This window comes from Puma concolor, chromosome E4, assembly GCF_028749965.1.
Source record: "Puma concolor isolate L17-30 chromosome E4, mPumCon1.1.hap2, whole genome shotgun sequence".
Classification (NCBI taxonomy): Eukaryota; Metazoa; Chordata; class Mammalia; order Carnivora; family Felidae; genus Puma; species Puma concolor.
The window spans coordinates 26,224,125-26,294,879 of NC_141683.1; the positions used below are offsets into that span (position 1 = coordinate 26,224,125).

General features: G+C 48.2%; 2 protein-coding genes across 4 annotated transcripts; both read left to right on the forward strand.

Moving 5' to 3' along the window:
• Positions 1 to 1,728: 1,728 nt before the first annotated feature.
• LEMD1 (LEM domain containing 1) lies at positions 1,729 to 29,047 on the forward strand. The gene is given in 7 exon segments (XM_025921041.2): positions 1,729 to 1,788; positions 3,196 to 3,311; positions 3,932 to 4,051; positions 7,019 to 7,055; positions 7,057 to 7,087; positions 26,526 to 26,602; positions 28,474 to 29,047. Coding segments are annotated over 6 exon segments (546 nt in total). The 5' UTR covers positions 1,729 to 1,788; positions 3,196 to 3,229; the 3' UTR covers positions 28,673 to 29,047.
• A 20,295-nt stretch (positions 29,048 to 49,342) lies between these two features.
• KLHDC8A (kelch domain containing 8A) lies at positions 49,343 to 68,650 on the forward strand. Of its 3 annotated transcripts, XM_086694704.1 has the most exons (7): positions 49,343 to 49,699; positions 61,597 to 62,100; positions 62,459 to 63,061; positions 65,821 to 65,985; positions 66,237 to 66,452; positions 67,055 to 67,156; positions 67,610 to 68,650. In XM_086694704.1, exons 3-7 carry the CDS (start codon positions 62,686 to 62,688, stop codon positions 67,801 to 67,803), a joined length of 1,053 nt encoding a protein of 350 aa, XP_086550830.1. In that variant the 5' UTR covers positions 49,343 to 49,699; positions 61,597 to 62,100; positions 62,459 to 62,685; the 3' UTR covers positions 67,804 to 68,650. The 3 variants fall into 3 exon arrangements, with proteins under 3 accessions (XP_086550830.1, XP_086550831.1, XP_086550829.1); XM_086694705.1 differs by lacking the exon at positions 61,597 to 62,100; XM_086694703.1 differs by lacking the exon at positions 49,343 to 49,699 and having other exon boundaries at positions 59,757 to 61,737.
• The last annotated feature ends 2,105 nt before the right edge of the window (positions 68,651 to 70,755 follow it).

The following is a 70,755-nucleotide window of genomic DNA, read 5'->3' on the forward strand; positions in this document are numbered from 1 at the left end:
AATAACAGCATGTGGCATTAAGGGAAAAGAAATTGGATCTACATTTTAATGAAAAGAGGAAGCTCTCAGGGTTTAGATACCTTATCATGTTGAATACCTCGTCAATTGGCAATTAAAACTTGTTTCCCTCAAGAAATGGAATAAAATATCTTTACAGCCATGGGAGGAATAATAAACAAAAAAACAAGCTAATGCCCGGGACTTCACAGATAAAACCAAGAGAAATGGGTGCTGCAACCATCAAAACCGAGTATTTCCGGATACTGCAGAGTACAGGATTTCTTAAACAGAATAATGCTGAGAATAGAATCACGGAGATGCTGGGTGGGATCTACAGGGGAATAATTTCAGACAGAATAGTTTGTGCATAATAGGAGGCTCAACCCAATCAGATCAACTGATTGAATCCTTTGTCAACCTAGCTTCTTTGAAACCGCAGAGGTCTAAGAAAATATTCTAGAAATGCCTGTTTCATCCTAATAGTCTAACTGTTTAAATGGAAGCAGTTCCACCTGCTGGCTGCTTTTTTGTCGAAAGCAATTCCCGGAAATGTAAACAAAATGCGTATGCATCCTAATAACCCAAGCCTATCATTTATTTGCTTTGATTGAAACAAATGTGTCAATTTTCCAAGTCTTTGTTTGGTGAATCCAATGTTTGGATGTTGGCAAATGTTTGCATTACATGTTTGTTTGGAAACTGATGCTCTATTCAGAAACTCTGGAGCTGTAGCCCTCAGAACCACAGCCTGGAATCATTCAATGAGCCTCCCTGACAATACACGCAAAATTGCTTAATCTTTTCCCAGAATCCGGATGGTGTTGAAATGGTAGAGTCCCATGGGCGAGTGTAAATGGGATGAGGCCTCCTGAGCAAGGGACTCGGTGTGGAAACTTTGAGGACATGGCTCACGAATAATTAGAACAATGGGAAACATTTAGACAGGGCTTACTATGTGCTAAGCATTTCTTGTGTATTGTACACTCCTTGACGTCCAGTAACAACCTTGTAAGGTGGGTCTGTTGTCATCCCCATTACAGAGGCGGCAAAGGAGATATAATGAGGTTAGTAACTTATCTCACCTGATGTCACCCCGCTGGTAAGAGGCAAAGCCGGGATTTGACTCCGGACAGGCTGGTTCGCTGTCTGTGTAACCCTTTCAGGTGACTCCCTCCCATCCCTGGCATTTAATTAAGACAGTGTGTTTTCCCGTACTTACATTTCATCTTACATAATTGGTTTTAAAGTCTCAGCGGTCTTTTTAAAAAGACTCAAGCTAATGGTCTGAAGTATCTCCTCATTCTTAAATGAGGGATTCTTTGACAAGTTAATATAGCTTCTCCCACTTTATCAGTTTCCCTAGAGTACATGGCCAAATCACCCATCTACTACTGTCGATCTTTTGATGATGACCCTGGCACCTGAGTTTGTCTGATATTTCCTTTATCTTCCCAGTTTCCTGGCACTGTTTGGTGCCGTAGTATCTCTTTCCCTTCACTTCCTGTACATAATGATAACTTCTCTGCATCTCTTGACATTTCATCGTGGCAGGCTGCCCATAAAATCAACCAGTGCCTCCTTCTCTCTGAACTTAGGTTAAATTAATCATCTGACTTCCATATCCGTCTGTTGCTATGGGGTTGATTGATGTCACACTGTCTGTATTATGATCACCATGATATCTAACAGGCAAAAAGGGGTTGGTTGCTAGTAGAAACCCTTGGGTGAAACTCACCCGGCTTTAGTAACCAACCCAACTGCATAGACTTTAGACAACCATGTAAAGGGGTAAGTGAATTAATCATCCAGTTGGATTCCATTTGAATATTTTTCTTCCATATGTGTGTTCCCTCTAGGCAATTGTCTAGTGTCACTTGAAATTGATGAGGGTTCTTTTGGAAGTTATTTTGGGGAAGTTGGTGAAACAACAGACAGCTGTTCTTGGGAACAAGTGTCACAGGATCTGCCTAAGCTAGCTTCTAGTAAAAAAAAAAAAAAAAAAAAGTCTGGGGCGCATTGTCCTTTTCCTTTCTATATTAGGTTGTTTACTGGTAGCCAAAATTTTTAATTCAGCTTCCCCAACACATAGAAAAGAAAACTCCCTTTTACGAAGCACCTACTGTGGTGCCAGAATGTGATTCTGGTCAAAAGCATAGTTTTAAAGTGGAAAACTGGAAAGCTAGGCATTCTCAGACAACCCTGATGTACATGACAATTCACAGCTTCTTCTAGCTTGCATACAATGTTCTTCCTAATTGGACATTGATTGATCACCAATAAAGGCAAAGTCATTACTTAAAATTGGTCCAGATCCTCTTGTGCTGAGTAATTGTCTTGAGTCATTTTCACTGCAATATTAAAAAGCATGGAAACATGATAGAAGTGAGGTACAATAAACAAGCTCCTAAATTATAAATCTCTGTTAAAAGGTTTGACAGACGTATCTTTTTCAGGATTTTGTTAAGTAGGTGGAGGGGTCCTTCGGGGGGGGGGGGGTGGGGATGAAGGGATCAAGTGAATAAACGTGATTGAACTTGAGGCTAGCGTAGGTCTGGAAAGCCAATCAAGACTTGGGTAAACCTATATAAATCAATTTATGTGCCAGAGAATGAATAGCTGACTTTTTCCAAATGCCAATTCAGCAAGTACCAAGTCTGTTGACAGTTAATTAAAAACTACCATCTCGTTACGTTCAGAGTTAAATTACAAGTGTGAAAACTACTACTGTTAGCAGGAACTGAATGCTCTGGACTCTCTGTACTCTCATCAAAAGGAGGGCAGGGATAAATAACTTTTATTTAACTCACTAAAAAAATCTCTCTCAGCTCTTTCGTATTTAATTAACTTCTTATCTTCTCAGAGCGTGAGTCTTACTCAGAGTTCCTAAGTAGGAATGGAAACATTTGTTCGTCTGCTCATTTTGTGCAGAAGACTTCTCGCACATGAGTTGAGTAGCAAAGTTAGAAATAATTGAACCCCAAAGGCATTGGGGAAAGTGACACCTACCCAAAGCTTAGCATTGAGGCAATTGAACCCAAGAGAGATTTATGGCGGAAAATGGTGATTTTTGCTTTCTTGCCTCTGTGCCTCCAAGCCTGGAGACATTGGGTTGAAGCACTTTTGCGGACTTTTGGTAAAGTTTTCGTGCTTATTTGGAAGTTGTCTTCATGAATTTAATGTTTTCCTCTTTCAAAGATTCCACTGTCTGAGAGACCAAACATCTATCACCATGGTGGATGTGAAGTGTCTGAGTGACTATGAATTACAGAACAAACTTAATAAGCTTGGATATTCACCTGGCCCGATATTACGTACGTACGCAGCAAATATTAGAGACTAGTCGTTTATCACTTACACACTACCTCCAGAGATTTAAAATCATTTACAATGGAAGGAACATATGCAATAAAAGCCCTCAAAATGGAAATACAAAACAAATTTTTGTACACAAAAAACCATAAACAGGGAAGAGGTGATAAATACGTCCTGATGCTACATATGGATCACTAAATAGGGAGCCAGAGAAAAAGAATTGTTTTTTTCCAACAAGGAAAAACAAGTTACTCTTGATGATATCACCCTGGTGGGTGGGGTTTTGTTTGTTTGTTTGTTTCATTTCTAGTATGTGCGCCATGTTAGCTATTTGTGTATTTATTGTTCATATTCCCCATAGATAGGATGTACGGTTTTGTCAGTCTTGCTTTCGGATGTGTCCAATGCCTGCCTCCGTGACTAATCCACAGAGGCCCCCACCTTAAGTGTTTGTGGAACGAAAGGAGAGCAGCTGTGGGGTCGACCCGATTGTAAAAGCCATGATTCACCAACAACATAAGGGACAAGAAGAAGCTCCTTCTCTGTGAAAGACCTTGAACGCAGTGAGATCGTATACACAAACAGAACAACTGACTGTGTTCTCTGCATTCTTCTTCAGCTTCCACCAGAAAAGCGTATGAAAAAAAGTTGGTGCAACTCTTGGTCTCACCTCCCAGTGTATCACCTGTGATGAATGGACCCAGAGAGCTGGACAGAGCTCAGGATGATGACGCTAAAGGTACCGTCGGAAGCTGCGCTGTTAGAGAGCAACTGTGTACTCATTCGAACCTTGTCTGGTATGATCTATGCGGCAGGGTGGCCTGCAAAATATCCATATGGCCCGTTTTCACACGGAGCCTGGAGACTAGGCCCCTGGGCTGCCAAAGGAACCCAATACTCCATTGTCCATACCAGTGACCCCACAGGTGGAAAGCCAGAGGGGAGGCACTGTCCTCTTATTAACCAGAACCAAATCTGGGTTTGATTTCTTTTTTTTTTTTTAATTTTTTTTTTAACGTTTATTTATTTTTGAGATAGAGAGACAGAGCATGAATGGGGGAGGGGCAGAGAGAGAGGGAGACACAGAATCGGAAGCAGGCTCCAGGCTCTGAGCCATCAGCCCAGAGCCCGATGCGGGGCTCGAACTCACGGACCGCGAGATCGTGACCTGAGCTGAAGTCGGACGCTTGACCGACTGAGCCACCCAGGCGCCCCGTGTGGGTTTGATTTCTAAAACCAGAAGTTCCTGCAGGTAGTTTTCCCGTCTCCTTTGAGGTCTCAACCTCTGCTTTGCCTCAATCAATACATTTGGCAATGATTTGGTCGGATTAAATGATTTCAAATGCATTCAGAAAGATGAAGCCAACTGTACCTTCCTGAATTCCTATGCCTACTGCCTTCCTGACTTCGTAGGCGCTGACCACAGCTGGTCTCTTCCGGGCCCCAGGGGAGGTGGAGAGCTGTGGTCTCTGGGATCCCGGGGCTCCCATTCCAGTGGCCCCTGCCCCATGTGCAGCATTCTTCTGTAGGGGCGTCTGGCTTGAAATCGTAGGGGGTGGGCTTGAAGACTCCTACGATCAACTCCAAGGCTGTTTCATTCGGTAAAGAGTTATTAGGAGTCCTCTATGAGCCACAGTCAAATAATAGAACTAGCATGTACTGAAGGCCACCAATGCGTCTCTGTTCTAATGCGCAATATCTCGTTCAACCCCCACGCTTCTAGCTGAAGTCCAGAGAGGCCAAGTGACCGGCCCAACATCAAATAGCTAGGAGGCAGCCCCAGAGTGGGCCGTGAAGAGCAAGGTCCGTTGTCTCTGTCACCACTGCACGTCCAGATCCTGGAAGTACTAAGTGCTTAGTACTAACAGTACTAAGCACATAGCACGAATTCAGGAAATGTTTGTTGAAAGAGGGTGACAGAACCGAGGTTTGAATCCAGGTCTGGTTCTCATCGTTGTGCACCTTCTACCACGTGCCTTATACGCTCTCCACAACTTCTACCGCGAGGATGAGCACATTGTGTTTTTGACCACGTTTGATCTACAAAAAAAAAAAAAAAAAAAAAGCAATTTCAAACAGTTCAAATGGAATGGTTTAACAAATAAGATAAGTGCCTGGGCCTTTGGAAAAATCCCCTTGATGCCTGGTACCGGAAGAGGTGCAGGTTCTAAAGGTTTTCCCTAAGTCCGGCATGGCTGGCCTCATCTGAAAGAGCAGCAGGGCTTGGAGATGGACCCCACCGACCCCAGAGTGGGGCAGTTAGCACCAGGGAGCCGCAGGGCAAGTGGCTACCCCAGACCCTTTCTGGATGTGCAGTGTGTTCCGAGTCCTATCCCGGACCTGGGACTGCTTGTGTTTCCTGCCCTCGACAGGAGCCGAAGGGACTCCATCAGCCCTTTGATGAAATGCAGTGCCAGGGTGCGAGATTCCAGAAAGGAAGGCTTGTGTACTCACAGCTCACAGCCGCCCAGCGCTGCAGGTCAAAGCTGCACAGCCAAGCGGTTGTGGCCTCAGGCCAAGCTCACCTGGTTCCCAGCACGCAGCCCTCCACGGAGGGGCATTTACGCCCAGGCAGGAGAAAACGGGCCCCTCGGTTTGTAAGCTTTGCCATTGCTTCGTAGACTGTGTCCACCTGCTGTTAGCGGACTGCAGGCGATCCGGTCAGAGGTGGGAGCTCTGGTTCAGTCCTACCCTTGTAATGCAATCCTGTTGTGTCAGTGGATGGTGATTGGGTCAAGTACGAAATGACTGCTTCTCTGGGTCAGGTCTGAATCAGACATTTGAATTCCCTCACTGGAGGAGCCTCGTAGACCCTGGTGCCATTCAAATGAAGGGGATGATGCAGAACTGCTAAGTTCCCCGGGAGATTCCATCTTGGGCATTTCACAGAAACACCTAATCCCCGGGCAGGGTTGCTGAGGGGAGTGTGCGGCAGGGGACAGTGACGACCTGAGGCTAAGCACTAGGTTATCCAAACAACCTGGGTAGGTTTGATTTTCCTCCTTGCCCCTCATTGTTTTGGCCCCCAGTGGGCATAGCTTTAACGACTGCACCTCTTTTCAAGCTTCCCAAATATTTTTGAGTTGGAGAGCTCATTTAAAATCCCCTCCAACGGCTCTGCTGAACGTGCAGTGGCACACGATCGCTCCAGGTTTATCAAAATGCTCCTCCGCGGGCTGAAGCCAAGGGTTGATGAACAACCAACCACCTTTCCTTCCCCTGGTAGTTTCCCTGATTTTGAAGCCTTTTAGCAAAGATTTGGCCTTCCCTCCTGGAGAAGGGGGCGGGGGGCTTCTTTGAACACAGAAGGAGAAATTCCTCCTGCCCTGTCTTGATATTCAGGGATGTATGAGGCTTGCAGCTGGTTTGAAGGGGCACTGACTAGACTGAAAAGAGCCGCCCAGACGAGCAGCCAGCTTGCACGCAGCAATGTGTTTTTCTCGGAGACATACACGTATGACAGCCTTCCTGTCAGGAGCCCCCACCGTGTCCCCGGGGGGGGGGGGGGGGGGAAGCCTCAGCGCATCGCACAAAGGCCACCGCAGAGACGCTCTTTTCCCTCAGAAGGGCAAAGTGAATTTTCTTCCCCTCCCCAAATTCTTCTGCCCTACAGTTGAGAGAATTCACCCCGACGATTGGTGTTTATTTCCTTTGCTCGCTCCTATGTCCTCATGGCCCTGTTTTCCTTTTGTTTCCCGTGATCCAGAGCTTAAGACCACTATCATGTTGAAAGGAAATATCATTCTCTTCAGAAAAACACAAGGGACCCAAAAAAGTATGTACAATTCTAATGCATGAATACTTTTACCCATATATTAAATATAGGAACTAGCACTCTTCGCATGTATTAAGAAAGGAAATAGCGGGGCGCCTGGGTGGCGCAGTCGGTTAAGCGTCCGACTTCAGCCAGGTCACGATCTCGCGGTCCGTGAGTTCGAGCCCCGCGTCAGGCTCTGGGCTGATGGCTCAGAGCCTGGAGCCTGTTTCCGATTCTGTGTCTCCCTCTCTCTCTGCCCCTCCCCCGTTCATGCTCTGTCTCTCTCTGTCCCAAAAATAAATAAAAACGTTGAAAAAAAAATTAAAAAAAAAAAAAAAAAAAGAAAGGAAATAACAAGTCGCTACATTCTGTGACCGGGGTAGAATCGTCGCTTAAAGAGTCTCCTTTGAATGCAGGTTTCTGTTTGGTGAAACTATTTCCATGTTCTGGCTCAAGACCCTCTCCCCCCCACCCACCCACCCCCAGTAGCACGGTCCTCCAGCCCCTCCGTGAAATTAATAGCACTGCCTACCTCACAGGGTGGGTGTCAAGCGAAAGGCTGTGCAGGGAAAGCGCTAGAACGAGGCACATAATTAGTTCATATAATGAACTCCAAGATGTCAACTCCAGGGACTTCGTTCTCAGTCCTCTGACCACGGTCCCTCTGTATTTAGAGACGCCTGCCTCCTTCAATTGTAACAACACCATGCTCGCCCAGTTCTTGGTTCTGTACCTCTGTGTCCATTCTGACTCGTCTTTTGGCCTCTAAATGAGATCGGTCTGCAGGCCCCCCTCCCCTCCTGCTCCGCATCATTTCCCTTGGCCTCCCATTCCCCTGAGGCGTAGGCTTGCCTAACCAGCCACTTCCTGGAAAGCCCCCTCCTCTTCCTTGTCCTTTCATCCCTCCCCTCTGTCCTGCATTCATGCAACAAATTTTATAATCATGAACATTTCGTAGATTACATAAGTGTATTTACGCTTCTCCCCCGTGGCTATCTCTACTTCCCAGCTCCTCACGTGGGACGTGGGGACCAAACTCATTTCTGTTGACTCCAAACCTGCATTTGTGGCCTCTGTTCACCTTCATGGTTTTACCACCTTCCCATCCAGGCTCAAAGCCTCAAGAGTCATCTTGGAACCCCCACTCCCCATGGCCCCTCACATGTAAACACTTGCCAATCCTATGGATTTCAGTTATGAGTTTTAAAGATCCAGCCCCCAGGGGTGCCTGGCTGGCTCAGTAGGTAGAGCGCATGCGCGTGACTCTTGATCTCAGCATCTTGAGTTCAAGCCCCACGTTGGGCGTGGAGCCTACTGGAGGGGTGAAAAAAAAAAAGAAAGAAAATCCATCCTTTCTTTCTGCTACATCCTAACTTATACGGTATTACTTTTTTTTTTTTAATTTTATTTCAACAATTGTAATATCCTCCTAAGTGTCCTGGGCCTCTGGCCTTTCCTGACTCTAGTTCAGATCTACAAGCAGAGACTGAATCATGCCTGGAAACAAGACGCAAACTTACCACACATGATAAAGGTCCCGTAACTTCATCTGATGCCTTATTAGCCCCCCGCCACCCCCACCATTTTTGTTCTGGTTAAAATCCTGTGATGGTTTAAGGACGATCTCAAAGGCCATGCCTGGGCCTCCCCTTAAAATTGCCATTTATCCCCTTCGATAGCTGTCACAGACTCTTGCACAAACTAGGAGCCCGAAGCTCACCTCATCAAGTCTGCCAGGGCAGCTCTAGTGACAAATAGGTTAGTTTGCAAATATGGTCTAGTAATTCTTCTAAAAATTTTTAAAAATGTTTTTAGTATTTTAATTTTTGAGAGGGGGGCAGAGCACGAGTGGGGGAGGGGCAGAGAGAGAGAGAGAGAGAGACAGAATCCGCAGCAGACTCCTCGCTCTGAGCTGTCAGCACAGAGTCCGACGCAGGGCTCGAACTCACAAACCATGAGATCGTGACCTGAGCCGAAGTCAGACACTCACCTGACTGAGCTACCCAGGCGCCCCTGGTCTCATATTTAAACTACTTGCTGCATTTCAACAAATGAAAAGGAAAACCCCAAGTAAATAGTCTGGTAGTATGTCATAAGCTTTAGCTTCCCATCTGAACATAACTCAAATTTGATGAAGTAATTCTGATATTGTATCAGGTTTTCTAAAAGAATTTTTAAAATCTTCCAAATGGTTCATCAAAGGAATCTTTTCCATTCAGAAAACCTCATTTCCACACACACACACACACACACACACACACATAAACCCTTTGTAATCGTTCCGGCAAAGACATGGGTGGGGGGGTGGGGGGAAACAACCAGAGTATTTAAAATGCATCGGATGGGACCAATGCCCTTCAGTCCTTGCTCTACAGAAACCTGAAATAAAACCACATCAATATTTTGAATTGGCAATAGAATTAAGCAGAAAGTCTGTGATGGCATGAAACGTTTTTTGACCCTGGAGGATTTATATAAGCCACTTGGAGTCTCAGAAGGGCCTCAAGACATCTGTTCAACTTTAAATTCTAAAGTAAATGTAAATAAGCATTTAAATTTCCACATAAAAGGTGGTAAAAGCGTGTTTATTGAGATCCTTGTCTGACACCATAGACTTTAATTACCGAAGAGCAGGGGTCTGTGCCTAACAGTCTTCTAAGTACCTGGAAAGGTAGTATTTCCACATTTTTTTTTCTTTGAAACACAAAAGAACACCTATTTTCCTCTCCCATCCTAGGCTTCCAGTGGCATACAAACCACTTTGAGATTTGGATTATGTCAACTTCTGGAAGCTTTGTGATACTGTATGTGTGTCTTGTATCAAATCATGTATGCAGCCCACTGCTCTGGTGGTTAAGACCACTCAGAAAGTCAGGCCAATGTTTCAAAACAATTTTTTCTTAATCAACAGTTTTGAGACAGAGCGTGCGAGCCGGGGAGGAGCAGAGAGAGCGGGAGACCCAGAATCCAAAGCAGGCTCCAGGCTCCGAGCTGTCAGCACAGAGCCCGATGGGGGGCTCGTACTCAGGGACTGTGAGGTCATGACCTGAGCCCAAGTCGGACGCTCAACCTACTGAGCCACCCAGGCACCCCAGGCCAATAATTTTTTCCTAATTAAAAAAATTTTTTTAATGTTTGTTTTTGAGAGAGAGAGAGAGAGAGAGCGCGCGCGCGCGCACGCGCATTAGTGGGGGAGGGGCAGAGAGAGAGAGGGAGAGACACAGAATCCGAAGCAGGCTCCAGGCTCCAAGCTGTCAGCACAGAGCCCTACACGGGGCTCAAACTCAGGGACTGTGAGATCATGACCTGAGCCCAAGTGGGATGCTCACCTGACTGAGCCACCCAGGCGCCCCAGGGCAATATATATTTTTTTAACTGGGGACTTTTTTTGTCCGATGGACTCCAGGCACACCTTCTAGTGCTTCCAGTGGTAGAGTAGGCAATAAAGCCCGTGTGTGTGACACAGGCTCTAAGTCCCTTCTACCAAAGAGGGGAAAATGGGATTTGCGGTGTTAGGGAGGCAGAATAATCTACAATGTTACGTTGCACGAAGTGGCCTTTGAGTAAGGTGACCATGTCATTTACACCCCCAACAAGATGCTCTTGAGAATGAAAGGGGACGCTTCCAGAAGGGATTTGGGAATACCAGGAATCAGACAGGACTGTCCTGGCAAACCGGGGCATATGGACGCCCTGGCTCAGGCACGGTTCCTTGGGTGAACGTGTTGGCATGCGCAGACTAACTCGTGTTGGCATGCGCAGACTAACTCGAGGACTGGATACCCAGAGGGCAGCTGACCCCAGGGAGGTAGGCTTCCAGAGCTCCTGGCCCCTTTGGGCATCTCCTTGTTCCCTCCCAGACACAACATGCTCTTTCCTGCCGGAACCCCAGTTCACTCAGTCCTCCCAGCCTGGAAGATTCTCTTCTCTCTTGTCACCTAGCCTACACGTTCCACTAGGAGCTTCTAAAAATGTGTTCCCTCGGTCTGCGCCTCGCAAGCGGCCTTTTCAGTCAGCCCCAACTCCCACCCTCCTCCTAAGAGCTTTTGCTTCGCGTGTAAAACACTGAGGGTGAAAACCTATGTCTTTGAATCCTCTGCATTGAATTCAATGGCAGGCATACCCGGGGAGGGAGAGGGAGTTACTCAGTCTTTGTTGGCTGAGGCCAAGGGAGCCTTTGTTGTGCACGGATGTTGGTGATCTCCCTCTCTCTGACCTCCTATTCTGTACCACCTCCTTTGTATCGTAGATATACCTTAATGTATTCTCCTGAGAGACAACGCTTAGCTCACAGTGAATTGATGACCACCCAGGGAATGGTTGCAAGAGAACTTCCACCCCTGAGTCTCAGCCTGTGAGTTAACAACTATTTATCTATACTGGGCGTTGTGCTGGACCTTTCTGAGGAAGAGAAGAGGTGTAACAGGAGCCACAGTCCCCGTCCCCAAGAAACTTAAAAATGAGCTCGGGAGACAAAAAGTGTGTGTATCCGAAATACGGACGCCAGAGCCAGACGGCCTGGGTTCAAATCCCAGCTCTGCCACCGACTTGGACAAGACACTTGACCTGTCAGTTTCCTCACCTACACATCAGGATAATTAATAATGGACTCAACCTCGCAGAGCGTTGCGAGGATTAAGTTACAATATATAAAACAGAGTACTGATGGCACGCGAGAGGAGCTATGTAAGTACGATGAGAACCACTCTCATCAATACTATTTTTGAATGTTTATTTATTTATTTTGAGAGAGAGGGTGCAAGGAGGGGAGGAGCAGAGAGAGAGGGAGACAGAGACTCCCAAGCGGGCTCCAGGCTCCGGGCTGTCAGCACAGAGCCGCCGCGGGGCTCGAACTCACAAACTGTGAGGTCATGACCTGAGCCGAAATCGGACACTCAACCGACTGAGCCACGCAGGCGCCTCTCTTATCAATACTATGTACAAAGCATGATATTTAATTATCCACAAAACAAAGCAAAATACCTAATGAGAAATAATATAATGGCAAGCGAATCCTCAGTATTGAACTCCTAAGTGCTGCAGAATGATATATCGGAGTGCCTGCGGATATGTTCACATAATTAAATATACAGATAGAATTAAAGACTACTCTCTGTAAATGCAGTGTGTTGAATGAGGCAGACCAACCTTAAAAAAAAAAAAAAGTCATATGTGCCCTCCTAGGCCGCTTCTTCACCTTATGCTAATCCTTCCCCTGCCTTTTGAAACATTGAAAAATAATTTATTTTGAAATAACTTCAAACGTAGGGACAGTGGCGAGATTAATACAAGGTATAAAGAACTCCCATATTGCTTTCACCCAGATTGTCCAGGGTGTTAGCTTTACCACACTTGCTCCGTGTGTGCGCACGCGCGCGCGCGCGCGCGCGCGCGCGCGCCCTGCCATCGTGTCCTTGAACCGGTTGAGAGCAAACTGGAGACAGGAAGTCCCTCCACTAGCTCCCCGCCATGTCTCCGCCCACCCCCAAAGGACACTTTCCTACGTAACCACCACGTGATGCTCCATATAAGGACATTCACATTGATTCCATGCTACTGTCTAATCTTCAGACCCCATTCAAATTTCACCAGTTGTCCCAAAAATGCCCGTTTGCTTTCCGATCCATGAGCAATCCAAAAATGCACATGGCTTCTCTGCAGCCTGCTTCGGTCTGGATGAGCCGTGCCTCAATCTTTCCCTGTCATTCATGCCCTTGACTATTTTTAAAAAGTACAAGCCTTTCATTCTGTAGGGTGATTTTTCTGTCTGATTTTTCCTTTTGACTATTCATAGAGGCCTCGCTTTCTGGGCAGAAATTCCTCAGACATGATGCTGTGCTGTTCTCGGAGCATCACTCCTGGGAACATGTCACCCTGTTCCCCAGTGATGAGGGTAACCTTAATCACCTGGAAAAGTTGGTGTTTGTCAGGTTTCTCCAAAAGACCATCATTTTTCCCTTTGTAACGGAACCGTATTTTGTGGGGAAATATTCTGAAATGACGCCAACATAGTGTTCCTCATCAAACCTCATCCGTAGCCCTAGCAGCCGTGATGACTGCCTGATTCAACTTCCATTATGACGATGGCCCATTAAAATTTTTTATTTCTAGGGGTGCCTGGCTGGCTCACTTGGTAGGTCATGGGACTCTTGATCTTGGGGCCATGAGTTCAAGCCCCATATTGGGCAGAGAAATTACTTTAAAAAATTAAAAAGAAAAAGAAAAAGATTTTCCGTTCCTTTGTTTTAATGTATATTTTATTCTGGAAGAGAAAGAGAGACAGAGAGAGAGACAGAGAGAGAGAGAGAGAGGGAATGACCGGGGGAGAGGCAGAGAGAGAGAGAAGAGAAAGAAATCCCAAGCAGGTTCCCCACTGTCAGCCCAGAGCTCAACGTGGGCCATGATCTCATGAACCGTGACATCACGACCTGAGCCGAAATCAAGAGTCGGTGCTTAACTGACTGAGCCCCCCAGGCGCCCCAAAGATTTTCTATTTCTATCCTTCCTTCTATACTTAACTAGTTGACATTCTACTGTAAGGAAGATCTCTCCTTGTCATTTATCCATTCATTCATATATATTAGTATGGACTCATTGATTCCTTTTTATTCAGTAGGTTGTATTCGTTGATATCATTTTAATGCTCAAATTGTTCCAGATTTGGCTAGTGGGAGCCCCTTCAAAATGGATACTGTGCCCTTTTAACATGTCCTCATTATTCCTTGAGGGTTTTCTTAATCTCTGGCACAAGATGTTTCAGACCCTTCTTGTGCTCTTTCTGCCCAAGGAGCCTTGGTTCCTTTTACTGCAGGATGGTATTTGGAAACCAAAATCTAGGACTTTAGGGAGCTCATTGCTACTGGGGAGTCATTGCTTCCAGGCCCTCTCAGTGAATAGAGCTAAAAAATAAATGTATATATATGTACACATACACATACACATCTAAAACTATTTTCATCTCTCTCTCTCTGTATGTATACATATATGTATATATATGCATATATACACACATATACATATATATGTGTATATACGTATATATACACATATGTATGTATATATATATACACATATACGTGTATATGTGTGTGTGTGTGTATATATATATAATAAATTAAAAAGCCATGAGTTCATGTTGATCTCCAGTTCCAATCCAACATTTTAGTGTTCCTTATAACCTTTCCCCTTTCTATGACAGTGAGACGCCTGGCTTTCATTATCCTCAATATATCTACATTAAAAAAATGTATTTTAGAGAGAGAGAGGGAGAACACACCAGTGCAGGAGAGGGGCAGAGAGAGAGAGAGAGAGAGAGAGAGAGAGAGAATCTCAAGCAGGCTCCATGTTCAGCATGGAGCTCAACTCAGGACTTGATCCCATGACCCTGGGATAGTGACCTGAGCTGAAATCAAGAGCTGGATGCTCAACCAACTGAGCCACCCAGGCGCCCCTAAATTTTTTTTAAGTAGGCTTCCTGCCCAGCACAGAGCCCCATGTGGAGCTTGAACTCATGACCCTGAGATCATGACCTGAGCTGAGATCAAGAGTCGGGCACTTAACTGGCTGTGCCTCCCAGGCGCCCCTATATCTACATTTTTGCTCAATTTTTAAATTTTTCTCAGTGTGACCAAATCTCCCGTCATAACAGCCACCACCAGTTCTGCATAACCCCCATCACCACTTCCTTGACCACTAGACTTGCCAGCCATGTCTCTCTTCCTTGGACACAGGGCACAGGTCACACTAATGCCGCCACGCTGTCCCCTCTCCTGCCCCTCCCATTCTTCAACCACCGAGCACCTCAGTACCTCCCCTCTACATGCACAGCCCCCTGACCTCCATTTCTTTGGCCTCTGGACATGCTGACAGTCTGTGTCTATGTCCCCTCTGCCTTACCACCAGTGCAGAACACAGTGCAGAGGGGAAGAGAGGTAAGGAAATCTTCAGGTCTCTTTTTGCTTCCAGTCCTGAGGTCTGTTTCCGTATCTTTGTGCCAAGACTTCAATAGGATTTTTACTCTCTGTGTCTCCATTGCTGTTATTGCTGATAAGATACTTTGTAAGCCTATAATTAGCCTGTGTATTGCCTACCCCAAATGCTGCAATCAGAAGGCCCAGTGTGCCAAGGGAATATGTATTAAAGGGAATATATATTAAGCGTGCAGTTGAGTTGCAGGTAAAGTTTTTAGGAGAGCTGACATTAAACATCGCTATAATAATTTCTTAGTTAATTGAAAAACATCCCTATTCCCACTAGTAGGTGTATATTCTAGTTGGGTCAAAGTGAAGAGTAAATTGCACATTCTATAACTACTTAATAAGCCCTTTGTTCTTACCTGTAACATATGCTAATGGGAACTAAATGCTGTCTTTACAAGGAATGTAATTTAGGGGCGCCTGGGTGGCGCAGTCGGTTAAGCGTCCGACTTCAGCCAGGTCACGATCTCGCGGTCCGTGAGTTCGAGCCCCGCGTCAGGCTCTGGGCTGATGGCTCAGAGCCTGGAGCCTGTTTCCGATTCTGTGTCTCCCTCTCTCTCTGCCCCTCCCCCGTTCATGCTCTGTCTCTCTCTGTCCCAAAAATAAATAAACGTTGAAAAAAAAATTAAAAAAAAAAAAAAAGGAATGTAATTTAACATTCTCCCTATAAAAATGCTAACCTCCTAGTAGATATGCTTAAATATGCTTAATGATCAATGTGTCTTTATCTTATTGATTATATGCTGATTCTTTCTGTGTACGAGAACCCAGTTTTTGAGGATAAGAGCCCCAGGAAGAGATAGTGAAACCAAACTCTGGTTACAGTGCTTCTAGTATGATAACAAAGGTAAATTTATTTTCATCAAACTGAATTACGAGCAGTAGTGTTCCCTTTCTATAACAAAATATGAATTTACTTAGAAAGTTCAGCTTTTCTTTTACATTTCAGAATATAGCCTTACTGACTTTAGCTAATTTATAATTTGCTTTTGGGGTATAGCTATTTTAGGGAGAGGAGTTTCCTGTTGTACCTCCCGTACAAGAACCCCAGATTATTTTAATCTCCTGGAACTTGTTAAGGTTTTGTAAGCACCAGGCACTATTTATCACTGTTCATGAGCCCAGGCATGATTTATTATAATTATTGATCATGGGATTTCCTATCTTGAAAGGCTTCTTGAAGGAGGCTACATGGCTCATCTTACAGATGAGGAAACAAGGCAGAGAGTGGATATGACTTGCCCAAGACCACAGAGACCACACGGAGAGGTAGCAGAAAAACTGGAAATAGAATTCCAGCCTCCTAATTTCTATTCTGTTGCCCTTTCTGTTGTATCAGGCTGCCAAAGGGGAGGAAAACCAACCAGGCACCTGAGTAGTGAAACAGCTCCCCCCAGTGTCTCTTCTCGCAGTGTCGCAGAAGGACTCCTGGACATCTGTTCACCCGTGGAAACGGAGGCTTACTTTCCGATGATTGCTTTGTAATGAGAGTCCCTATGAGGCATTTTTTGGTGACACTTTCATTCACACGTAAAAGCTGTGGTGCAGAAATCAGCACAGTTCAAATGGGTTGACACGTATGCAGACGGATTTGCCCAAGTGGACAGAAAAAAACCCTCAAACCTGAAAATATTTTTGACATTTTATCCTAATATGTCTTATGCATCTAAAAGGGTAAAAAGAATTATGTAATGAGCAGTTAGATTTCCACTCCAGAGATTGAAAAAAATAAATCAATTCTGTTGAAGACTCCAAGACTCCAATATAGCCCTCCTTCCTCCCTTCCCCCCAAGGTAACCTCTACCCTGAATTTTCTACTTTTCTTTCTTTTCCTTTTCTTTATAGTATCCACAAACCTTAGTGTCTCCTGATTTTACATTTTATTTACATGATATCGTCACGTAAGTGTTTCTGAATAACTTCCCTTTGTCATTCAGCATTACGTCCTGGGCTTCTTGCAATATTTGTAGCACTAGTTCATTCATTTTCACTGTTGTGTAGTTATTATAAATATATATCGATCCACTCCTTATTTATTGGACATTTGGATTGTTTCCAAGCTTTTCTAATACGAGCTGCTGCAAACATTGTGATACAGGATCCATTGTGTACACGCGCAAGAATTTTTTTCTAGTTGCATGAATACACCTAGGAATGGAATTGCTACAATAGTCCAGCACACAGACCTCTTTAACTTTGGAGATCACGTGAAATCACTCTACGAGGGGACTGCACCAGCTTACATTCCTACCAACAATATATTAAGAGATCCGTCGTTTTCAGTCTTCTTTAAAATTTAGTATTGCCAGATGTAATGCTTGTCAAAGTAGTGGGTGTAAGATTGTATTTCACTAAAACTACAATTTGCTTATTGTTGTTAATAAGGTTGACCATCTTCCTACACGTTTGTTGCTCATTTGTGTCTTCTGATCTGTGAAATGCCTGTTCGTGTCTTTTGCCCATTTTTCTATTAGGTTATCTTTTTCTTGTTAATTTACAGGATCTCTTTATATATTTTGGATACTAATCCTTTGTCAGTCATAATTATAGCACACATCTTCTAGTAATCTGGGCTTATCTTTTGTTTTTACAGCAGTTTGGGGTTCACAGCAAAATTGAGAGGTAAGTGCAGAGATTTCTCATCTACTCCCTGACCCTACACATGCATAGCTTCCCCCATTATAAACATCCCCCACCAGTGGGCTTCTCTTTTCACTCTTTCCTTGGTGTCTTTTAAAAAAAGTAACAAAAAAGATAGTTTCAAACTTACAGGAAGTACAGAAAGTTTCTTTCTTTTTTTTTTAAGGTTTATTTATTTATTTTGAGAGAGAGAGCACACATGCACACTTAAGCAGGGGAGGGGCAGAGAGAGAAGCAGAGAGAATCCCAAGCAGGTTCCATGCTGTCAACGCAGAGCCCAATGGGGGCTTGATCCCACAAACTGTGAGATCATAACTTGAGCTAAGATCAACAGTTGGATGCTTAACTGACTGAGCCACCCAAGGATCCCAAGAAAGTTTTAACAAATAATTCTTCTTAAAAATGAATTAATTTATTTTTATTTTAGAAAGAGAGCACGCTCACAGGGGAGGTGGCAAAGGGAGAGAGAGAGAGAGAGAGAGAGAGAGAGAGAGAGAGAATCCCAAGCAGGGTCCATGCTCAGCACAGAGCCCAACTCGGGGCTCGATTTCACAACCCTGAGATCATGACCTGAGTCAGACACACTCAACCCACTAAGCCACTCAGGTGTCTCTTCCTAACAAATAATTTTATATGGCCTTCACCCAGATTTACCAATTTTTAACATTTTACCATTTTTTAAAATAATTTTATCTATCTTTTTCTTGGACTAAATTGTAAACATCATGATCTTTTACTCCCTCCCCAAAACTTCATTATGTATTTCCTTAGACTGAAGGATAAGGATATCCATACTACAGTGACAAGAATCATAAATTTTTCTATTAGGATTAAATTCACATAAAATTTACTATTTTAAAGTGCACAATCCACTGGCCTTTAGAGCATTCATAATGCTATGAAACCACCACTATCTAGTTTCAAAACATTTCATCACCTCAAAATAAAACTCAGTCCTCATGAAGCAGTAACTCCCCAACTCCTTCCTGGCAACTACTAATCTGCTTTCTGTTTCAATGGATTTACTTCTGCTAGATGTTTCCTATAAATGGCACACTCAGGAGGTGATATTTTGTGGCTGGCCTCTTTCATTTAGCTTAAGGTTTTCAAGGTCCATCCACATTATAGCATGTATTTGTATTGACACTCGAGTGACTAATGTTCCATTATATGAATACACCACTGCTTATTTATTCATTCTTCTGTTGATGGACATTTGGATTGTTTCCACCCCATGCATATTGGGAGAAGTGATACTATAAAAATTCAAGGACAAGTCTTTGAATACCTGTTTTCGATTCCTTTAGATATACACCTAGGAGTGGAATTGCCGGGTCATAAGGTAGCTCTGTGTTTAACATTTTGAGTAATGGCTAAGCCATTTTCCACAATAGCTGGGGCATGTTGCATTCCCGCTAATGTCTGAGGGTTTCAGTAACACCGTATCCTTGCCAACACTTGTTGTTCTACGCCACGTTGTTTTTAGAAGCCATCCTGGAGGACGTGAAATGGTACCTCAGTGTGGTTTTGATTTGCATTTTCCTAATGACTAACGATGTGGAGCATCTTTTCATGTGCTTATTGGCCATTTTTATATCTTCTTTGGAGAAATGTCTAGTCCGGCCCATTGTCCATTTTTTTGACCGGGTTGCTTGCCTTTTTATTGTTGAGTTGTAAGCGTTCTTATATGTTCTGAATGCCAAGCTTTTATCAGATATGAGATTTGCAAATATTTTTTCTCATTCTGTGGGTTGCCTTTTCACTTTCTTGATGATATCTCTTGGTGCACAAAGATCTTCAGAAGTTTGACTATGATGTGTATTTGGCATGGATTTTTTTTTTTTGTGTTTGTCCTGTGTGGAATTCACTCAGCTTCTTGAATCTGTACATTTGTGTCTGTTGCCAAATTTGAGATATTTTCAGCCATTATTTCTTCAAATACCTTTTTCAGCCTAACCTCATGCTCCTCTCCTTTAAGGACTCTGATGACACAAATCTTGGATCTTCTATTGTAACCCCCCAAGATTGTATTTGTTTTTTGTTTTGTTTTGGTTTGGTTTGTTTGCTTGCTCTGTTTTCTCTCTGTGTTTTGTTTTGGGTGATATATGCAGTTTTATCTTCAAGTAGATTGATTCTTTCCTCTGTCTTCTCAATTTTTCTGTCAAGCCAAGCCTATCTAGTGAGTTTTTTCTAATTTTAGCTGTTGCATTTTTTTCACTTCTAAATTTACTCTTCTCTATATATTCTACTCTTATATTCTATTCTATATGTTGGCTCTTCTCTACATATTCCACTTCTTTGTAAGTCGTTAATTTTTTGTTGTTGCTGTTTGCTACAAACCTTTTCATATTGTTCCTTGAAGCATTTTATGAAGGCTGCTTTAAAATCCTGGTCAGATAATTCCAATATTTGTGTCATCTCAGGGTTTTTTTTTTAATGTTTACTTATTTATTTCGAGAGAAGGAGAGCGAGAGAGAGGCAAAGAGAGAATCTCAAGCAAGCCCCACACTGTCAGTGCTGAGCCCAATGTGGAGATAGATCCCATGACCCTGGGATCATGACCTGAGCTGACACTGAGTCGGGTGCTTAACTGACTGAGCCACCCAGGCACCCTGAAAGGGGAGTTTATTACCTATTATTCCCAATTCATGCCATGCAGAGTCGCATGGGGAATTATGAAAGTCAAGCAGGGAAAGTATGGGCACCCAAATTTATTGTGGGTTTTGCAGGAAGAAATTGATCAGGCAAGGTAAGCATTTTAGGACCGGCTAATTTGAATGATTTCGGTGGGCTCCAGGCTACAAAGGTGGTTCCTAGTTGGCCAGCATCTGGCCCTGGACTGAACCAGGGCAAAGGAAGTATTGGCTTAGTATGTGAAGGAAAAAGGAAGTGGTTGGGATTATGGGTTTTGGGTTGGTTGGCTTGCCCAGGAAAGGCTTGCTCACATGCATTAGCAAGGCTCTGATCACCTGATGACGTTAAAGCATCATAAGCCCCAGAAAACAAAAGCCATGAGAACAACACGGTCTCTATTCTGATCAATTTGTCTAGCCTGTGCTGATAGCAGAATGTTTCAATTACCTTCGCAAGCCCCCAACCTCCTTGTTGTTTTATTTCTTTTATTTCTTTTTTTTAAGTTTGCTTTTTGAGAGACAGAGGGCTTTTGACAGAGAGGATGGGGGAGGGGCAGAAAGAGAGGGAGACAGAGAATCCCAAGCAGGCTCCGCACTGTCAGCACGGAGCCCGACGTGGGGCTCGAACCCACAAACCGTGAGACCATGACATGAGCTGAAATCAAGAGTCAGACACGACCAACTGAGCCAGCCAGGCGTCCCTCTTCTTGTTGTTTTGAAACAGTGTCTTTATTTTCCTTGTCCTTTTGTCCTTCCATGTAAATTTCAGAATTAGCTTACCAAGTTCCATGAAAAATTCAGATTGGAATTTTGACTGAAATTTTTACTGACTTTATAAATTAATTTGGAAAGAACTACACTTTACTCTGTTGAGTCTTCCTGTTCACATTCTATACATTATGCAAACTTTCTTTAATGTTCTTTGGTAAGATTTTATAATTTTCTCACTGTAGGTCATGCTTATCTTTTGTTAGCTTTCGTAGGTAGCTATATTGCATAAACGTTTAATTTTTGTTGCTATTGGGAATAGTATCTTTTAAAAAATTATGTTTTAAATGGCCTGTTGCTAGCATATAGAAATATAATTGACTTTTGCATATTGATCTTTTAATAATGACTCATTGGGGCGCCTGGGTGGCGCAGTCGGTTAAGCGTCGGACTTCAGCCAGGTCACGATCTCGCGGTCCGTGAGTTCGAGCCCCGCGTCGGGCTCTGGGCTGATGGCTCAGAGCCTGGAGCCTGTTTCCGATTCTGTGTCTCCCTCTCTCTCTGCCCCTCGCCCATTCATGCTCTGTCTCTCTCTGTCCCAAAAATAAAAAAAAAAATAAACGTTGAAAAAAAAAAAAATTAAAAAAAAAATAATGACTCATTGCAATTATAATTTTTCTGTAGATTTTTTTTTTAGCCCAGTTTGTATACCTTTAATTTTTGTGTTTTACTATGCCGCCTAAGACCCCTTTATTACAGTGTTACATAAGAGTGATAATAAGAATTCTTCCTTTGGTTCTGATTTTAAAGGAAATGTTTTTAGTATTTTACCTTTGAGTGTAGGTGTTGGAAGTCACTTTTGAAAAATAACTTATTTTTTATTTTTTAATTTGCATCCAAGTTAGTTAGCATATAGTGCAATAATGATTTCAGTAGAATACGGTGATTCATCCCCTACATATAACACCCAGTGCTCATCCCAACAAGTGTCCTCCTTAATGACCCTTCCCCATTTAGCCCACCCCCCCACACAATACCTCCAGCAACCCTCAGTTTGTTCTCTATATTTAAGAATCTCTTATGTTTTGCCGCCTCCCTGTTTTTATATTATTTTTCCTTCCCTTCCCTTATGGTCATCTGTTTTGTATCTTAAGTTCCTCATATGAGTGAAGTCATATGATATTTGTCTTTGACTGACTAATTTCGCTTAGCATAATACCCTCTAGTTCCATCCACACTGTTGCAAATGGCAAGACTTCATTCTTTTTGATTGCTGAGTAATACTCCATTGTGTGTGTGTGTGTGTGTGTGTGTGTGTGTGTGTGTGTGTATATATATATATATATATATATATATATACAACATCTTCTTTATCCATTCATCCACCGACGAACATTTGGGCTCTTTCCATACTTTGGCTATTGTCGATAGTGCTGCTATAAACATGGGGTGCATGTGTCCCTTCAAAACAGCACATCTGTATCCCGTGGATAAATACCTAGTAGTGCACTTGCTGGGTCGTAGGGTGGAAGACACTTTTTATCAAGTTAAAGAAGTTCCCGTTCTATTTCTGATTTGCTAGAAGATTCCTTTTTTTAAAAATCAGGAATGGAGATGATCACAAGGTTTTTAACCCTTCTTTCATTAATGTGCTACAGATTATTTTAGAAGGCTTTTAATTAACTCAAAATCGTGACTTAGGTTAAAGGAACACAATGTTGAAAATGAGAGCTCTATTAAATCAAGGTTGAAGTATAGACAATGAAGTAAGAGTCTAAAATTATTGTAGGATCTTTTATTAACGGAATCATGTTTAGTCAACAAAGGGATTTGAGGTTAACTCAATTTTCAAGAGCTCTAAATCAAAAGGATTTTTTCCGCCCGTGAGTAGGGTCACAACTGACAGTTTGCCAATTTGTTGATACAAATGTCTGGTTCTACAGATAGGCCGTTTTAGAAAAACCGCATCCATGAAAGAGAGCCGTTGGAAAGTGTAATACATTGCAGTTAGGAGAAGATGTCACCTCCCCACCTCCAGGAGCGGCACTGCCTCTTGACTCCCCCGAGGCCGGCAGGAAGAAGTCCTGGAACAGTAAGAGAAAGGAGTGGAAAGGCACCCAGCACTCAGCCCGGCGCCCTCCTCTGCCTGCCTGTCACTGTAGGTGTCAGGCTAGCACATTTCTGGCCCGGTTCGGGTCTACCCTGGAAAATATACATCTCGCGGAAATGCAAACAAGCTTGTGTTTCCTTATGCACAAAAATGAATGGCTTCCGTCAAGGTAGATCATTTTTCAAAAACCAAATACATGTTGTGATGAGTAATGACTTAAAGAGATTGTTGATCATTGTTCTTCCGGTTCTGGATATTAGCCCCGCGTTTTGTAGTCACTATAATACAGTGTGACATAATATCTCATTCACAATCCACTTGCAGATTCAATGGATGTAATAAGTAGGCCAGAATGAGCACAAAATTAGCCTACCAAGAAAAATCTTCCTAAAAAACCAATTTATCTACAATATTTAAGAAGCGATCAGATGGCTACAAGTGTTACTTCCATGGGAAATTAATGAGTGATTTGATCACTTATTAACGAAAACATCATTTTAGACATATGTTTTTGCTCTATTTTTAAGGATGAGTTTCCCCAATAGAAATATGACAAAAGAAAAACACAGGGCATCAGAGCCAGGCTATCTGGGTTTAAGTATAGTTGTGCCTTTCACTAATTGTGTAACCTGGGCAAATAATTTCGCTCCATAAACCCGTGTTCTCATCCGTAACATGGTCACTACAGAGTTGTTAGGAAGATTACATGGACTGGGGCATGTCGAATGGCCAAGATAACAGACGAGCAGAACATGGTATTTCTGATTCTTTTCTAGTAAAACAGCATTATCTACCACTCTGGAGGACAGCAGGGTGATTCTGAGCAGGGACTCTGAGGCTACGCTTACCTGGGTTGACTCCCGGCTCCACTCTCTCACCAGCTGTGTGACCGAGGATTTAAACCCTCCAGGCCTCAGTTTTGTCACCTGCGAAATGGGCATAATGAAAACACCTTCTTCACAGGGTGGTATTGAGACTTAAATGAGTTTGTTGAGGTAAAATGCTTAGCGCGGTGCCCGGCACGCAGAAATACTATGGAATTGTTCGCTGGGATTATAATAAGACGCTCATCGTCGATTGTATTGGCACATCTCAGAGTTGCTTACATCCTAATGACAGCTGTGATCGATAATATGCGGATGGGTGTCACTTTCTGAATCGAATGCCAGGACTGTAGCGAAGAGGGCACGCATTGCCTCGTGGCCCTCTTCTGTGAGCGCGCCGAAAGCAGCCAGCTTTGCAGTTTCTTGCTCTGGGCGAAGGGAGAAAGGAACATTACATCCCCCATGGGGGCTACGCGCCCCCACTCAGCCATTGCTTTAATGAACACCAGTATTTTTCAGTTCCACTGTAAATGCTGTTTATAGTGAAAACCATATTTTAACGACATTAAAGGTTTTTTTTTTTTTTAATGAAAAATGAATCATGCTACAGACACAAAAACTGATGTCATCGCTTCCATTTTCCTCTAATGTTTGTTTCGGTGTGTGTTTACCCAGTGGCCATTGTATACATACAATTTTATACTCTGTTTATTGGGATCAATAACCTGTTCCCCTGACTTTATAATTATTATTATCGACGGCTGCACAGTCAAGTTGAGAGGCCATAATTATTCCGTTTTTGAAAATCAAAATGCCCACGTGTTACATGCTGTCGGAGAACTCCACATGTGAGTGATAGTAAAGAAATTATAAAAGAAAAGGCAATCAAGACTTAAATGCCATTATGGCAGGAGGGAAGAGGAGGGGACGAGCATTTGATTGCCTAAGAGCTGTGAAATCCTATAATTTGATTTTGCAAAAGACTTCTGCCCCAAATGTTTTCTTTAACAGATCTATTTTTACATTTAAGAGAATTAAAAAGAAGTCGCATGTGACGGGCACATAGAGGCTCATTATCCCATCGTCTCCTCTTGTATACGCTCAAAACTTTCTGTAATTAAAAAGGTTGAAAAAAAGAATGTGCTTATAAACGATTTTCCCTTCGCCCTTGGAAATAGTTTGAAGAGTCTCTTGGTGAGCAAACCGCCACTAGCCCCCGTGGCAACTTGGTGAGAATTTTCAAAGCCCTTTTTCCTCAACAGCCCCCCTCTTCCAGGCAATTGTAGGGGTTTGCACACCTGCAGCGTCTACGCTGGGCATAGCGCTTCCTTGGATGTGACATCTCGCGCTACCCACAGCTTCCCACCATCCACAGAGGCCCCGCTTGGGTATCATTAAACTGCTGTTAAGAACATCATCTTCTAGAAGGTGAGGCAGGGAGCGGAGGCATGGGGTGCAGGCTGCGGCTGTTTCATCATCTGTGGCCTGGACTGGGAAGGGAGTGACCAGCCATAAGTGATGGTACGACAGGCCATGCCCTGCCCACCTCACCTTGGGCTGAGACCGTCGGACCTGCCGAAGACGCCCGGCCTGGACACTGCAGAAATTCGAGGATGCTGAGGCCTGAATCATAATTGGGGAATGGACAGTCAAGGAAAACCAGACATATGAGGAAAACCAGCAACACACAATTAATACTAATTACCATGATCATAATCATCGTTGCTAACATTTATTGGATGCTTACGCCGTGCCAGGGGAGCTTTGAATCATTCTGCATATATTAAGTCACTTAATCTTTACAAGTCGATTTCACAGGGAGGAAACAAAGGCATGGAGAGCTATAGCTTTTCACTTTGTTTGGAAAAATAACCACATGAAAGAAACTTTGGGGAAAATAAAAGAAAACGTGATTACCCCGACTTCTATCCCTCTCACCGAACATTATCATTTTCCGAGATCACTTTTTGTTCACAGTCAGCTTGCTTTTTATTTGTTTATTTTATTACTATTATTTTTTTAATTATCTCTACACTTAACGTGGGAACCCATGACCCCGAGATCGAGTCACATGCTCTCCCGGCTGAGCCAGCCAGGTGCTGCCCCACCGACCTGTGGGGCAAGTTTAAATAACTTTAAAGTTTAAAGTTTAAAATAACTTTAGTCTTTTTATAAAACTGGTGCATGCTCGTAAAAAAAGCTCCAAGCAATAAAAAAAAAAAAAAGTCCAGATAAGAACAAAATAGAGAGTTGATATTTAAGACCAGAATGCTGCTTGCATCATGTGACCCTAGTTACTGGTGTGTCTATTGTTAAAGTGTGAGTCACTCGAGCAAAATATTACGCCGTGGAACTTGGATGTTTTTGCTAACTACTGAGGAAAGGCAAACTTAAAAGTTTGTGTTCTGAGGTAATGGATACCCGAGGTACCAAAACTTCTATCAGTTCTCAGATGATACGACTTTTTCTAGAATCAAAAAAGAAAGTCCTTTGTAGAAGACATTGGACACAGTAAATTCTTGTTGATTAGAGAACAACAATAAATACTTGTTTTCTGTTCATTAGAGACCTGAGGCTTTCACCACGAGACCAAAAGCTCTAGATGGCTGCTGCCTGGCTTATAAGCATTCTGAGGGAATAAGGTAATGCTTTTCTTAGCATATTGTTGTCTTATATATAACTCCCGGAAAAAGTTTTGTTGTTCGGATTTTTGTGAAGGGCTTGAGGCTGAAAAGAATCTGTGGAGAAAGGACCTTGAAGGACCTTTCAAGGCTGAAGGGACCTTGTATACTGTCCAGTTTACCACGTATGTTTGGAGATAAGGAAAGAGGCCAGGGAGGTTGAGGAAGGTGACAAAAGTCAAACTGAACTGAGACCAGAATCCAAGTTTCTTGATCTGTAGTCTTTGGGGACATTTATTCCTCTTTGCGTCTTGAAAAAAAGGGGCGAAAAAAAGAGGTAGGCCGTTGAAATAAAAGCCCCAAACGGGCCATTTTATTTGTTGGTCAGAGAGTAAAGTCTTCTGGAAAGTTCCCTAACTTCTAATAAAGTGAGGCAGATTTCCAGGATTCGACAAGTGGCTACATAAGACTCTCGCTGAAAGATTTCAGAGAGCACCACCTTGTCCTTTTATTTTATTTTATTTTTTAATTTTTTTTCAACGTTTATTTATTTTTGGGACTGAGAGAGACAGAGCATGAACGGGGGAGGGGCAGAGAGAGAGGGAGACACAGAATCGGAAACAGGCTCCAGGCTCTGAGCCATCAGCCCAGAGCCTGACGCGGGGCTCGAACTCCCGGACCACGAGATCGTGACCTGGCTGAAGTCGGACGCTTAAACGACTGCGCCACCCAGGCGCCCCACCACCTTGTCCTTTTAAACATGACATTAGCAGATTTCAAAAGCACATCCCATCTCGACCCTGAGAGGCAGTTCTTATTTATGCCAGAGGAGAGCGAAAGGAGAGGCCTGTGTCCTGAGATGCCCCCTATCCACCTGTACCCACTCCCAGTGGGGACCAAAGGATCTGTAAGTCCCTGAGTCAGGCCTTGGGCCAGCCCTGAAAGATGTTATGCAGGTGGGTGATAATAATAACTAATAGGGGCGCCTGGGTGGCACAGTCGGTTAAGCGTCCGACTTCAGCCAGGTCACGATCTCGCGGTCCGTGAGTTCGAGCCCCGCGTCGGGCTCTGGGCTGATGGCTCAGAGCCTGGAGCCTGTTTCCGATTCTGTGTCTCCCTCTCTCTCTGCCCCTCGCCCGTTCATGCTCTGTCTCTCTCTGTCCCAAAAATAAATAAACGTTGAAAAAAAAAATTAAAAAAAAAATGATAATAACTAATACACGCCCTTTTGGATTTTAGCGAGCTTACATCCCTGTGATCCCTTGTTGAAATCTGCAGAGGTTTTTTTTTTTTTTTTTAATTTTTTTTTAATATTTATTTATTTATTTTTTTTATTTTTTTTTCAACGTTTATTTATTTTTGCGACAGAGAGAGACAGAGCATGAACGGGGGAGGGACAGAGAGAGAGGGAGACACAGAATCGGAAACAGGCTCCAGGCTCTGAGCCATCAACCCAGAGCCTGAAGCGGGGCTCGAACTCACGGACCGCGAGATCGTGACCTGGCTGAAGTCGGACGCTTAACCGACTGCGCCACCCAGGCGCCCCTATTTATTTATTTTTGAGACAGAGAGAGACAGAGCATGAACGGGGGAGGGTCAGAGAGAGAGGGAGACACAGAATCTGAAACAGGCTCCAGGCTCTGAGCAGTCAGCACAGAGCCCGACGCGGGGCTCGAACTCACATACCGCGAGATCGTGACCTGAGCCGAAGTCGGACGCTTAACCAACTGAGCCACCCAGGCGCCCCAAAATCTGCAGAGGTTTTAAATGAGTAGAGGGCTGCTCCCGAAAGCCCCACCATGGTTCTCCCTTGGGGCCCAAGGGCCAGATACTTTAAGGGGGTGCTCCAGTCCTAGCCAGCCACAACCCTAAGCCCACTAATGTTTTCGCAGGCTTACTAGAAGAGCATCAGGCACCAGATTCAAAGAATGGAGAAACCCCCGAGAGACACACTACTGCACAGTGGACAACATTATTGAGTTCTGGAACGTAGAAATGTTTCCAGTGGCCTTGAGGCTTGCTGTGTTTGGCATCTTCATCATTGTGTTATTTGTCTACATAACAGTGGAAAGGAAGCCGTTCTTTGGTTAAGTGCTTTAGGACAGAGCAATGAGTGAGCACCTGAGTATCGGAAAGGAAAGACGTCTCCAAAGGGGGATGCCGGGCCCCATGGCCTGCTAGCCTTGCGCTATGGTGCCCTCACAGATCTGTACCCAGGCTCATCATTTCGAAGCTGAAGGGGACTTATGTACTCTCTAGTTCACCACTTATGTTTCAAGAGAAGGAAACAGGCCAGGGAGGTTGAGGGAAGTGCAAAAAGTCACAATGAACGGAGACCAGAATCCAAGGCGGGAAGGGAGGAGGGAGAGAACCAGGCACTTGTGTGAAAAAGCGTAATGACAGGGACTTCCCCGATGATGGCCATCATTAAATGCTTCCGCAGTTGGCATACTTCTAAAGAGGAAACTGTGCCTGGTGTTGTTGTTGTTGTTTAATGTTTTATTTATTTTTAAGACAGAGAGAGACAGAGCATGAGTGGGGAGGGGCAGAGAGAGAGGGAGACACAGAATTGGAAGCAGGCTCCAGGCTCTGAGCTGTCAGCACAGGGCCCAATGCGGGGCTCAAACTCACGAACCGCGAGATCATGACCTGATCCGAAGTTGGACGCTTAACCGACTGAGCCATCCAGGTGCCCCTGGTGCTTTTCTTTTCAACTATGGTGATAAGCCATAGGTCCCACTTGATTCTAAAGGCCACAACAGGTAATTAACAAAAAAGGAAATGTGTCTGGTTTGGCAAACATCAAACGGTTTAGAACAAGATAGCTTTTCCGCCATTGGAACGTAGCAAGATTTGAAAAAATTAATGCCCGATGAGGGAATGTTATGATCGTGGCCTCTGGGAGAAGGGCAGGGCTGGGTAGGTACCTGGCTCTTCTGTTTATTGGCTCTGTGACCCTGGGTGAGTTAGTTGTCTGAGCTTTAGTTTTCTTTCTTTCTTTCTTCTTTCTTTCTTTCTTTCTTTCTTTCTTTCTTTCTTTCTTTAAGACTTTCAGACTCTTTATTTATTTTTTATTTTTTTTAACGCTCATTCTTTTTCGAGGGACAGAAAGAGACAGAGCACAAGCAGGGGTGGGGCAGAGAGAGAGGGAGACACAGAATCTGAAGCAGGATCCTGGCTCTGAGCTGTCAGCACAGAACCTGATGCAGGGCTCAAACCCACAAAGCTGTGAGCTTTAGTTTCAACTTCTGAAGATAGGGATAGAATAGACCTCTTAGGGGGATGAAGAATGTGAAGAAATAATGCTTACAAAGTACTTAGTGTGGTCCACAACTGATTGGTAGTAAGCCTTCAAGAAATGCTCAAGCAATGTTCACTTTGGGACAATATTTCTACTCCCTGGAGGAGCTAATTCTAGGTACAGACAAGTCTTTTCCCTCCCTGTTTAAATGTTTTTATTTAGGGGAGCCTGGGTGGCTCCGTCAGTTAGGCATCCAGCTTCTGCTCAGGTCATGATCTCATGGTTCATGGGTTCAAGCCCCGCATCGGGCTCTGTGCTGACAGCTCAGAGCCTGGAGCCTGCTTCTGATTCTCTGTTTCCCTCTCTCTCTGCCCCTCCCCCGCTCATGCTCTGTCTTTCTCTCTCTCTCAAAAATAAACATTAAAAAAATTTTTTTAATTTAAATTCCAGTTACTATACAGTGCAATATTAGTTTCAGGAGTACAGTACAGTGATTCAATTTTTCCATGCAACACCCAGTCCTCATCCCAAGTGCACTCCTTAATCCCCATCACCTATTTTACCCATCTCCCCACCCATCAGTTTGATTTCTATAGTTAAGAGTGAGAAGTACTTCTTTTTTTTAAGTGAAGTCTACATGCACTGTGGGGCTCGAACTCATGACCCCGAAATTAAGAGTCACATGCTCTACTGACTGAGCCAGCCGGGTGTCCCTAGAGAAGTCTTAAGTACAAAGAAGTTGAATGTAGCAATTTTTATGGTGACCAAAATGTAGAACCAGCCCATATATCCAACAATAGGGGAATAGTCTGATAAATTGAAGTACATCCTCTTGATAGATAATTATATAATAATTAAAAATACTAACAATGAGGGGCGCCTGGGTGGCGCAGTCGGTTAAGCGTCCGACTTCAGCCAGGTCACGATCTCGCGGTCCCTGAGTTCGAGCCCCGCGTCAGGCTCTGGGCTGATGGCTCAGAGCCTGGAGCCTGTTTCCGATTCTGTGTCTCCCTCTCTCTCTGCCCCTCCCCCGTTCATGCTCTGTCTCTCTGTCCCAAAAATAAATAAAAAACGTTGGAAAAAAAAAAATTAAAAATACTAACAATGAATTTATCACAACAGAATATGCTTACTTATAAAAATTTAATAACAACTTCATTGAGATATAATTTATATGCCATACAATTCACCTAAAGCGTACAATGATTTTTAATATATTCATATTTAGAATATTTTCATCGCTGCTAATTTACTTCTTTTTTTTTTTTTAAGTAAACTCTATGCCCAACATGGAGCTCAAACTCCTGATCCCAAGGTCAAGGGTTACATGCTCTACTGACTGAGCCAGTCAGATGTCCCACCTGTAATTTAATTAAAATTAAAGAAAAAAATTTTTTAATTCGTTTTTTCTTTTTCTTTTCTTTTTTTTTAAAGATTTTCTTTATTTTTTAAAGATTTTATTTATCTTTCATTTTTAAAAGATTGATTTATTTAAAAGATTTTAAAAGATAAGTAATCTCCACACCCTACGTGGGGCTTGAACACACAACCCCAGGATCAAGAGTCACACACTTCACTGACTGAGCCAGCCAGGCACCCCTAAACTTACTTTTTTTTATGATGGCACACAAAAAAAGACACAGGTTTGTTATTACCATGTTATCACAACTGTATAAAAAACATCAGAAGAAAATACTTGAAAGTGTTAATAGTACTTCAATGATAGGATTCTCCGACTCTGATTCCCTTTGCCTGATTCCTACTTTTCCACATATCTAAAGATTTCTATAAGCAGGCTAATGAGAGAGAATAAATTTTAATATTTAAAAATGGTACTACCGTTCTACATTTCAACTGCAAGCAACATAAAACTCTGGTGAGGGGGCTTAAACAAGTAAGAATTTTATTTTTATCTCATAGAAAGAAATTTGGAGCTTAAGACATGTAGTATTGTTAAAAATAACCAAATGTGGGGCGCCTGGGTGGCGCAGTCGGTTAAGCGTCCGACTTCAGCCAGGTCACGATCTCGCGGTCCGTGAGTTCGAGCCCCGCGTCGGGCTCTGGGCTGATGGCTCGGAGCCTGGAACCTGTTTCCGATTCTGTGTCTCCCTCTCTCTCTGCCCCTCTCCCGTTCATGCTCTGTCTCTCTCTGTCGCAAAAATAAATAAATGTTGAAAAAAAATTTTTTTTCAAAAAATAACCAAATGTAATACGATTCAGATTCAAATGAACCGACTGTAGAAAAAATTATGATCCCAAAAATCTGAGGGGAGCCTGGGTGGCTCAGCTTGGGTGGCTCAGTCGTTGAGCATCTGACTTTTGATTTCGGCTCAGGTCATGATCCCAGCGTCATGGGATGGAACCCAGAGTCAGGCTTCTTGCTGAGCAAGGAGCCTGCTTAAGATTCTCTCTCTCTCTCTCTCTCTCTCTCTCTCTCTCTCCCTCTGCCCCTCTCCCCAGCTCGCGAGCTCTCTCTCTACAAACAAAACAAACAAAAAAGCTTGAAACTGACTAGATATTCAGTGATACTAAAAGATGTGTGGGGCTGCCTGGCTGGCTCAGAAGGTAGAGCATGTAACTCTTGATCTAAGGGTCATGAGTTTGAACCCCACACTGGGTATAGAGATTACTTAACAAGAGAGAGAGAGAAAGATTTGATCTTATTGAGCAGCAGCAGCTATTCTGTGACCATGAGATCAAAAGCATGAGAGGAAGCCTGAGAGAACCCCAGAGGCGTTGGCCTGCCATCTTTGAACTTGGGAAAGTAGTCCTGCAGTTCCCGCCATTGCATTGGCATTGAGGCAGAACTCAAGGGCTAACCACATAGCATCTGTGTTCTGTATTTCATCCAGAACAGTAAGGGAGGCTGGGACAGTGAGGATGTGAAGGTTTAGCGGTCTCTATATGAGACAGACAAGGGAGAAGAGAATTGGCTAGAAGAATAGAAGGGAGCAACCTACAGTGATGGTCACATGCGCTTAAAAAATGACACTTCTTTTTGAATTTAATTTAATTTATTTATTTTGAGACAAAGAGCAAGAGTGTGCCTGCAGGGGAAGGGCAGAGAGAGAGAGGGAGAGAGGGAATTCGAAGCAGGCTCTGCACTATCAGCACGGAGCCCGACTCGGGGCTTGATTCCAAGAACCACAAGGTCATGACCTGAACCCAAATCAAGAATTGGACGCTTAGCTATCTAGGCCACCTAGATGCCCCCCCAAAAGACACTTCTGTTCTTAATATAATTAAGCATTATAAAAACCAAATAAACGTCTTCTAGAAAGGCTGCTTCAGTCCTTTCTGGTTTTGCCAGTGTTTATAGATCAGAATCCTGGAATCGCTCGCAGAGACAGGACAGGGCACCTGCTTAGGGCCCTACCGCTCAAGATGTGGGTCCCCGACCAGCAGCATTAGCATCTCAGGACCTACCCTCACCTACCAAGCTGGAACCTGCATTTTCACAGGATCCCAGGATTCCCATGCATATTAAGGTTTAAGAAGCACTCCTGCGGCCCATCCCCATCAGATGCTTATGTAGGAAGAATCCAAATTCAAACCTCAGTCAGGCTGATCCGAAGGGTCAGGCCAGAGGACCCGTGCGGCAGGTCCATTCGGAACCTATGCACTCTGAGGACTGGTTCCCCCTTTGGGAAAAATTCGTCCAAAAGGAAGAGACGCAGGCACACAAGTTTAATTCCGGGAAATGTTTCACTACTCATTCGGCAATTTATTTAGCACCTCGTGCATACTCTCGATAGAATGACAAATAAAATCAATATAAAAAATTGTCCCTGTTCTCTAGGCATATGCGGTCTGGTAGGGATGCCAATGGCTATTACAGAGTTAAGGACAGGGTGCCTCGAGATCGCGTGAGAGGGCAACGTTCTCAGATGTTGGCAGTGGCCGTGGGTACCTCTCTGGAGAAATATCATCACCGAATCCCAGACGAGCATAGGAGGCAGTCCAAAGGAGGGAGAGAAAAGTGGCTGAGGCTAAAGGAAAATGCCTTCAGGCCAGGGGGGGATTAGTATGTGAGAGACAGCAGGCAAGTCTGAGGAACCCCAAGGAAAATGAGGGGTGTGGTGAGAAATGGGGCCAGAGGGAACGCAGGATTCAAATCATGGAGGGTCTTAGGGACCACACTGAGGAGTCTGCACTTTACTCCTGAGGCTAAATCCAGACAAGAGGAGGGCCTCTAAGAACTAACAATCCCTGCCTCACTGATTGTCCAACCAGTTGGTTGGACCAACCCAGTTGGTTCCCAAGGCTTCCCTGCCTTCCCTTGAGAGCTAGGGACAGAGCGCTTCTTAAAGAGGCGGCCCAACCAAAGAAGCCATTCGTCAAAACCCCTATGTTGGGCCCTGGCCCCACCAAGAGCAGGTGACCCAGCGTTCGTGAGAGGCGGCACACTGTGACATGGGTTTCACCGCGTGTGCTTGAGCCGAGGGAGCAAACGTAGCAATGTTAATGGGAGCAAGGATGGCCGAGCAGACATCGGGAGACAACTGTGTGTGCTCATGGCGAGCTGACGTGGGGCACCTTCATGGGACGCCCAGGGAGAGAAGGAGTGACCATGGTTGCCCAGAGCAAATAGGGTGGGGGATGAAAGGAACCAGTTAAAACCACTGAAAAGGCACTTGGCCTGTTTTGTGAATATTTATGATGTGACCTGAATAGTTCATGACCCTCTCTGGAAGGCTCACCTCCCCGTGGTAATCTGGGGAAAGTGCGTCTGGGGAGTGGGGCTGACTGTCCTCCCCGGACCAGGGTCCTCACTAGGAAACTGCCACCAAGCCACCAAGCCACCAAGTTGACTTCAGCAGAGGGCTGGAGCGGAGAAGGCCACTTTCCCTTTTGCTGCCCTGTCCCCACATTCTCCATGATGGAGAATTACACAACCTGTGTGACAGGCTTTTCTGAAATTTCAGACATAACGAGGAAGCTAAGATGTGGGCAGGAGAGAACGGAGCCTCTCTGGGTGCCTTTCCCACCTACCTGCCCCCACCCCACCTCCAGCTCCACACAGATCCAGCAGAAGCCATGACATTGAGATGTTCCTGACCTTGGGCCAGCTCAAATTCCCAGGCAGGACTCCCTCCCCAGCTAGTCTCAGAAATGGGAAGGGGCTCTGTCTAGAGATCTATTCTCCTCTTATCGAGAGCAAACTCCCAGCCATCAGGATGTTGTTGTTTACCAACCCTCACAGCTCGTCTGCCTTCCCTGCAAATGCTGGGGCTCCTTGGGTTGTATCTTCATCATCTCTGGATCTCTTCTCAAAGTGCCGGCTTCACTGGATGCAGAATGAGCCCGCTTCCTTTTTCAGCCGTTTCCAACCCAAATAGGCACGTGAAACCACAAAACCCATACCCCAGATTTGGCCTCCTCCTTATCCCTGAGCGAAGCTCCTAAAATGAGCAAGCTGCTGCTAAAAGGCATTCCCAATCAACCTCATTATGCAGTGTTTACCCCCGTAACAGGCTGCCACTCCCAGAGCATCACAGTGCTCCTTCCCGTAAATGTCACGACCTACCTCCCAGGAAGGGGAGGCTCTCCCCCCCCCCCCCCATGGCGAGCTGTTGACGGAGCACTGGCTGGCGAAGCAGAATTCAGCTAATTGTATGTCACACGGGGCGCTGGGTTGCAGGGCTGTGTTCTGCATATGGGGCAACGAGGCCCCTTCTATCACATGTGTGCTGTTAAAATCTCTACGCAGCCAACATCCAAGCTGGCAGATGGAAGAAATTCTTAAAGGCTCTATTTCTGGTTTTCGACAAAGAAACACTGTGCCACCACCTCTTAAAAATAATTGGTTAAGTACCAAGTTATTTTCATTGCCACAGTCATAAATAAAGAAGTGCTAGACCACATTATTCACATCCGTAGCGGCTGATGATAATTCCTCATGCAGGGAAAAGGATTATTGACGTTTGGGAGGTTGCCTTTTCTTGCTTTTTTTTTTTTCCTCTCCCCTCTCTCTTTCCTTCTCTCCCCAAGCCACACCCCCACCCCCAGCCAAGAAAAGTCATCGATGAGAGTAATGTGAAGGGGCTGATGTTTTTAAAATTAAACTCTACTCTCTCCTGAAGCAAGAAATGATCTCAAGACTAAAATAAGAGCGTGCCTAGCCAACGTAGCATTTGATCCTGAGGAAGATTCCCCAAAGAAACCTGGATGGCAGAAAATGAAAAAAGAAGCCAGTTAGCTTGCGTTAAGCCCCCTGTAACTTTTAACAAGCTTGCCCAAGAAGAAATGAACCTGTTAAGAGGGCACAGAACGCCAGGGCTCCCAGGCCGCCTGTGTAGACAGGATGCTCACACTTCCTTCCGGTGCGTTTTGGCAAAGCAGGTGAGTGCAGGGAAAAATACGGGGAGGTGCTGCAGGGGTGGAGCGGGCGAAAATATACGTGCTAATTAGTATGGTTACTGGGAGCTCTCTCTTGGCATTACAGGACCACATTCGCTGTGAAATAATGGCTCCCGCGAATGTTCTCATGTGTGTGGAGGGCTGCGGGGGGGGGGGGGGGGGGGGGAGGTAACCTAATGAATCAATCTCCAGAGAGCCAGAAGGGGGTTATTCTAGAAACACTCAGACACGAAAGAGGGCGGCTCTTCTCATTTCTTGGCAACGAGAACGATGTGACAGCTACAGTTTCCTAGAGAGCCATTGTTAAAATCCTCTTTGGAGTTCAAGGATTCACTAAAAGTACGTGGAGGGGACAGAGTGAGTTTGTCTTTTTTTTTTTTTTTTTTTTTTTTCTTTTCTGGTTGTGACTGTGTTAAGGCCCTTAGGAGGGGGCTGGGCTATTAACGCCCATCACCGTCCTGATTAGAGGGCTTTCCCCTTCCACAGGACTGATACGGAGCAACCCCTCCGAGGGGCAAGCCAGGAGAAGGACAAGTTCACGCCCGTGTGAATAAGGTTCACCCTGCTGCTATGAAGAACACGTCTTTCCCATTTATACTACTGGGGAGTGGAAATCTGGTCTAAGAAGATCAACGTGGAGGAAAGTGCCCTGAGCAGGGACTGAGAGGGTCCGGGTTCCAATCCCGGCTCTGCCCCCAGCCGCTTGTAAGAATGGAGGGCTTTCCGGGGGCTTCAGTTTCAACCATAAACTGGGCACCAGAATTTTGAACCAGAAACCAAGCAATGGTGAGCCTTGAAGACATTGTGCGAGGTGAAATGGGCCTGTCACCAAAGGACAGACACTGTAGGACTTCCTTCCGGGAGGTACCTAGAAGAGTCAAATTCACAGAGACCAAAAGTAGATTGGTGGTTGCCAAGGGGGAGTGGAGAGTTGTGTCGTGGGTGCAGAGTTTCTGTTCGGGAGGATGAAAGGCATTCTGGGGGATGGATGGGGATGATGGTCAAGTAGTGGTGTGGGTGTGCTTAGTCACTGAACTGCACACTGAAAAATGGTGCAAATGGTAAATTTGATGTATACTCTACTACATTTTTTAAAAAAGAAAAAAGAGGGGTGCCTGGGTAGCTCAGTCGGTTAAGTGTCTGACTCTTGATTTCTGCTCAGATCATGATCTCGGTTAAGTGTCTGACTCTTGATTTCTGCTCAGATCATGATCTCGGGGTTCCTGAGTTCAAGCCCTGCATCAGGCTCTGTGCTGACAGCTCAGGGCCTGCTTGGGATTCTCTCTCTTTCTCTTTCTCTCTGCCCCTCCCTTCCCTCAAAATAAATAAATAAACTTTAAAAAAATAGTAAAAAGAAAAAAGAAACAAAGCAATTATCCACAGCATTTGCTCACAGTCTTGGGGGTCTCAAACTCACACACCCACCAGGGCCACGCAAGGTGTATAAAGGGAGGTGTGGGCCCAGCAAAGTGCAGAGCTCACATCACGCCAGAGGGGACAAGTGCTCGCCAGCCTAGCCAAGATTTGCCATGTTAGATTTTTCAAGAAAAACAAACATTTAGGATATTTAGGTGAAACCTCTGAATTCTTCAAATTGGCAACACATTCAAAATTTGTTTAAAAAAGAGGCAACAAAATGAAATACATGTATCGTTTACATTCTCCTTATGGACCTCCAGCCTTCTCCCTCTGTGTAAGTGCCAGTTTGTATCAGCTGGTGTCCTTTTCTTCTTTCTTTGCCAGCATCCCACCCCTTCTCTCTCAACGACAGGTTGTGGCCCAGACAAGCTGTACCTGGATAAGCCCCTCGACTTTCCCCCTTGTGCCCATCAGACCCCAACCAGAACGTGCCAGAACGGGAAGAGCATGCTTAGGCACGCTTAACAGGCAGGTGCACTCGCATCAACATCGTGGTGATTCTAGCAGAGCCCATCTGAAACCTATGGTCCTCGTGCATTTTCTAGCCCCAAAGTCACTTTCATCCCCCAAATTCCACTAATGGTCACCCTTATTTTGCTTTGTTTTAATGGAGACCTGGTGAAATAGTCCTTAACAGTTCCCTTCTCAATGCTTCTATCTCTTGATTTTTGTTTCGAAACCAACCAACTTGCCCACGGTCTCCGCCATCCATTCTCGTAGCCGTGTTTAGGAGTCAGACAGTATCATGCATCTTGCTTGACTTTTGACAAGTGTGTAAAGTGACAGAGCATCCCAGGATGTGAGATTCCAGGGTCAAGGGGTTTCTCTTTATCGGAGTAGTGGCGGCCATGCAGATTCTAGAGATTTCCTGTACTGTATTTCACTTATGACTCCAATACTGCAACTTGGCAAAAGAACACAGGCAGCTTTCTGCATTTGCCAGCAGCTTTATTTAAAGGTGGGACGTTGCTTGCAAAAGTAGGCCATTTGGAGAGGTGTAGGAAACACATCGCTAATCATCTGCCAGTCTACTTCTTGCTTATACCAAATCCGGTAGCAAAAAGGAGAAATGTGGGCATTTCCTTAGGCTAGGATTTCTACAATTAATTCTCAGTGACAGCACATATGTCTCCTGCTTCTGAGAAGCCATCAAAAGGTTCTTTTTGATGTGATATGCCCTCCCAAAGTGGGGGAGCAGTACTGCTCAGATGAATAGATCTGCATCCTCAGCAAACCTGGCTCACGATGGAAGTTTGCCGCCTTGTATTCAACGAGTCTTCTGTCCGTCTTCCCTTGTGGTCCAGCGTGACCTTAAGCGCAGTGATACCTCACTTAGCTGGACTTTTTTTTTTTTTTTCAGATAAACTATCGTCTGCCTCTTTGAAAGCAGGGGCAATTTGCCTCCAGTGAATCATGCTGCTGAAATTTACAGAGAGCCTATTAGTTGCCAAGCCCTGTGCTACAAACTGGGCTATAATGACACAGAAGCCCATGACCCAGTGGGGAAACCAAAGACACAGACAGAGGAGTATACCTTGTCCAGAGTGTGTCCATGGATGCTGTTTTAGTGCTCAGCCCAGATTTCCTTCCATGGCCCAGTGTGCCCCCCGCGACCCTCCCTGCCCCCTCCTCTGCTGGGTGGGCTGGCTGCTGAAATCTCATGACCCCTCTTCCTGAGAGTTGCCCTCAGCTGCTTAGGGCCACTTCTCCTGCTCAGTTTATACCCACCCTGGGCAGCCCGCAGCCAAAGACTAACTGACATGGAAAAACGAAAGGTCGGCCCCTTGGCGTCAAGGTGGGGAGAGGACAACTCTACAATTTTAGTTATGACCCAGAGGACCCCACCCGCCCACACATCCACCGGGAATCAGGCTGAGGCTGGATTTTGCCTGGCTTTTCCCCTTCATCCTGCTTTAGAACCTTACAGACCTTTCTGAAGAACGCTTCTTAAAAAGTCATAGGCCCCAAGTGCCTATCTCAGGCTTGGCTCCTAGGGAACCCGGCCCGTGGCAGTGTTATGGGGACCCATATTCGGTAGAATCTTCCTGAAATGTTTTATAATTCTTTGCCTTTTTAAAAAAAAAAAAGTTTTAATGTTTTTTATTTGGGGGAGACAGAGAGACAGAGCACAAGCAGGGGAGGGGCAGAGAGAGAGGGAGACACAGAATCGTAAGCAGGCTCCAGGCTCTGAGCTGTCAGCGCAGAGCCCAGCGCGGGGCTCAAACCCACGAAGCATGGGATCATGGCCTGAGCCGAAGTCTGAGCCTCTCAGGCACCCCATACCTCTTTGCCTTTTTAAGCAAAGAATCTTAAATATAATTTTGCGTATATGGAAAGGTTTCCCCTTTTGTCTCCTCCTCGGTAAAACGAGGGCCTCCCTGCCAACTCTTATGTGTCTCTGACCTCATAACCATGAGCGTCACCTTGGGGATGAGTGGAAAGAGACTCTGTAGCTGCTGATTGCCCTCCTGTTGTTCTCCTTGGATGTTTCTCTCCTCTGTTTCCCAAAGTGACACAGATTCTCCCAGCTTGTTTGGGGTCGAATCATCCCAAGCCGTCCGATGCTCCAAGAACAAGTGGTCAGATGCGAGAGCTAGGATGCTTAATCAGCCGTGTTTACGGTCCAGGCCGCCAGGCGGGGGCGGGAGGAGGGCTGGTTTTCCTGGCATCAAATTCCACAAACTGCTCGCAGTGGTACATTTTGTTCACACAACTATTGAACTGGTTAAACAACTGCCTGACCCCGGGATTGCTGGCTGAGAGCCCGGGGTTTGGTCTTCTTATCTAACAGGAGCCTCCCATGCAAGAGTCTTGGCTGGGCTGCCTTGAGTCCTAGTAAGGGAGCAGTTTTCTTCTTTATCTTAAAGGCCCAGCAGCTTCTGGGCAGATCTGATCTGGCCACGCTAGTGGAGACGACGCAAGTTTGGACTGAATGTTCAGAATCATTCCCACACAGGTTCCCCTGATCCAGTGGTCCTCAACCTGGCTCCCCATTAGAATCACGTGAAGACACAAAAATAATAAATAAGAGCCAGGGATGAATCCGTGGTTCAAAGAACAAGACATCCACGTTTGAGACATAGAAAGACTATGCCTGGGAAAGTTGTCATTCTTTCTAAAAAATAATCTAGGGATCTTGCTGTCCATAAAGAAGCTGGGGGCAAAAGCAAAAAACAAACAAAACAATTGCTTAAAGAGCTTTTGTTTTCTTTTATTTTTAAAGTTTAGAGAGAAAGAGAGAGAGAGAGAGAAAGAGAGAGAGAGAATGCCAGTGGGGGTGGGGCGGAGAGACAGGGAGACACAGGATCCGAAGCAGGCTCCAGGCTCTGAGCTGTCAGCCCAGAGCCCGACGCGGGGCTCAAACTCACAAGCCTCGAGATCATGACCTGAGCTGAAGTCGGCTGCTTAACCGACTGAGCCATCCAAATGCTCCCCCCATTTTCTCACCTTTAAAATGGGAGTTCAGGGGCGCCTGGGTGGCGCAGTCGGTTAAGCGTCCGACTTCAGCCAGGTCACGATCTCGCGGTCGTCCGTGAGTTCGAGCCCCGCGTCAGGTTCTGGGCTGATGGCTCAGAGCCTGGAGCCTGTTTCCGATTCTGTGTCTCCCTCTCTCTCTGCCCCTCCCCCGTTCATGCTCTGTCTCTCTCTGTCCCAAAAAAATAAATAAACGTTGGAGATTGCTCCTTCCTTAAAATAAATAAGTAAATAAGTAAATAAATAAAATGGGAGTTCAAATAAGTCCCCCTCCCCTGCGTGGGCTCTGTGCGGTAGATAATATATGAGAAATACTTTGTACATGGCACGTATTCAAAAAGTAGTGCGTCTTATTAATGCAGGCAGTGTTTCTTTTGCCCAAATTGTGAGCCCTTTAGTTGGTTGTCTTCTCGGCACCGGTAAGCCTTTCTCCATTTAAGTCAGACAAGAGGATGAGAAGAAATTTCAACTGTTAAAATTGCTACTCTGAATGATTTCTTTTTTGCTCTATGCTTTTTTTTTTTTACAGTATTTTCCAATCCTCGCATATGTGCATAAGCAATTGTGTTCTCACAGCATCACTTGCACGTGTAAATACAAGCGCTTAATGTTCAGGGTTTCGCATTTAAATGATGGAAAAAAAACCCCTATGTGGAAGCTAAAGAAATTTTTCTTGCCGTTCTGGTCCCGGTTACCCCTTTATACCCTCTTTTCCTCAGTCCCACACCTACCAACGATGTCTTCATAGCATTCCACCCAAAGGGTACGACGTTAATATAAATACCCCATGCTGAGTTTGCCATGAGACCTTTAACCAAAGTTGAACCACGGGTGTTTTCTGGTTTTGTTTTTAATTTTGAGGATTGCATTTCGACAACTAAGAGATATACTTACTGATTTTGAAATGCTGTATGGAATGATACAGCTGTTAACTCCCTTAAAGGTACGCACAGTCCCATGAAGCTTCCGAAGCATACTTTTGTACAAGTTAAGGTGCTAGAATGAAGCGTGGTCCATGGTCACACAACAAGTTGGTACTCACCCAAATTTAGCAGCCTAAGTTAACGCTAATTAAAAGCTTATCATATGCCCAGAACTGTGCAAAGTGTTTCACATGCATTATTTCATGTACTTCTCTCAGCAACCCCGTGAAATGGGTACTATAATAATCCTGAGTGTACAGATGAAGAAAAATTGAGACCCAGAAAGTTGATTTACTCAAGATCAAATGAAGAACTGGGATACAAAAACCCATATCTACATGATGCTACTGGCTTTGCTTTTTTTTTTTTTTTTTTTAGGTTTGTTTGTTTAGAGAGAGCGGGAGAGGGGCAGAGAGGGAAAGAAAGAATTCCAAAGAGAGAGCTGTCAGCACGGAGCCCCATATGGGGCTCGATCCCACAAACCGTGAGACCCTGAGACCTGAGCCAAAATCAAGAGTCGGATGCCCAACCTGCTGAGCCACCCAGGCGCGCCACAGCGTTGCTCTTAAAAAACAAGAAAAATAAAAAATAAAAACGAAAACTTTAGAGAGATAATTAACATGCCATCCAATTCAACTATTTACAGCGTACAATTCAGTGGCTTTTACCAAACAGAGCTGTGCACTCCTGACTACAGTCAGTTTGGGAACATTCTCATCACCCCCAGAAGAAACCCCGTCTGTCAATCGATGAAGAGATAAAAAGATGTGTCAATGGGGGCGCCTGGGTGGCGCAGTTGGTTAAGCGTCCGACTTCAGCCAGGTCACGATCTCGCGGTCCGTGAGTTCGAGCCCCGCGTCGGGCTCTGGGCTGATGGCTCAGAGCCTGGAGCCTGTTTCCGATTCTGTGTCTCCCTCTCTCTCTGCCCCTCCCCCGTTCATGCTCTGTCTCTCTCTGTCCCAAAAATAAATAAACTTTGAAAAAAAAAAAAAGATGTGTCAATGGAATGGAATATTATTCCAATACAATGGAATATTATAAGGCAAAAAAAAAAAAAAAAAAAGAAAGAAAGAAAGAAAGAAAAAAGAAAAAGAAAAGAAAAGGAAAAAGAAATAAAGTACCGAACAAATGATTTTTTTTCTTTTGTTGCTTCTGTTTCTGGTGTCATAGCCACGAAACCGCTGCCTGACTATAGTTAGCGGTGCCTCATGACATACTTAAAAGTTGCTGCTAAGATGAGGCGCCTGGCGGGCTCAGTCAGTGGAGCCTGCAACTCTCAGTCTCAGCGTTGTGAGTTCAAGTCCCACATTGGGTGTAGAGAGTACTTTAAAAAAAAAAAGTAAAATCTTTAGGAGCGGGGCCTGGGTGGCTCAGTCTATTGGGCGTCCGACTTCAGCTCAGGTCATGATCTCACGGTTTGTGAGTTCGAGCCCCGCTTTGGGCTCTGTGCTGACAGCTCGGAGCCTGGAGCCTGCTTCCGATTCTGTGTCTCCCTCTCTGTCTGCCCCTGCCCTGCTCATGCTCTCTCTCTCTCCTTCAAAAATAAATAAACATTAAAAAAATTTTTTAAGTAAATAAAGTCTTTAAAAGACGTTGCTAACAGAATAGATCTTAAATGTTATCACCACCAAAACAAATGGTAATTATGTGAGGCGATGGAGGTGTTCACTAATCTTCCTGTGGTAATCAGTTGGCAATATATACGTATCATCACTTATACATGTGACACTTACATATGTTGTATGTCAATTGTATCTCAATAAATCTGAAAAAAATTGCTTAATCCAAGGTCACGAAGATTTATCCCTCCGTTTTCATCTAAGAGTTTTATAATTGCAGCTCTTACATTTAAGTCTTTGGAGATTTTACTCTTAGCCACTATGCTTTACTGTTTGGTGTCTGAATAGACACAAATACGTCCACAGCCCATGGAGGAGGGGGGAGCATGTAATTAGAACTTGGAGGGATCACTGGATTTTAATGATCTATGTTTCTCCTTTTTAAAAAAAAAATTATTTAAGCTGTCTCTACACCCAACGTGGGGCTTGAACTCACAGCCCTGTGATCAAGAGTTGCACACACTTCCGACTGAGCCAGCCAGGCACTCCCCTCCAACTATCCTTATAATTAAGAATTAAATCACTTGGTCATGTCCTAAATATATTGGTTTACAAAAGCAACGTACATGCCCGTTTCCATGACTCTAATTCAACCCTCCTGTCCCCTCAAGTATGTTACTTGGACAATCTTCAAAGTAGGCCAACTTCCTCGTTCATAGAACCCCTCACCCTTGGGGCGCCTGGGTGGCTCAGTTGGTTAAGCCTCCAACCCTTGGTTTCGGCTCGGGTCATGATCTCGAGGTTCGTGGGTTCAAGCCCCACATCAGGCTCTGCATCAAGCTCTGTGCAAACAGCACAGAGCCTGCTTGGGATTCTCTCTCTCTCTCCCTCTCTCCCTGCACCCCACCCCATGTCCTCTCTTGCTCTCAAAATAAATAAACTTAAAAAAAAAAAGAACCCATCACGCTTTATCGAAATCAGTTGCTTGTCAACCTGTTAGGCTATAAGGCAAAGACTTTGCTGTTCCTTTTCATCAACATACCCTTGGTGCCTAGCAGGTGCTCCGCAAAGCACCGTAGAAAGGAAAACTGCATGGCGTCCTTCTCTCCCACCCCCCCCCCCCCACCTGGTCCAAACCCATTTTGCAGTCTGCTGCCAGATCAGTATTCCAAGCACTGCTCTGATCATTTCACTCCCTTGCTCAGAGGAGAGCTCTGCCTCCCCCCGCCTCCCTTCCCCTCCCCTGGCCTTTCGGTACTCGCAAGGCATCTTGGGAGCTGGTCCAGATGAGGGTGAAATCATCTCTGCCACTGGCTGTTTGAGCAGAGTCACAAGTTTCTGAAGCCCTGTAAACCTTCATTTCCCCACCTGTAAAATGGGCGCTGCCTTCGTAGAGATAGTTGCAGCGGGTAACAAATAACACATTTAAGCACCTGGAATATTGCAAGGACTTGACCTGTGAGAGTGGTCATTTGCTCCTGTCACAGGATTACCAGATTTAGTAAATAAAAAATACAGGATGCCCTTAGGTAAATCAGAATTTCTGAGTAATGACAAATAAATTTTTAGTATACGTATGTAAATATTCAAATTTAACCAGGTGTCCTGTATTTCATCTGAAAATCTATGGTCAGTCTGCAAATGTGGATCTACTTTGTCTCTGCCTGAATGCCCTCCACTCTTCTTCGCCCAAATCTGACACCCCTTTGAGGACCTGGGTCAAAGACCACCTCTCTTACTAGGTGTTCTCTGGCATTCTCAGATAACTATGATTTCTTCTTCCGTTCTACTCCCGAAGAGCAGACCAATCACGTGTCACTTAACACATGCCTCCTTCCACTCTGGAGATGTATGTCCTATGTTGTTTGCCGGTTTGTTGTTTTTTAAAATGTTTGTTTATTTACTTTTGAGAGAGAGAGAGGGAGACAGAGAATCTGAAGTAGGCTCCGCACTGTCAGCCCGGAGCCCAACGTGGGGCTCAAACTCACGAACCATGAGATCGTGACCTGAGTCCACATCAGACGCCTGACTGACTGAGCCACCCAGGTGCCCCTAAGTCCTGTGTTTCATACCCTCGGGAGCCTAGAAGCTTCCTAAGCACACAGACCACACCTGACCTCTGGTAGACCATTCCTGCTTTGTGCTTGTGAGGTGCCCGTTAGCTATTTGTTAAGTGAAAAATATGAGACTCGATTATCCCAAATCAGAGCTACTTTCTCTTTTCATTTTCAGAGTGGCTTTCCCCCCACTTCAATCCTGGAAATGCACATGGGCATATGTGGCTTTTAAGAGACTTAATCTGAAATCTTCCAATTTAGGAGAAAAGGGGGAGACGTTCATCTTTTCCTCCCCTGGACAAAGGAACAGAGCTTACGCAAAAGAAAAAAAAAAAAGACTTAACTTGGGCAAACACGTTACAAAAGAATTATTACAGCATTAAACGAAAACGCCTCCATGCGAACAAAGTTCCCGTTTCTCGCGTGTGCAGCAGGCAGCTGTATTTCTGAATCTCTTTGAGTAGGTTTGCATTGAAAAGTGGAAAAATGAAATCTCCCGGGCACTATTTGCCAAGGGATTTGCTCCCTTCCTTTGTCTGTGGTGCGAACCCTGGAGTGGCTGAAAGCTACCCATTTTGTCTCTGGGCTCAGGCGGAAGGGAGAAATCTTTTCCAAAAGAGGCCGTGAGATGGCGGGGCTCCCTGACACAGGATTTGGGGGAGGACAAAGGAATCGTGTGGGCATCTTATGAAGGGTGTCTGGATGGGGGCTCTGTCGTTGGGGAGGCATCTGCTCCCGCCATTTGCACATCTTACGCTAATCCTCTTCCGACTGCTGCCTTGCCTCGTGCTCCCTCCTGCCCACTTCGCCCGGCCCTCCCCGCCGTGCCCTCTGATGTCAGGCCCCCTCTTTTACTGCTCTAATTCAATGCCTTCTAATTGGATGCTCTGCCTGGCTAATGGCTTCTACCCAACTACAGGGCTGACATTTACTTACTTGATTTCCACCCCTCCCTGTGCTCTCTGGCCTTCTTTGTGAGCAGAGCTTAAATTAGGCAGGATTTCAGATCCGCACCTTTTTTATATTTCAGCCTGGGCCTCTTTCTTTTGGGAGGGGAGGTGGCTGAGTAGAGAAGAGCCTTGGAAATAGACCCTGGGCTGATCAATCCTGACACCTGCGGATAAAGCCAGCTTTGTGACTTATCTGTATCCCAGCACCCCAGCTGACTCCGGGCTGCCTTCCTTTGTTTGCTTTTTAACCTGGACCCCAGCCTGCTAATTTCAACCGGAACACGCTTTCTTAATTTCATCACCTAATATCAGACCACTGCCAAAAGAGTCGTTTTCATCATCGGAAAGGTTCTGGGCTGAGCACCAGGCCTCCTCGTCCCCAGGATTTCACACGGGGAACTGTCATTTAGGGCTAACGTCCTCTTAATGGCCACCTGTGCTCCACGGTCCCGCCTCTTCTCCTTCTCTTCCCTGCCCCCGGAGGTGAACATCATGCCAGAGCCTCCAAATATTTGCTTAGAACGGATCATCACAAATTGAGTCTCACATTATTCTCAGATTATGGATTGTGGAAGTCATTTATTGATAGGCATCGCCCCACAGGACAAACAGGGATCGGCAAGCTTCCCTTTGGTTTGGGGCCGTTCGGCAGCATGGCACCAGTCTCCAGCCTCACCCAAGCAGCTCTCCTTTAGGCAAGCGGTTTGCCTGTGGTCTGTAATCTGTCTCCAGGGATCAGTTTCACTTGATTCTTAATTACATTCTACTTTCCACCCCCTTCAGTCACCTTACACACACACACACACACACACACACACACACACACACGCACGCACATGCACACCCCTTCTCTTTAATTGGGCCGTAGCGATCTCTCAGGCGTTTCTAATGTGGCACACAGTTCTGATGGACAGCTGTCACCCCGGGCCAACGCTTCATTAGGTGTGACAGCCTGCAGCCAATGGTCACCATGCCACTCTGTTCAGGGGCCAAAGAGCAGCTCAGAGGGGAGTCTGGGAGACAAAGGGGTAGTTATTGCAGAGGGGCCGTGGTGATGACGTGGCTCCTGGGACAGATGTTTAAAGCAAACCAGAGTGCCATTCGCTCTCTCATACGAGGTTATGAAATGAGGAGCCGCGTCACTAACGGCAACTCAGCTACCCAGATGTTGCCTCGGCAGCTGAGAAATTGATGTTCAAGCCACAGGAAACATCCAGAATATTTTGAGTCTCCACAGGCGGCCCGTCACCTACATCATCAATATGGGCTGTGCATAAGCACCCCCTCCTTAGGCAACCCTTCTCTTCAACTTCTATCATTCACTCTCCTTCCTCTCTTTATGGGGAGAGGGCCAGTGCCTAAGAAGGGAGTGAGTATGGGGGTGCCTGGGCGGCTCAGTCGGTCAAGCGTCTGCGTCTTGATCTCAGCTCAGGTCCTGATCTTACAGTTCGTGAGTTCCAGCCCCGTGCCTGGCTCTGCACTGACTGAGCGGTGTCTGCTTGGGATTCTCTCTCTCCCTCTCTCTTTGCCCCTCCCCTGCCCTCTCTCTCTCTCTCTCAAAATACATAAATAAACTTAAAAATAAAAATAAAATGAGGGAGTGAGTATTGCCCGCATTGAAATGTTCATGACTGACAAACCTAGTTACCTAAACTCACGTAAAAATCCGGGTGTCATTTATATACAGTCAAATCCACAGTTGGATGGTTTTTGACAAATGTTTATACCCTTAGAGCCACCCCATCAAGTATGATCTCATAATTAATCCTCACATTTAACTCCCATGAGACAGACTGGTGTTACTATCTCAGTGTTATTGCTGAGGAAACAGAGGACCAGGAAGACTGAAAACAGCAATAACAATGGCCGTCACCATATGCCGGGCGCTGTTCTAAGGGCATCAGACACATTCCCCCCTTTAACCCTCTCCGAAACCTCACTGGTCCCATGTTACAGATGAAGAAACTTGCCCCTGGTTTCACAGCTAAAGAGTTGGGGGAGTGGATATCTGGTGTTCAGTTTACATTCTTACCCCAACAGTACCTGCTCAGAGAATACAAAAATGTTCCCCTCGTTAGATCCTCTTTTCCTCCAGAGAGACCATCGCCCTCCCATCCCCCTAAGCCCCCCATCCCCCCAGCCCCCCCCCCCCAACCTCAAAGTCCTAGAAAGGAGAAGCACATGTACCACATCTGTGTCAGCCCTGCTCGCCTGCTTTCTCTCTAGTCTAGACGCTCTGCTTAACTTCATGGACAGGGGAAGCCAGGCTTAAAAGGCAGCCTTGTTTTTTTTAATCCCTTGAAATACTGGACTTTTCATCTAAGAAACTTCTGTGAGCCATCCCTCCTAGCAAAGTGATCCAAACTGCCCTGAAGGGTTCAGCCTGACCTGGTAGAACGTGTCTGGCCTTGCCAACGATGCTGAGTGTTTCTGAGGGAAGTGCTTACCCTCTCTGAACGCTGATGCCCCATCCAAGCATGGAAAGGCAAAGGTATGCATGGGTGGCTATTTGGGGCACAAAAAGGTCACCCCACCACCGGTGCCTTTTGCCCACAGCCCCCCACCCCCACCCCAGAGGGAGGAAACGTGCCATCAATGGACTAGGGCCAAGGTGGGCGTTTGCCCGGTGCAGAAGCGCCCTCCCCACTCTCTCTTGCTTCCATTCTCTCCCATCTGGCAGAGGAGTCCGGCTCCCTAAATCTTCTTTTTGTTGGTTAGTTTCCATGGCAGTTATTGTCTGTGTGTGAGAGCGTGTCCGCCCCCTCACCCTCTCCCCTTCCAGAGCGGGCCCTGGCGGCTCAGGCGCGGCCGCCGGGGAGGCAGGCAAAGACGCCAGGGCTCTGGCCAGTGTGCTGGGGTCCTCTCGGTGGGGGGTCAGGCCTCCTGGAGCTCAGGGGTCCCCGAGCCTCCCTCCGTGCGTTTGGGGTGGGGCCCTCTGCCGCCGGGCCCGGCTGTATCCCAGCTCCTTGGCCAGAGGCAGCAGCCGTGGACTTGTGAATTGTGGAAGAAGCCCTCAGGACCCTGGGGATCCTAGGAGGAGCCTCGGAGCCAACCCCTGAGGGACCCTCTGCAGCCCCTTCCCCTCCTTTGTCTTTGGCAGATGATCACCTGATATCCTGTCTCCCCCCGGGTCAGGTAAGTTTCATTTCTATCTGTCTGTGCCGAGTGGTGCCTACCTCTGGGGAGACAGGCAGTGGGCTAACGGGGTGGGGAGGGAGGTCGGGGGGGGGGGACGGCTCGGCCCAGACAGGCTGGCAGGAGATGGGGAGAGTGGGGAGAGGAGAGGGTCTCAAAGCGCCTTTCTTCCTCAGCTGTGCCTCTCCGGCTTTGAAGTTCAGGGCTCCTTTCCAGCCGGTTTTAACCCAGATAGTAAAATGCAAAGATCAGTGTCTAGGGCACAGAATGACTGACATACAGCCAATATCCAGGACTTCTGGCTTCTGGTCTGAATTCAGTTCCCGGTATTCAATATTGACTACATACAAGTCGTCGTGCTTGGCTCTGGAAGAGCAACACGAATGACCCGCGACGCGGTTTCTGCTTTTAAATGCTTTCCACCTGGTGGGAATGATAGGACGTCTACACAGATGGGTATGAAGACTCCCGGGTCAGGCACGCTGGGTTCAGTGCCCTACTCTGGATGCATGACCTTGGCCAGGTCACTTAGCCCTCCAGTCTCCGTTTCCTCACCTGTAAAATGAGGATGATAATAGTGCCTGCCTTCCAGGCTAAATTCCGCTTGCACACACTCATAAAATTTAGGTCAGTTCATGACAGTAACAACCGCCATACACTTGTTAACTATTATTACTGTTATAGAAATTAAGGGGCGCCTGGGTGGCTCAGTCGGTTGAGTGTCCGACCCTTGGTTTCAGCTCAGGTCATGATCTCCGGGCGTCACAGTTTCCAGCCCCATCTCAGGCTCCTCGCTGGCTGTAGGGAGCCTGCTTGGGACTCTCCCTCTCTCTCTCTGCCCCTCCCTCCCTTGATCGCACTTGCTCTGTCTCTCTCAAAATAAATAAATAAACTTAAAAAAAAATGTTTTCAATCCTATAAAATGTGTAAAGAATATCGGGGATGGTTATTACCGTGCAAGGCAGTCATTGTGTACTAACACAGTGGCGCTTACAGAAAGTTCTATGGGAACACAGGAGAGCTTACTGTCACCTGCAGGGATAGGGTGAGTCTCCTGGAGAAGGTGGCATTGAGGCCGAGCCCTGAAGAATGAGTAGGATTTTGACACGCAGGAAGGAAGGTATGCAGCAGAGAAGCACTAAGCCAAGGTGCGGAGGCAGGAAAAGAGAGGCCTCCTGGCCGCCAGCTCAGTGAGCACCTTGCCTGGGGCCCAAGCACGGAGCCTGGTCAGAAGCTGGGCGGCACTTTGGACTCCCCAGCAACTTGGGGCCAAGGGCAAGTTAGAGACCCAGGCTGGGAGCCTGAGACCAGGGTTCCGGTCCTGGCTGAGCTCCCACCTGGGTGCTCTGAGGCTAACCTCTTCACCTGCTCCAGGTTTGTTTCCTCACCTATGAAAGGGGAATATTGAAACTTGACTTCCCTCCCGATCTTACTTACTATCGTGACTGACCATCGCATGGGAATATGACATTTTAAATCAGTAGGTAAAATGCAAAGTCCTGTTCTTCAAGATGAAAGAGAATTCGTGGACCATCTACACGGCTCTGGGGGAAATGCAAAGGACTGTATCATTTAACAAGGAGGCTTGTGAAAATCATCTAGTACAATGCCTGACTCATAATAGTAGCTGAATGATCTCTTTCATAATTGATTGGTTGGTGGACTCACTCATTCAGTCATTCATTCAGGGTTCTTGGAGTACCCACCGCAGGCTCGGTGATGGGAAAGAGGTGTGCCCAAGACAGGCATGGGTCCTGCCCTGAAATGCTTACAAGCAATTCACGAAACTGGCAACCTGAGGGTGTCCCTGTGCCCCACACTAGCAGCTTCCATCCCGCTGGCCGTCTTCTGGCTTCTTTCAAGGATTATTGCTGTGAGACAATTGCTGTGGATTATTGCTGGGTTTTTTTTGGGTTGATTTTAGGCTCCCAAGACACTATCCCCGTGGGTCTGCAGAACACCTCCTCTCTGCCCTCTGCTGGCGGGGAGTTGTAAGTGCTTCGCAGTAAACAGCTCAACATCCATTACCCCTCCACACCAAGCGTTCCGTCTGCCTTCCATCACCCCTGAGATGAACTGAAGTGCCTTAATATTTAAAAAGGAATGAATCTGTAATTAGCACCTTAACATTATATCAGGGCCATTCCGGAGGCTTTCTATTTAAATGCAAATTGAACCTTCCTGAAGAAAAGCTAATAAGTGATGAAAATAGATAGCAAGAGAGGAGGAAGCAGGCAGTAGGAGGGAGGAGGGGCAGATGTGGAGTCGCCACTGGGGCCACTTTGTTGCTGCCTGTGGACCACACTCCCCTCACCCAGAGACCAGGCGCGGGGCACCTGAGGAGAAGTCCGGGCACCTAAAGCCTGAGTCTCAATTCCCCTCTTTGTTCAGGGGGTGGATCTCCAAACCAGCAGCCACTTGGGTGGGCCCTTCGGGGGCTGCTGGAGGTCATCTCAGAGTCATGGTGGCCTGGAGAGGATACGGGCTTCGGCTACAGCCAGACTGGGGTTTGAATCCAGGATCCTCTTCTGAGTAGCTATAAGATCTTGGCCAATTGCCTAATCCCTCGGAGCCTCCGCGCCTTCACAACGTAAGCGGCTGTTAGTGCTCGTTCCTCTCAAGATTGCTGTAAAGATTATGCGATAAACAGAAAAACGTGCCTGGTATACAGTAGGTGCCTAACAAATGTTAGTTCCCTACCCTTGTCTCGAGATCTGGCTGGACCAATTTAACCGGTCAAGGTGAGAAGCAGGTTCTCAAGAGAAAGGTGGCATCCACGCTTTCCCTTCAAATAACCTAGGCAAGGGGTCGGGGAACACCAACACTTTCTGTAAAGGGCCAGATAGTAAATATTTCATGCCTGGCGGGCCATATGCTCTCTGTTGCAACCACTCCACTGCACCGTTGTAGCGGGAAAGCAGCCACAGACACCACACAAGTGAGTGAGCGTGGCTGTGTTCCAATATAACTTTATTTATAGACACTGAAATGTGAATTTCATACAACTTTCATGCATCACAAAATATTTTTCTTTGGATTTTTGTCCCCCCCCCCCCCCCCCGCCAAACATCTAAAAATGTAAAAACCATTCTTAGATCACTAGCTGTACAAAGACAGGCGGCGAGCTGGGTTTGGTCTGTAAGTAATCGCTCCCCGAAGGTTTGACAAGAGACCTTCACCTGTGATTTTGTGGAGTCTGCACCAGGGGACGTCTCAGAACATAACTCCTAAGGCTGGGACTAATGGAGAGGGACGGCATCCAAGGAAGCAACAAGCCCTTTCTGGGCCAGGACCACCAAGGACAAAAGGACACATAGGGTCCCTGGTGCTGGTCTCTGTTGGGGTGCCAGCCATTAGGTCAGGGCACGAGTACAGGTGTCATTCTACTTTTTCCCAGTGATGTCCAGGAAGGAACCAGCAGCTCCTTGGGCACCGAGCCGGCCGACACATTCTCCTGGTGACAGGCCCGAGCCCAGCCTTGGGAGGAGGGGGAATGTGACACCTGAAAGAGATCCAGCCTGGGAGCCTGAGACCAGGGTTCTAGAAGGGGGTTCAAGGGCTCAGACCCTGCTGCTCTCTCCCCAACCAGGAGAGCGGTGAGGGTTCCCCGGGCATCTCAGCCCACCCCAGGAGTGCCTGCGGGTAAGGATGGGCAGGCCCTCTGATTCACCTGAGACTTGGCCTGTCTCCCCCCTTTCCTGGGCTCTCTGACACCTGTCCTTAGAGACACACACAGAGCGCTCTTGCAACTAGTCCGCCATGCCTCCCCACCTCCTCTCTGTCTTTAGCACAGAGAACACAGGTCACCACACCAGATGGCAACCTCACTGTTGTGGCAGATTGCCGGGCTCCCGGGAGAGGTGGGGGTTAAAGCAGAGGACTGGAGGCTGTCTGTTCCACAGTCCCCACCCCTCTTCTTTAACATGCCTCCGCCCGGCCCCTTCTCCAGAACCTCTGGGGAGGAGGGCCTGTGTGCGTGCACGTGCTTGTGCACATGCATGTACGTGTGTGCGCGCGCGTGTGTTTGTGATGTGAAGCAACAGGGAAGAAGGGGAAGGGGTGAGGAGAGACCGTGCCACAGTGAAAGCCACTCTGTACCTCTGTAGAGGCCCCAGCCATGGTGGACGGGCCCCTCTTCCCAGCTGGAGGGTGAACTGGACCCTGCCTCTCTGGCACCCATCAAGGGGCTCTTGGAGGTGAACAGAAGCATGGTGTGGAGAATGAGGCCTCTCTGTTTTATTTATATATTTTTATTAAAAAAAAATTTTTTTTTTAACATTTATTTATTTTTGAGAGACAGAGCATGAGCGGCGGAGGGGCTGAGAGAGAGGGAGACACAGAATCCAAAGCAGGCTCCCAGCTCTGAGCTGTCAGCACAGACCCTGACGCAGGCCTCGAACCCACAAACCGCGAGTTCCTGACCTGAGCCGAAGTCGGAGGCTTAACCGACGGAGCCACCCAGGCGCCCCCGCTCTGTTTTAGAAGCTGCCCCTGGGCCTGGCCAGAAGGGAGAGGCCGAAGAGGGGCAGGGCCTCTGAGGGTGACTGTTCTCACCTCCTGGCTCTCTAGTGTCATCTCACAGCAATCCAGCCTGTGGGCCCCCCACCGCCCCTTCCCAGCCCCATGAAGGGGCCAGAGCCTTGGATCCCATCAGGCTCGGACAAAATGGTGCTAACAGGCAGAGAAAGAAGGAGAGGCGGGCCCTGAGAAACCCTCCTCCCAAAGTAAGTAGTAATAACCAAATAGAAGCCAGTAATGTTCCTTAGCAGGTGAGCAGCCTCCATCTGGAAATAAGGGGAGCCTCTAAGGAGTGGCCCTTTTCTCTCCTGGGTGGAAATGGGACAACCACCTCACAGCCCAAGCTTTTGTCCTCCAGATAAGATAGTTTTGCCCCTGGGAGGCCTGGGGGGACTCAGTCGGTTAAGCTTCTGACTCTTGATTTAGGCTCTGGTCGTGATCCCCAACGTGCTTCGAGAGAGACCGAGCCCCCCCTCAGGCTCTGTGCTGATAGTTTGGAGCCTGCTTGGGATTCTCTCTTTCCCTCTCTCTCTCTCTCTCTCTGCTCCTCCCCTGCCCTCTCCCCTCTTCCCTCTCAAAATAAATAAATGAAGGTTTTTTTAAAAAAAGACAGTTTGGCCAGGATGAGGGACCCCAGCAGGAAGTAAGCAGGAGAGCTTACTTCTGGTTACTTCTGCCCCTTACTTCTGCCCCTCTGTTGGCAGAAGGCTGCGATCTATGGGACTGGGGGGAGTGGCTGGCCTTGCTCACTCGGAGCCTGTCAGCAGGACAGCCAGCCCCCCTTACCGCACCCCTCCGGCGCACACACGCGCGCCCTTCATGACAGGCAGGCTGGCCCATCTGCCAATCAATTTTCCTTGCTGATTTCCTAGCCGAAGCAGCGGGGCTGGTGTGTAAATCATTCAGAGCCCTCTCTCAGCTCTGCCAGGACATGGAGCTCTTTTTAATTAAGAAGAATGGAGGATGTTGCTGGCTCTGGAAATGGTGATATTAACTTACTAATGGGCATTTAAGGAGCCGTGTTTGAGTGGCTGCTGCCTTCCCAGCCTGCACCCTCCACCCCTCTGCAGAGCCGCCCAGGCCCCCACAAAGGCTGTGCTGTCCTCTGCATTAGAAGGGTCAGGATATAAGCACCGTCCTCCCGCCACCTACATTGGCCCCAGGGATCAGCCAGGCTCCCGCCTGGTGACCTGGGACAAAAAGGCACATTTTCACATTTATTTAAAAAACATTTTTTTATGTTCATTTATTTATTTTTGAGAGAGAGACAGCATGAGCAGGGGAGGGACAGAGAGAGGGAGACACGGAATCTGAAGCAGGCTCTGGGCTCCGATTCAGAGCCCGACGCGGGGCTCGAACCCATAAACCAGGAGATCATGACCTGAGCCGAAGTCAGACGTTTAACCGACTGAGCCACCCAGGTGCCCCCATCTATCTATCTATCTATCTATCTATTTTTAAGATATCTTTTTTTTAACGTTTATTTATTTTTGAGACAGGGAGAGACAGAGCATGAACGGGGGAGGGTCAGAGAGAGGGAGACACAGAATCTGAAACAGGCGCCAGGCTCTGAGCTGCCAGCACAGAGCCCGACGTGGGGCGTGAACTCACGGACCGCGAGATCATGACCTGAGTCGAAGTCGGCCGCTTAACCGACTGAGCCACCCAGGCGCCCCATCTATCTATCTATTTTTAAAGTTCATTTATTTTGAGAGAGAGAAAGAGAGAGAGTGTGTGGGTGCGCATGAGTGGGGGAGGGGCAGAGAGCGAGGGACAGAGAGAATCCCAAGCAGGCCCCGAACTACCAGCCCCAACGTGGGGCTTGAACTCATGAACCATGAGATCATGACCTGAGCCAAAAGCAGGAGCGGAAGGCTTAACCGGCTGAGCCACCCAGGCACCCCTCATTTTTGCATTTAGAGGAAAGGCCAGAAGCAGGACGACTTGAACCCTTGAGTCCTCTGACTCCTGTCCTGGCAGCCTGTGGGAAGGCCACAGGCTCCCCAGAACTGTCAGGACCCAGCAGGAAACATGGGTAGGCCTCCAGTGGGTGCCCAGTGCCCACAAGGAGCCAGCCCGTCAGCAAGAGCTGCAGCTGTTGCAAATGAGCAGCCGAGCCAAGCAAGGGCCCTCACTAAGTCCCGTCTGATGACTGAACCTGGGGTAGCTGGCGGTGCCCGCGAGCGCCGATGGAGCCAGACCCGTGCGTGTGTGCCACTCAGAAGAATGTGAGGATGTCCATTCTGGGGCCTGCTGCTTTGTCAGCATGGCTAAGTGACTCTTCCTGTGGGACTTCACACCCCGGATACCCCTCAGAGTAAAGAACACCCAGCTGGGAGACACCTCAAGCCCGCTGTGCTCTTCCTCTCTCTCCCTTCTAATTTTACAGACTGGTCCGGAGGTGCACGGCCCAGTTGGGGCAAAATGTGGCTGGAACAGAAGTCTCCTGGCTCTTGGTCCCGTGTCTTACCTATTTCCAGTATCTCCCAGGGCAGGTGACACCACGGCCTCTCCTCCCACCTCATGCTGCTCTTTTCATTTTCTGAGGCTCTTGGGCCTCTGAAGTTCTTCCCTCTTTATAACCCAGATCCTCAGGCTTTATTCCAAGTCCCATTTCCTCTTACGACCTCCTCAGTCGGCACAGGGCAGGGGCCGAGGTCTTTCAGAGAAGGTCTCGCTTGCTCCTGTCCTTCTCATCTCTATGCATGAAACAGCAGAGGAGGGGGCAGCTTCCTGACTCTTCTAAATCATGCAGCTCCTGAGTCTGAAAACCAAGATGATCCCTTCCCCCCGTCCCACCATCACATACCTGAGCCGCACTTTCCATCAGATGCACCCCTTAACTGATACCCACTGAGTCCCTCTGGGCCCTACGCCCCGCCCCCCACTGCCCTGGGGGAGGAGGGAGAAGGGCCGGTGGCTGAAGGAAGGTGGCCGATTCCGCCGCCCATCTAGTCAGGGCTGCAGGGTCAGGAGGAGGCCATTCCTCGGGACCCCAGACTGCCAACCCCACGGGTGGCAGTGCCACGTGAACAGAGGCCGATTATGGTTCCGACTGCCGGCACCTGTGTCACATCATCTCCAGCCGAGTCCTCTGGAGCCCTAAATCCTTCTTCTGGGCTGCTGTTGGGACGGGGCGGGAGGACACCCCAGGGAAGCTTTTCGGTGTGGGGGAGGAATTTACCCCTCCCTCGGTCTACAGGGAGCCTCAGTTCTGATCGGATGGGCCATCGTCACTTCCACCCCCTAAACACAGCCAGGCTTCTGGTGAGGGATGAGAAGGTGATTCTCTGCAGGAAGGGCGACAGCTGTTCTCCAGATCAGAATGCAATTTAGTTAGTGGGAGAGATTTCGGTGCTCTCAGAGGGTAGAAATCCTGTCCGAGACGTAGGCCCCGACACGGTGGGGCACAGGAGTGTGGGCCCCGGTGAGATGCCTGCTGTGTGAAATGGGCACCTACTGTCTGGGCTCACCGGTCTGGATACGCAGAAAGTCAGGGTGCAGGAACTTGTCGTCACACAGGGGGGAAAGAAGTCTACTCGTTATAGACTACCTCCTACATGCCCAGCATCTACACCAGGCATCTCTTTCCACCCGTAACTCTAGAAAGTAGATTTTCTTATTCCCCTTTTCCCAGATGAGGAACTGAGAGTCAGGGGTATAAGTCACTTCTTCACGGTCACACAGCTAGAGGGGTCCAAGCCAGGATTCAGACCCAGTCTGCCTAATGCCAGAGTCCACACACTTTCCCCTACCCCATGCCCTGTGAGGCACTGCAGACAAAGAACTAAGGAGAGAAGGTGATCCCGGCCTCCAGGAACTCAAGATGCATCTTTCCAGCCCTCACGGTACCCTGCAGAGGGCGTCCAGGTGGCGCCCCCCTCCCACCGACAGGAAGGTAAACTGTATTTCCGAGGAGGGAGAAGGAGCTGTTCTAGTTTCTAATAACTAAACAGCTCCTCTCTCCTGTCTCCCCAAAATGTACCCTGCACCTGGGATTCCCCAGTCCCTTGTGGCCCTACCTACCTCCTCCACCCACGGTCTGCCACGCCGGGACTCTGCTAGTTAACGGGGACGAAATTGTCCCTACCCACCCTCAGCTTCTCCACGAGCTACCCCAAGGTGGTGACGGCGGGCCCCTGCTGAATACCTAATAAACCCAGTCACTACCGAGTCAAACTGTGCATTGTATTCTGTATAAAAGAGACTGTACTAGATCCTAGGTGCAACTTTAGAAAAAAAAAAATACCGAGTGACTCTTTCTGGAGCTGAGCACCCCTTCAACAAATCTGACGCAGCAATATCACATAAGAAAGAAAGACTCCACAGTACCAAAGGCTTTATCATTAGAGGCTTTCATCAACTTTCCTTCCCCCGCTTCTCTCCCCTCCCCGTGCCACCTTGTGACCAAGGCAAAGAGTCAAAGCCTTTCTAAGAGAGAAGAGAAACCCAGGCCTGATGTGATTGCAAGGTCTCAGAGCAAGAGGGATTTGGGTTTGACGTGAGGAAGAACTCCCCGACAGGGAAATGGCCACCCTGTGGAACAGGGTGGTGAGGAATCAAAGGGGTCACTGGACTCCCCGCCTCTGCTCGGTGCCCCTTCAGGCCCCAGCTGGGTGCACTCTGCCCAGGCATGGAAACCGCCCGTGACTCAGGGAATCTTAAGTGGCAGTTGCTAGGTTACAAGTTTCCTCAATGTGCACTCAATGTAAGGATTAAAGGATGTCACCTGGCTGAGAGGAAGAGCCATGGGGGAAGGAGTTGGGGAGATGGAGAGCAGCCAGGACTTCCAGAACAAGCAATCAGGCCACGACCTGAAAGGCATCCTATTCTCACTACTTTTCCAAGGGTCTGAGTCCCTAGATCCCTCGGTCCTCATGGAGGGCGGTGCTTGCAAAACATGAGCGTTAGGCTGGAAGGGGGCCTATTCTGGGATTGGATTCCAGTCCTTCCCCAGTTATGCTGCCCAGCACACAATATGGCAACGGGCAGAGCCGTTGCCGGAACCCTTTGGGGGCCTGGGCTCCTTCCTTCAGTGTAATTGGACAAGAAGCCGGAAGCCAGGTGACAGTTGAAAAGCTTGGTGTCCTTAGGAATACGCAATTCTTTCATTTGTGATTTAACTGTGTTAAAGTGGAAGAGGGTTAGATTCGGAATTCACAAGCTAGACCCTGGTGTCGGCCCTCGGACGGTCGTAAATCCGTTACTTCACCTCACTAAGTCTCAGCTGCCTCACCTGTAAAAAGTGGAAACCGATACCTGCCCCCGTCATCTTTCCCAGGGTTGTTTTAAGATTACGAGAAAATGGGGGTGCCTGGGTGGCGCAGTCGGTTAAGCGTCCGACTTCAGCCAGGTCACGATCTCGCGGTCCGGGAGTTCGAGCCCCGCGTCAGGCTCTGGGCTGATGGCTCAGAGCCTGGAGCCTGTTTCCGATTCTGTGTCTCCCTCTCTCTCTGCCCCTCCCCCGTTCATGCTCTGTCTCTCTCTGTCCCAAAAATAAATGAACGTTGAAAAAAAAAATTAAAAAAAAAAAAAGATTACGAGAAAATGGATGTGTGAGGACTTAGGTCAGTTCGAGGAGTTCTGCAAACGCAACATCATATGGAACTGTGTATAACTGCTTAGTAAGCTGCCCCAGCTGGGGTGGGTGGGGACTCCAGGAGCCTTGCCCCATTGCTTTGGTAAAAGGCTCAGTAGACAAAAGAAGCTGAAGATGGGTCCCCCACGAGACCCTTTGAGGAAGACCTATGGCTTTCAGTCTTCCTACTCACCCTGTGCTGGTCTTCTGAACACAGTTCAAGTTGGGGGTCGAGGATCTATTCCCTATTCCTCTGGGCAGATTGTGATCCTTGGGAAGAAAGAGAAACGGTTGGCGTTTCCTATAAAACTTCATTAATTCAGACCACATTCTTTTGGAATTTATGAGTTCTTACTGAATAGAGAAAACAGAACACAACCTTCCTCTGAAGGTTCTAGAGGTGCTTACTTTGTAAGCACAGAGAATTCAAACAAAAAAAGGCAGTTCAATTTCTAAGCCAAGAACACAAGATATTAAGATGAGTTGTGACTTCTGTTTCTCACAGGAAGTCATTTCTAAACAAGGGGCAAAAGTTTGTATTTGTTCTGTTTCCCTTTTTCTGCATTTTGTTGATAATAGTTGCTGGCCATGGTCTTAATAGCGATTTACCAAGCCCTTGCTATGTGTCGGAAACTGAACTGTTTTACAAACAGTATCTCATTTAATCCTCACAAAAATCTACCAGGAGCCATCCATAGCATGAAACACTACTCAGAAATGAAAAGGAATGACCTACTGGCGCATGCAACAACCTGGATGAAACTCCACAGAATTATGTTGGGGGCGGAGGTGGGGTTCCTAGTCAATCCCAAAAGGTTACATACTTTATGATTCTATTTATCTAACTAATCCATTCTTGAAAAGACAAAATGAGGGAAACGGAAAACAGAGTAGTAGTTGCCAGGGGTTGGAGAACAAAAGGTGGGAGGGAAGCAGGTGTGGGTATAAAAAGGCAACACAAAGAACCCTTGTCTTGTGGTGAAAATGTTCTGTACCTTCACTGATCAATTTCCATATCCTGGTTGTGATATTACCGTACTATAAGTTTTGCAAAATGTTACCTTTGAGGGAAACTGGGTAAATGGTTCTATTTCTTCCCCCTGCATGTAAATCTACAATTTATCTCCAAATAAAAAGAGATAAATTCAAATAATATAAGGAAATTGGGGCTCAGGGTGGTAAAACAATTTCAGGGCCAGAATTCAAACTCAGGTGTCAGACTGCCAAACCTGAGCGTTTGGAGACTTGACTCTGTTCAAGGGAACCAAGAAGAAGGAGGACCCCATCGGGCCTAGAAGTCCATTAGACCAGGGGACCCACGGGTGTCATGGGCTGATGTGTTACCGGGGGTCTACTGTCCTGAAAAGCCTGAGAATGTGGCTTGGAGAAACTATTTGGTAAGCCCTGTGGGTTGGTGCTGAGTGCCAACATTGAACAACCGGGTTTCCCCTTCCCAAGGTGTGTGAAAAAGGGATGAGAGTGTGTGTGTGGGGGGGGGGTCCCCCTATGTGTTTGTCTATGTGGGTGTCTCCAGTTAGGTATCCACATGTCTGTACCTTTGTCAGTTACTCCGTGAATATGTCAGTTTCCGGGTGAGAGAGGGTAGGGTGATGTGCAAGTTCTGCCTACTACGTGTGTGCAGGTCGGTGTATACGTTATGTTTGGGTGCACCCGGGGCAGGTCTCCCCGGGTCACACCCACATAACTTGTTTCTATGAGGTTAAACCATTTGATAATACCTTCCCCAAAGCAAAGCTGACTATTGAGCCAGCCTGTCACGAACTGGGTCTGTGTACTGTAGATAAACTGGGTAATTGGACTCTCCGCCTCTTCATCCAAAACAAACACTCACAGACCGCCCACCCCCACGCTGGAAGGAGTCTGGTTCCTGTCATCTGGGTACTTGGCTCCAGTGCCCCGCCTCTCTGACCCTGTAGACAAGGTGAGCGTCTCCCCGAGGGGCCCTTCCCCTCCCCCGCGGGCGGACGCTGCCAGCGCTTATGTAAAGAGGTCACGGCCTGCGCCGCCGCCGCCGCCGCCGGGCGCACGCGGCTTCCTGCACAGGTGTGGCGGCTGCGGGCGGGGATGTGCGTGGAGCAGCCTGGCGGGCCTCCTTCTCCCGGGCGGCTCCGCTTCTCCTTCGCGCTGCTCGTTCCTTCTCCTCGTCTGCATGTGTGACAGCGGTGTGCGGGCTGGGGAAGGACAGCGCGCCCTGTCCCCAGCTCCCCGCAGCGCCGGGGGGGCTCCCCGCTCCCGGGTGATGCGCTGTCTGCGCCTCGCCGCCGCGCTCCTCGGGCCTGGCTGTGTAAGTGGCGCGGGGGCGTGGGCGGGAGGGCGCGGGCAGGGGAGCGGGGGCGGGGGGAGAGAGGCGGCGGCGCCGGGAGGTGTTAACTCCTTGTTCCGCCGGGAGGCTGCCGGGCGCCGCGAGCCCCGGAAAGCCCCCGCCCGCCGTGCGCCCCGCGGGTGTCCGAGCCGCCGACCGGGAGGGGCGGGGGACACCGCGCTGCGGGGCGCGATGCCGCCGCGGGGTGGCGCCCTCGGCCGCCTTCCCTTTGAAGTTGGCCAGGACCTGGGAGCCGGGAGCCAGCCCGCCCCGCCGGCGGTGCGAGGAGGCGAGGGCGCGGGGCCCCGACCGCCCTTGATTCGCCCCATCCCTCCCGCAGGGCCAGGCGCGGACGCCGCCGGACCGCGCAGTCTGGAGGGACTGTGAAGCGCTGGCCGGCGTCGGGGCCCTTGCCCCGGGGTCGGGCGGGAGCCGGCGGACGGGAGCCAGATGGAGGCGGCGAGAGGGGGCGCGGAGTAGCGGGCGGCCCCCCGGGCTCGCACCTCCCGCGGCGCCGTGGCGCTCCGCGGGCACTGGGGCGCGGCGGGCGGGGCCCCCGGGGCTGCCATGGAGGTGCCTAACGTCAAGGACTTCCAGTGGAAGCGCCTGGCGCCGCTGCCCAGCCGCCGGGTCTACTGCTCCCTGCTGGAGACCGGGGGGCAGGTCTATGCCATCGGGGGATGTGACGACAACGGCATCCCCATGGACTGCTTTGAGGTCTACTCCCCCGAGGCCGACCAGTGGACCGCCCTGCCCCCCCTGCCCACCGCCCGGGCCGGGGTGGCCGTCACCGCCCTGGGGAAGCGGATCATGGTGATCGGGGGTGTGGGCACCAATCAGCTGCCCCTGAAGGTCGTGGAGATGTACAACATCGATGAGGGCAAGTGGAAGAAGAGGAGCGTGCTGCGTGAGGCCGCCATGGGCATTTCTGTCACGGCCAAAGGCGAGTGGGGCCAGGGCTGAGGGAGGGAAGAGAGAAGGGCGTGGGGGACCACGGGGAGAGGGATGGGAACTAACACTGAGTTGGGGGCCCACTGTCACAATCCCGATCCCATTTGATCCCTACAATAGACACGGAAGCTAGAGACCCACAGGCCTTATTTTACAGATGGGAAAACAGAGTCAGTAGGTGAAGTGTCTAGTAATTTCATGTGCTGCCAGAACTCCACTCCACCAGCCTCCTGCCAACAAGCTGGGCAGGCCTGGCCAGAGAGGAGAGTTGGGGACTTAGTGCAGGGTCTCCACAGACCTCTTCATTCAGCAGAATGAGGAGCCTCCCACCCATAGCACCTCATCCCCTGAAATCTGCCTTCGAAGGACACCGCCTCCAGACACATATTTGGGGTCCTGGGGGTGTTCACTGCATCCCTGTACCATCACTAGGCCCCTCTGGTGGGGCTTTGAGGCCTGATTGCGGGGCCTTTCCCATTACCCTCAACCTCCCCTTCTGCCTCCGAGTCTCAGAGATACTAGTGAATGGAGACTAGAATGTTCCTGAGGGTTGTGCTCCTACAGCACCTCGCCCAGGTTCACAGTTCTCAAGGGGTGTATGCAGGGACCACGAGGTTACTGGATCTTCATTTCACTTTCTCAAAACCCCTCATTCTTCCTCCTTGGGCCTGGTACAGCCCAGAGCATAGAGCGGGCTCCAAAAGTTCTTTGGCTGAAACACAAAGGGTTTTATGGGAAATGGTCCAACAGGAATTAGAAGACCCCAAGTGCAGCTCAGACAGGCAGCCTTGGTGGGATGCAACCTTCCCTCCCTCTCTTGCAAAACCATCCCATTTGCCTGTGGGGTCTACTGTAGATCAGGAGCCAGGATTTCTGGAGGGTCTGCTGTGTCCCTGGCACATTTCCAGGTCCCAGGGAGGAAGGAAAGAGGCAGAAGGTCTGGCCCCTACTTTCAGAAGTCAGAGTCTGATCAATGAAGGTGACCAGTGAGAAACTCTAAGCCTGAATCCCTCAGGGTAGTGGCCAGTGAGGCCTCCACAGGCCATCAGTAAGGATAAGAGCCGGAGGGCCCATGGGGAAAAAGAGGGAAAGGGTATTCCTTTGTTCCCAGGCTTCAGTAAATGGTGCTGAAAGACAGAACTAACGTTCATTGAATCCTTACCACGGGTGCTTTATATATTTTAGCCCCTTTGATCTTCAAAAACCTATCTGATGAGATAAGTGCTATTATTATCCTCATTTTAAAGAGAAGCAATGTGGGGCCCAAAGAGGTTAAATAATTTGCCCAAGGTCACACAGCTGGTGAGTAATGATGGAGTCTGGGCTCTTAACTGTGGCATTGAATGGGTTCAGGAGTTAGTTTAATAAGCTTTCACATGCCTGTGTGGCAGACACGGAAGCAGAGGCTGGGGTCACAGATGACCAAATTCTCTATTTGGAAGAAACCGACGAGGATTGTTTCCATAATGCATGGTGAACAGGGTGAACAGGTACCTTGGGCGGTACTGAGCCGGTGCTCTCAGCCCCGCTTTGCAGTTCAGGGACACCCAGGCGAACCCGAAGGGATGATTAAGAGCTGACACAGGAGCGGTGGTGTGGCGGGAATGAGGGCTGTCGGCTGGACGTGTGTTTCAGGTGACACAGGGATGGGAGAGGCGGAGCTTGTGTAAGGGAAGTCCTTCTAATATTAGCAGGCCAGTCTCCTGGCCGCAGGCTAAGGTTAGGATTTTTTTTTTTCCTTGTTCAGTAAGATTGGAAATAGTACTCAGTAGAAGGAAATAGTAGTCTCCCTGCAATTCCCTTACAGAATAAAGGTCTCCTAGAGCTGGAAGCAGTGAGGACCGGCTACGGGGAAATAGAATCCTGGGCAGGGGTGGGTCCCCGGGAAGAAGAGTGGCTTGTCGGCTGGGGGAGGAGGGGAAGCTGTGTCTCTGATAGGCTGCAGGAGGCACTGGGGTGAGGCCCAGGGAAACGCGGGTGCCTCGCTCATCCTCTCTGATGCCCTGTGTCAGGGGTGTGCCTTGAAAGGCTACCTGCAACCAAGAGCAATAGAAAAAGGGAGAGAACTCACTTCTCTCAGAGTGCCCAGCTTACTGCCTGGGTTCCTTAAAGGGGCCGCTTTTCTCTCCTCCAAAGCCTCACCCTCATTCACCCCTAACCCTATCCCATCTAGCTCAGGATGTCTTCTGGAGCCCACAGGCCTCCTCGTGTGTGAAGGAGGATGGCATTCCCCCATGGGGATGGCAGACAGAGAAAGAATCAGCAGCAGTCCAGGGTCCCTCAGGGCCGGCGACAGCAGGGCTGACCTCATTTCCAAAGGGTCCTGCTGGGTCTGGAGAGTTCCAAGCAGGGAGTGCCTAAGGAACAGGCCACTATTGGAGGACATCAGAGGATTACCCCTCCTCTTCGGCATCCCCTCTGGCTGCCCAGGGGGGAGGAGTGTAGAGGGGACAAAACCTGCAAAGGGTTGTCCAGGCCTCGACTCCACCGCAGTCTACCCTGTGAGAGGCTCCGCCACGGGCTGGACATCGAGGCGTTCAGGCCTGACATGGCTTCAGGCTCAACCATGGCAGAGACTCTCCATGGTTCCGTCAACCTCACCCCGGCACAGCAGCGGTTGGGAACCTGGCCTGGCCTCCGTGCTGGTGTGCGAGGGGTTGATGGGGCCTGGCCTGGTGGGTCATTACTGATGGGCCTGTCTCATAGTGTGTGTGAGCTGAGCCAGGGGTTGTGTGTGGCCTTTCTCCTTAGATTACCGAGTGTATGCGGCAGGCGGGATGGGCCTGGACCTCCGTCCGCACAACCACCTCCAACACTATGACATGCTCAAGGACATGTGGGTGTCACTAGCACCCATGCCCACCCCGAGATATGCTGCCACCTCCTTCCTCCGAGGCTCCAAGATCTATGTGCTAGGTAAGGACAGGTTATCTGTCCCACATCTATCCCTCCTTCTCTCCCTTGGGTCAGTTTCCACAGGAAGCGGTCAGTGTCTGTGTGCTGAGCATCTCCTTGGGGGCAATCACCGATGCCTTACCCCGCAGGGAGCTCCCTGTGTGGTTGGGTAAACGTGGAAAGGGGAAACCCAGCCCCCGGCCCTCAGGGACTTACTCTGGCCCAACCCCCCTGCCCTCCCCCCACCCTCCCAACCCTGGTCTGGCCTCCAGGGGGACGACAGTCCAAGTACGCAGTCAACGCCTTTGAGGTTTTTGACATCGAGACTCGCTCCTGGACCAAGTTCCCCAACATTCCCTGTAAGCGGGCCTTCTCCAGCTTTGTGACCCTGGATGACCGCTTGTACAGCCTGGGAGGCCTGAGGCAGGGTCGGCTCTACCGGCAGCCCAAGTTCCTCCGGACAATGGACGTGTTCGACATGGAACAAGGTGAGCAGGGCACCGGCCTCTAGCCGCCCACCCCGCTCTGGCTGAGTCCCCATCCCAAGCGCCCGCCCAAGCCGCTGATCCAGGGGGGTGAGCCTTTCAGGGGTCGGAACAGCCCTCTCCACTCAGGCCTCCTCTTGGGATCGCATTCTCTCCTCTGGACAGGGCTCCTCTGGGTTGGCTGGTTATTTTTATCAAAGCCTTTCCCATTTTCTCTTCTTACGACATTCAGGCAGGGCCCGGTGAGGGAGGGCTTTTCCGGCTTTTTACCGATGCAGACACAGAAGGATCCCGACTCCCACGCTCACTGCCTCTAGTTAACCTCCTCTCCAGCTCAGAGACCTTGAGAACAGAGGTTAGAACAAGGTGATTGGTTGTAGGGGATTATGGTTCCTTGGACTGTAGCAAGCCTGGGAGAGGGTATAGAGGCCCCGGAGTGCATCATTTCAAACAGCAGGAGGCGGAGTTTATGCCCTGAGCACAAAGCCTAGATGGGGTGGACGCCCACCCAGGATGTGAGCTCTGGGGACTCCGTGTGTACTTGGCGGGGGAGGTCAGCGTCTCACTCTCTCTAAATTTATCCTGCCGTGATCCACGGCCCGCAGGGGGATGGCTGAAGATGGAACGCTCGTTCTTCCTCAGGAAGCGGCGGGCAGACTTTGTGGCCGGCGCTCTGAGTGGACGGGTCATAGTGGCCGGAGGACTTGGTAAGGATGAGGCTTCCAGGCTGTTACCTGACACCGTGCCCGAGCGGGAGAAGGCACCGGCTGCCTGCGCACTGCCTGCCTACCGCGTTCTCCCAAATCATTCAAAAACCCCTCTTCCCAGCTGGGCTTCACAAACCCACAGGGGCGGATTTTTAGTAAAAGGCAAAAGAGAGGCAGCAGTGACTAGAAACTTCTGGTAAAAGCAGAGGGTGGGGAAAGAAAGCCTTCCTCTGGAGGAGACGGAAGGACGGAGAGAAGGCAGGAGGGGCAAAGTGGCTGTCGGACAAGAGTGAGGGCTCAGGGTAGGGAAGGAGCGTTTCTGCAGCCCAGGAACTAAAGTCCCTTGGCTTCTGCTTGTGGATTCCAGAGGGAGGGAGGGGGGGTGGGGGCGCTGCGGGGCATGGATTGGGGGCTGGACTTCTTCGTAAGGTCCGGTTCCCTTGGCGCTTTCAGGGAACCAGCCCACTGTCCTGGAGACAGCAGAGGCGCTCCACCCCGGGAGGAACAAGTGGGAGGCCCTCCCCACCATGCCCACGCCCCGCTGCGCCTGCTCCAGCATTGTCGTCAAGAACTGCCTCCTGGCTGTGGGGGGCGTCAACCAGGGTCTGAGCGACGCAGTGGAAGCCCTGTGTGTCTCTGACTCCTAGCTCTCAGCACAGCGCCTGTGCCCCGGACCGGATCAGCCCACTCTCCACAAGAGGAATGGTCTCGTCAAAGCAGTGTGGGCGACTTCCCAGGATGCCAGCTCCTGTCAGCAGCTAGTGGGGTCAGGCCCCGGGGTTCTGAGGGACCTCCCTCCGCCTCCAAACCCTACCCATCCCAGGAAACCATGCGAAGTCCCAGGGACTCAGCCAGCCTCCAGCTGGAGGCCAGCTGAACTCTGAGGAGAGTCCCCCCTTCCTGCTCAGGCAGAGAAAGACACAGGAGTACTGGCTACCTCCCCTTCCTGTGAGTTCCACCTCCCCCCCGTGTCCAGGGTAGGGGGTGGGCAGGGCCGAAGACAGCTGCTATCACTGTCCTCTCCCCAGCTCTGAACTAGTTTGAGGGTCCCTCGGGATGGAAAACGGAGAAGGTTCGCAAGGAGTCCCAAACCCCTCGCTTCTCCCTTGGTCTACATCCCTTCCCCATTTGGTGGTCAGCCGTGGGCCTGCCCTAGCCCTCGTCCCCTCAGCAAGAATCGGCCTTGGAGTCAGGTTCACGGGGACTGGTCCAGGTCAGTAGCCTCGGCCAGGAAGGACCCGTGCCTCTCGGGTCCTCGACGGGAAAGTGACGATGGAGAAGCAGCAGACGCCCAGCCCAGGCTCTGCTTCCCGCTCCTCCCCTCGCTCACTTTCTCCTTCCGCCACCCTCCCCTCGCCCTTTTGTCACCCGCGGCCCCAGCGCATTTCTGGGCAAAACCTTCTCATGTACACTGTGGCATCCAAATCCACGAAGGATGGATTAACTGCACTCTGGTTAACAGCAGCAGCACAACAATTAAAATCTATATTCCTATTCTCTCGGGTACCTGGTGCAGGGGTGGGGTGGGTGGGTGTCTTGATGGGTAGAGGGGACCCCATGAAATAGTCCCTCTGACTGTCTCAGACTAAATAGGGCCCCAGGCGACCAGCTGTTGTGGGTTCCGCCTCCAAAGCACCTCCTGCCCGGTCACCTCACTCCCAGTACAGGGCAGCCCTCCTCAGTGCCTAGTCTCCTCTGTGTTAGGAAAGGCTGACCTCTTCGTGCCTGGCCTCAATTCACTCAGCCGAAGTTCACTTCTGTCTTGCCTGAAGTTGGACAGGGATCGCTCACTGACTTGCCGTGAAGGACGTGCCCCCTCCTGGCTCGTAGAGCGCCTCTTTCTGATTTCCGGTTCTTTTGAAAAGCTGTGCCAGCACGGGAACTACAAAGGAAAACCTGCCCCCCACCCCCCACCAAGGGCTGTGGGGGAGTCAGCACTTCCTGTGTGATGGTGTCATTCATTCTAATGAGGCAGGAACAGAGGGAGCCTCCTGGAGGAAGTGACTCTGCCCCTGGGTCTTCGAGGGACAGGGGTGTTTGTCCCTTCCTCAGGCCCCAAGGGTGCTGCCCCCTGCTGGCCCAGCCTTGCCTTCCCACCCCGGCTAGAGGCATCCTGTGGCCAGGGGGGGTTCCTGGTGAGCGGACTGGGAGGAAGGGTGCCTTCTTATTGCTTCTGGAACCCCGTACTTCGGTTCTGTTAGCTGCTGAAGTAACTGTTAGAAGATACTGGAGGAACCACAGATCCTGTGAGGGATGGAACAGCATGTTAAGGAAGCCACTCCAAAGTCCAGCCCTGGTCTGGTCTTCCCCTTCCACGTTACTTCTGCGCCGTCCCCTTCCACTCTCCCTGAGAAAAGGGGTCCCTCCCCACTTTCCAAGAGGAAACCAAAGCCCCGTGTGTGTGTGTGTGTGTGTGTGTGTGTGTGTGTGTGTGTGTTGGGGGAGGGGACTTTCCAAGCACACAAAATGGTACCCGATCTGTGCGTGGGAATGAAGTATTTTTAAATGGTCGGAACCTCAGAGGGTACAGCCAGTCTGAAAAAGATTCTTCCCATTATGAGAATGGGGGACTAGCCACTAGAATCTATGAGGGCCGCTAAGAGGTAGAGCTGGTATCTGCTGAGGACTTACGTCTTGGAGGTCCATTTTGGGGTGCTTCACCGAGCTGGGGAAATAGGGGATGTCAGTGGTAAACCCCTTGGTCTGCACCTCATGGTGCCATGGAGGCAGCTCAGGATCTGGGGTGAGATGGCCTGACTCCAGGCCTCCCTCCCCCTCTCCCCCCATAGGCTCTCCTATCACCATCCCTCCCTGGAAAGATCCCTCCCCTCCTCTCATCTTCATTTCCCAATCTGTATAACAAGAGCGATGATGATGCCATCTCACAAGTACTCCAATCCTTAGATCAACTTTACGAGGTAAGCAGTTTCCCATTTTGCAGATGAGAAAACTAAGGCTCGAAGAGGTTATGTAACTTGTCAAAGGTCACAAGCTAGGAAGTGACTGAGCCACGTCTGATTTCAAAACTTGTGACCACAGCACCGCTTTGCCTCAAGTGAACTAGCATACAGGGAAGGCGAGGATATCAGCCGCGCCGCACCGTGTAAGGGGTTCCACATGCCAAACCTGGAAAGATGGAGACTCTTTTCCCAAGGAAGGAGTCTGAGGATTAGCAAGGAAAGAGTAGAAAGGGCTCCCTAATAAGAAATAAACATAGGGGTGCCTGAGTGGCTCAGTGGGTTAAGCAGCGGACTCTTAAAAAAATTTTTTTAATGTTTATTTTTGAGAGAGAGAGAGAACACATATGGGCGCACATGGAGGAGGGGCAGAGAGAGAGGGAGACCCAGAATCTGAAGCAGGTTCCAGGCTCTGAGCTGTCAGCACAGAACCTGACGCGGGGCTCGAACTCACGAACCGCCAGATCACAACCCGAGCCAGAATCGACCGCCTAACCCGCTGAGCCACCCAGGCGCCCCTAAGTGGTGGACTCTTGATTTTGGCTCGCTGTGCAGAGCTTGCTTCGGATCCTCTGTCGCCCTGTTTCTGGCCCTCTCCTGTGCTCGCTGTCTCAGAAATAAACGTTAAAAATCGAAAAAAAA

Bases quoted from the DNA above. Each gene is read 5' to 3' on its own strand.
- KLHDC8A (XM_086694704.1), top strand. From the start codon at position 62,686: ATGGAGGTGCCTAACGTCAAGGACTTCCAGTGGAAGCGCCTGGCGCCG. The intron at 65,986-66,236 runs GTAAGGACAGGT...TCTGGCCTCCAG, and splicing joins CTCCAAGATCTATGTGCTAG to GGGGACGACAGTCCAAGTAC. The intron at 67,157-67,609 runs GTAAGGATGAGG...TGGCGCTTTCAG, and splicing joins CATAGTGGCCGGAGGACTTG to GGAACCAGCCCACTGTCCTG.